General features: G+C 44.8%; 3 protein-coding genes across 3 annotated transcripts in view; 2 read left to right on the top strand and 1 right to left on the bottom strand.

Moving 5' to 3' along the window:
• Positions 1-25,130: 25,130 nt before the first annotated feature.
• Positions 25,131-45,631, bottom strand: LOC147283504 (uncharacterized). Its single transcript, XM_086243948.1, has 6 exons — positions 45,553-45,631; positions 45,368-45,461; positions 45,141-45,226; positions 28,842-30,710; positions 27,518-28,797; positions 25,131-27,476 (listed from the first exon to the last, which is right to left on the bottom strand). The coding sequence occupies exons 1-6, from the start codon at positions 45,629-45,631 to the stop codon at positions 25,131-25,133; spliced, it is 5,754 nt and encodes a 1,917-aa protein (XP_086100074.1).
• Positions 45,632-68,042: 22,411 nt separating this feature from the next.
• Positions 68,043-71,385, top strand: LOC147283503 (uncharacterized). Its single transcript, XM_086243947.1, has 4 exons — positions 68,043-68,374; positions 68,478-69,418; positions 69,576-70,324; positions 70,381-71,385. The coding sequence occupies exons 1-4, from the start codon at positions 68,043-68,045 to the stop codon at positions 71,383-71,385; spliced, it is 3,027 nt and encodes a 1,008-aa protein (XP_086100073.1).
• A 128-nt stretch (positions 71,386-71,513) lies between these two features.
• The window catches only part of LOC147283502 (uncharacterized), a 1,488-nt gene continuing 1,446 nt past the window's right edge, over positions 71,514-71,555 (top strand). The window contains exon 1 of the mRNA XM_086243946.1: positions 71,514-71,555. This exon is cut by the window's right edge and continues 1,446 nt beyond it. Coding sequence (XP_086100072.1) covers positions 71,514-71,555 — 42 coding nt within the window.

Genomic DNA, 71,555 nt, shown 5'->3' with positions numbered 1-71,555 from the left:
AAAACAATAAATCTTTTTCTCATCGAAATCAAATAATATCGAAACATTCCCACAAAACTTAAATCAAAATGTCAAAGTGTATTATTTCCAATATATTCAATATACATGAAACAGATCTAATCCTTTCGACAATACCCAAATTGTTAAATAAACCATATGAATGAAACAAGAGACTAGATTCTTTTCCAAAGTCCAACAACTCAGAAAAATCAACATGTAAATCTAGGTTTTAAAACTTATTTATGAATGCATTTTGAAATCCGAAATCCATTGCCATTAGTCAAATCCCAAATCATCTCAAGATATTATGCACAATAGAATTAATGAATTTGAAAACCAAGGTTCAGTCTCACTTGTTATTTCCAAATCAGTTATGGATGTAATGTTGAATTTGAGTTATGAATGTAATATTATGAATTTGAGTTTGTTAGTTAATTACTAATATTGCTATATATATATTTTTTTTATTTATATGAAAGTATAACTAATATTTGTGTTAGTTTTAGTAGATGGCCAACACTAGGTATGTATGGACAGTCGCAAAGGAGGATGCTTTATTGAATATCCTTGATGAATTGGTAGCAAGTGGCAACTGTTGTGACACAGGGCAATTTAGAGCTGGTTCAAATAAAGTGATAGAGAATAAATTAGCAAGAATGGTCCCAAATACGAAAATTAGAGCTAGCCCACATATAGCCTCAAAAATAAAAAAAATGGAGGCAAAAATATGCTATTGTTTATGACATGCTTAACCAAAGTGGATTTGCTTGGAATGATGAGATGAAATGTATGGTGGTTGATAGCGATGATGTGTGGCAAGCATATGTACAGGTATGGATACAAATTTCTATTTCATAATTTTCATAAAAGTTTAGTTTGCATTCGGGTTTGACATATATGTGTTTTTTTTTTATTCCAGACTCATAAGGAGGCGCGCAGCAAGGTGGAGAGAGAAGCCTTATCCATTATTTGAGAGATTTCGTAACATTTTTGGCAAAGATCGTGCGAGTGGAAGAGCGTCTGAAACTTGATATGTCAATGCATGATGATGACGACACTGAAAGCAACAACCCTGATTTTGGGTTGTATACAGATCAACCTACCCAACAACAATCTCAGTATACCCAACAAACATCTCACACTCAGGCTGCATCCTCAAGTAGGAAGAGGGCAAGACCAGCTGACAAGCTTTTTGATGGTTTAGGAAAAATTGCTAAGGCCTTTAAGTCTATGAATGAGAATATATATAGACACCAAGGTGCAAGTGCTAGTTGATAGGTTGAAGGATCGCAATGAGGACAAATTCATAGCGGATGAGCTAAGGAGGATGGGGCTACCTATTTCGGTTCGTATCCAACTATTGACTTTGTTTGCAGATCAAACAAAAGCATTTGTGTTCAAGTCTATGGGTAATGATGAGGAAAGGGATGCATATATTCAGAAACTCATTCAAGAGCATCAAGTTCGTGACTGAGATATATTCTTACTAATTGATGATTATGGATCTTAATGTGATGGACTTAGTTTTCATTGTTTTCCTTAGTTTGATGGACTTGAAATAAATTTTAGTATATTTCTTGGATGATGACTGTGAAAATAGTTTGTGTTTTATTTGGCACTCGGCCTTGTTTTATTCGAAACGAATGACTATATTTCCTTCTCTAAATCCGCTCATTTTTTTTTATATGTTTACTCTGGTTAAGTGAATAGAAGACATCAATACTAGGAAAAAAAAGTTTGGTTTCACATGGTCTTATCAATTATGTAAATCAGGCCATCTATGTATAATATTATATAGATATCATATATGATATATCATGCATGTGCCAAATAGAAAATTACAAAAAAAAAAATTAAAAATCAACAGTCCAATCTAGTCCTATGTTTCCACCAAATGTGGGACAGTCTCATGGGACACAGTCCCATGTTAGGACTTTTCATAGTCCTATCCTGTCTCATGGGACACAATCCTCTCCTGTGCAGTCTTGTCCCGTCCTCCAAACGAGGCTGAAGTGTATTCCATGTTTGACAGGTTTGGAATAGTCAAACTTATAGGGGAGGTGATGTCGAATTTTTGGTAGAATTTTTCACATTTTTAGCTAAGGCTAATTGAAAGAAAGAAGAAACGGAAGGTTTTTGGGATTTCTACAAGATCAGTCCAGGTTTCAGGGTGTAGTCTGGGGACGGTCCTATCAATGGATCCTCCTCATCATCATCATCCGAGAACATCTTACGAACCTTAGTCACCTTCACTATCCTTCCTCTACGCACTTTCTTGACATTCAGCCATACAAGGTTAACTTGCTCATTACCCTTAAGATTGACAACTGCTTGACTTGGTAGCTTGCCTTGCTCCCAATGACTTAGAGTATTAGCAATCTGCCCCATCTGCACTTCTAAACTAGCAATGGCCTTAGAGTTGGCCTGAAGTTGTTGTTCAGTTTGATTCATAAAAGCATTAGTGCTTCGAGCAAGAGAGGTGGTGCTTTGAGAAATTTGTGCAATTTTGTCCTCCAAACTTGACTTATCGACATTTGGATGCACATAGGGTCGACATTTGTTACTTCCATTAGCTTGCTGCCCATTGCTATTGCTCCACCTAAAATTTGGATGATTCCTCCAACCAGGGTTATAAGTATTTGAATAAGGATCGTTCAGCCCCCTTTGAAAATTCTCAACTTAGTTCACTTGCTCCATTCCACTCTCTTGATCTTGCACTCCCATACTTTCTTGTGAAATAGCCAAATTTGGCACCATACTATTGATTTCGGCAATTTGCTTCTCAATGGAACTAAGCATGGCTGCAACTTTATACAAACATTTTTTTGGTCTTCTCCTTGTGCGATTGAAGTTCCATTGTTAAGAATTCAAAGCAAGAAACTCAAACAACGTCTTAGCTTCATCATTAGTTTTCGCCAAAAAAGAACCTCCACAAGCGGCATCCACCATTAATTGGTCTCTTTCCAATAATCCCTCATAGAAGCAACTCATTAAATACCAAGGCTCAAGATTGTGATGTGACAAACATTCAGCAACTCATTGAAGCGATCCCAAGTCTCATGAAACGGTTCTTCAGCCTTTTTGCACAAAACCTAGAATTTGCTTCCTTATCTCATTAGTCTTGGCTGCGAAAAATAACTTCTTTAAGAACTTGCCAGACAAGTCATCCCAAGTAGTGATTGAGGCACTACGAAGAGAAAATACCCACTTCTTGGCCTTATCCTTCAATGAGAATGGAAACAAACGGAGACGATATTGATTCTCATCCACCCCTCGATGCTTGGCGACCTCACATTGTGACGCCGCCCAAACCCCGGGTTGGAAGATTTGAATGCGTAACACGCCACACTGACCATTCGACTCTAGATGGAATTACCAAGCTCAGCAATACGCATCTAAAACCAAACAATCAATGTAAGGCTGAGTTTAAAATAAAATACCGGGTTGAATCAGAATGAAAATTACACAGCGGAATAAATAAATCAAATACTTTGATTTCAAACCAACCCCCAAGATTATATAAATAAATAGTAACCTTGAACAATCATTTTCGAATTTAATGAACTGAAGTAAATACACAACTATTTACAAATTAAAAGAGAAAACCACTCCTGGATTACTAATTGTCACATCTCTTCCACGCTATTTCCTTAGTCTTAGTTAACCTGCAAAACCAACCGATGCACCGTTGAATACTGCACCGGGTTAAAGAACAAACTCGGTAAGCTTCGCAAGCTCATATGTATAAACCAACCCACAAAAAAACACAAATAGACAACCACAACCAACAAAGATAAAACAAAGTTGATAAACAACCATCACCAAAAACCACGCATCCCTCAAGTGAACCTGTGCACAACAAACCACTACCACCAATCACCATAATCAACACAACCATGGCCGATATACTTTGGCCAACAATCACCCTACCTTGGTCAATCAAATATACTGAACTGGTAGCGAGAATAACCATTTCTGATTGTACAACTTGGGCTAACTACCATACACACATTCACCGATTGTACAAAATGGGCTAACTGCCACAGACAACCATCAGGTATACATTTGGAGCTCACTGCCACATACAATCATCCTTAGTACCTCGACCTACTTGATTCAATACCTTATATCCGGCCCACCTGGCCCACCAAGTTACATCCTCAAATTACAACAATCCCAACAAATCAATCTGACAAATTAAATGTCTAATCATAATTGTTAACCTCAACAGTTCCCAATAACTCAATTAATCATATAGGATCAAAACCATCCTCAAATCACAATCAGGATTCCAATCCTAGAATTATACCAAATTCTAGCACACATGCAATTAAGAAATAACACAGTTTAATAAAACAAAACTAACAACATGACCAAGACAAGGAATCACCCACCTGGATTTCATGCATCCTATATGTACACCACACCACCTCACCAAGTGATCCTCGTCGCTGGAAAGCGACCAAGCAGCGAAGAGGATAACCCAACACAACAAATAAAAACTAATTAAACTAGTATTCTAATCAAAAAATGACAAAATAAATCCAAAATTATAACAAAGCCTTGATTAGAAACCAACCAATCCGTACCAAGGCTCAAGATTCTCACCATGGGATTTGATTAATCAAATCAAATCCTTTGTATGAAATCCTTAAGGAAAATGATTGATTAATCAAAAAGATTAATCAAAGACCCATGTTGTTGCTGCCGAAATCCTTAAGGAAAGTGTTGATGCAAATTTCCGTAAGATAGATGCAACAACTTAGGAATGGTGACTTGGCTGATCTGAAGCCTTGCTGGATGATGACGTGTGATCTTCCTGTATGAAAAACAAGATCAAAGGAGATGGACCGGTGTGGTACCAGCCAAACACACTCCGATGGTGAGGTCAGTGATGTGTGTTTGATGATGTTTGAATGTAAGTAAGGAAGAACAAGGGATGAACTTGGGATGAACTTGGGAGAGTGGGAAGAACAAGGTAAATGTTCTGGGTTTTATTCTCAGCAAGTTGGGTATGCTTTTGGGGAGTGAAGGTATTTTTAAGTATTTGTGTGATGATAGAAAACTGGGTAAATTTGTGCATATGAGTTGGTATATATAGGCAAAGGAAATTGTGAGGAGTAAGTTACCTGCATGTGGTTGACTGGTTGAGAATGATCCATGCGTTCGGTCGTGAACAGTGGCATGCACAGCTGCCCACCTCCCTTGCATTCAATGCTGCATTGAATGCAAGTATGGAAGGTTCAGGTGAACTGCCTCAACAGTCATGAATGTGAGCTGGGAAGTCTCATTTGTTAGAAGATCCTGTCAGGTGCATTTAAGTATGGCGGTTCGTCCCAACGTGATCTTCCCTGGGAATGGTGGCGGGAAGCCGAGCCGACCCGAACACATGTCCTTATGCGCACACATGAAGTCCATGCGTGATCGGATCGGGCATAGACTTTCGAACCGAGCCGATCCAGTAAGTAAAGATCCCTCCGAGTCGTAGCTGGGTGTGACTAGAGTCCGAAAAGATGCTCCCTCAGCGCCGAGCCGAGTCGAACCGGGATGACCAAGGAAAGATGAGCACTCAATCCTTTGGAAGATCCTCAGTTCGGGTCAGACCGGGCACGAAGGGCTCACCATGATGACCCGATCTGAGCTGACAAAGGAAGTGCCGAGCTGCGTGATGATGTGGAGGTCAAAGTTTGACCACTGAGAAGTCAAACACCGAAGTTGGATCTGACAAGCCACGTGTCCAGCTATGATTGGCTGTTGGATCGGTGTAGGTTTATCCACAAATAGGAGTCCCCCAGCTTCCGATCCGAGCGGACAATGGTGGATTGGAAGTTGAAGGGTGATGGTCTTCATCAAAATGATATGTCGCCTGATCCGACCCGAACTGGGTAGGTTCGTTTTCCCGAATATCCGAAGAAGTGGTGACTTGTGTTTGGCCAAAATATCTCGGGGACAGGTGAAGGGACGTTTGGTGTCTGCATGGGGAACGTAAGGGTCACCTCATTTATGGGTATTTTGAATATTGACAGGTCGCATGATCTGGGATTTGAGGCGCCACTTTTGGAGGGCTGGGATTTGTTTGCATGGGAGTATAAAAAGCTGTTTTCTCTCTCTTCCCTCTCACTTTCCAACTTCCCAGTTTCTGAAGCTCTCTCTCTCTCTCCCTGCGAATTTCGCCCTCTCTCCATTGATTGAGTGGTGGTCCGACCTCGATTCCGACCAGATACGGTCATAGGCAAGGTGATTCCGAGTGTGTAGGGGGTGGAGAGATTTGGCCGGACAAAACCAGTAAGTGATTCTGTCCATTTTTGAGTTTTCTGCATTTTCGGGTTTTTTGGGTGTGTTCTTGAGTGTTTTTGAAAAAGGCACTTTTCAATCCAAAAAGGTGAGAGAGAGAAAAAGAAAAAGCGTTTGTGATGTCTAGCACCGATTCGAGTGGTCGGCTCGGCTCGGCTCGGGGGGTGCCTTTGATGGAGACAGTGATGCCGAGTTGAGCCGAAGCCCACCAGGGGGTGAGGCAGACTGGGACAGACTTTCAGAAGAGCTGGATGAGGTCGTCTCGGCATTGGAGCGTAACCCAGGCGAGGTGCGCCGACCTCGTGGGGGTGAGGAGAATCCTCAGATTCTGAGTTCTGATCGGGAACAAGGAGAGGATGAAGAAGGTGATGAGGAAGACATGGATGCCGAGCCGAGCTCCAGCGTTCCGAGAAGGCTCATCTCGGGCTCGGAGGAAAGAGACAGGGGTCACGAGGCGTCGACTTCGGCTCGGCAGGTAATGGGGAGTCCGATTGACCCCGACTTCTACGAAGAGTTGGCGTGGAAGGCCGACCAGATCCCCAACGAGATGACCGAGTTTCATCTCAGGGATCTGAGATGTTCGAGAATGGGGTTCGACTCCCCTTGCACCCCTTCCTGCAGGACTGGCTGGTCATGATCGGCGCGGCGCCGCATCAGCTCAACCCCAACGTGTATAGGATCATCCTGTCTATGCACATCTTGTGGCACAAGGTGCACAAGTGTATGCCACACAAGCATATCCTGATCTGCTCCTACGCACTGAGGTCGAAGCAGAAGACCGAGCTCGGCTTCTACCACTTGCAGGCCTACTCAGGGCCATTGTTCACAGGGAATCCCTCTTCCCAGAAGACTTGGAAGAGAAGGTACTTCTTCGTTTCTGGGGATTGGGAATTCACCGATCCGAACAGCCCCTTTCCGGCTTGGGTACCTAGAGCTTTTAGGATTCCAGGTGGGCATTGGATGTCTGGAAGAGCCGATCCGAAAATGACTTGTATATATTTTTTGTAATGACATGTGTATTTATGTATTTTTGAAAGTTGATCCCTTCTGTTTTGCCTTTGCAGTTAGCTGGGGGAAATACAAGCTTCGGGGCGAGCTCAGGGACCAGATCGCCGCGATAAGGGACTCGCCAGCGGAATACTTGTCCACCAAATTTCTGCTCGGGGAGACCCAGATCAGGTCGAGTGGGATCTCCTGGTTTGTACCTAGGTGGAATCCAAGAGCCGAAAAGGGAATGGAGCCCGCCGAGCTAGAAGCCCGGTTGAGGAGGAGGGCGGCGAGGAGCGTCCAGAGGAAGGCCGGGGCTCGGGCCCCCGCCGAGCCGGTCCAAGCGCCCGCCGCGGCGGCAGCCCAGCCTGGGCCTTCTGTGTCGAGATCGGCTCGGTACGGAGAGAAGAGGAAGGTCCCCGAGACCAAGGCCCGACCGGAGAAGAGGACCCAGGCCGAGCCCGTGGGCGCCAGTGCCGATGTCGCTGGCACGGCCTCCAAGAAGACGGTGGAAGTGGACCCCCTCCATCAAGCCGTTTGTCACGGGCTTTAAGCGCGTGGTGACGCCGAAAATCGTGGAGGGGCTCCGGGCCGGTCAGGAGATGCCAAGCTTCAGCAGCAAGGCCCTGAACGCTTCCCGCCAAGCCATGGTGGTAAGTACTTTTGACTTCAGTTTTTGTTTTTATCTCTTTTTTTTTTTTGTTCTGCTCGGCATAATAACAATTTTTTTTTGTTTGCAGCTCGCCCTCAGACAGTTTGAAGCCGCGCAGGCCGTCGTCGACGCCGAAGAGAAGATGAAGAGGCTTCGGGAGAGGAACGGCGAGCTGAGGGAGAAGCTGGCCGAGGCCGAGCGGCTGGTCAAGCTGGAGCGCAAGCGGTCCGCCGGTCTGCAGACTCAGCTCGGGAAGGATCTCCTGGAGTCCGAGCAGAAGGTGGCCAACCTGGGCCAGTTCGCTGATCATCTCCAATGAGATGTTGAGGCCGCCCAGCAGAGAGCTGTGGAGGCTCGGCATCAAGCTGGGATTCCGAGCGCCCAGGCACTTGACGATGCACAATTCGAGGGTTACCAGAAACTTCTAGGGGCGATCCGGTTGAAGAGGCCGGACTGGGATGTGTCCTTCCTTGCCGAGTCAGACGGCGAGGAGGATACCCAGGAGAGCGAGCAGGAAGAGCTCCCTCCTTCCGATCGTGAAGCTCCGGCCGAGGTGGTCGCGTCCGTGGCCGAGCCGACCCAGGAGGATCCCCCGTTGCCCGAATACGAGCCGACCCCGATTCCCCCGGTCCCTGAATCCGATCCCAATGCCGAGATGCAGATCGGGGGGGTTGAAGTGGTGCAGCTCAAGGAAGAGAACCCTGAGGAGTCGACCGAGCCGATCCTGGAGGGGCCAGCCGAGCGATCTGCATGATTTATTTTTGTTCGTTTTTATTGTTGTTGTTTGTTTTTATTCCCGAGCCGGTGTGTGGCTCGGGTTTGGTATGCCTTTAAACAATTTAATTATGTTTTTGAATCATTATGTTATTTTGGTGTCTTCTTTCGTTTCAAGTTGTTGTCAGTTCAGCTCAGGGATGAAACTAAAACCATAAGAAGTTAACAAATGGATAAGAAAAAGATAAAAGTAACAATCATGATAAAAACAAAGGCAATTTGCGATCGGCTCGACTTGACGATCGCATTGGAATAAACTGTAATGATAAATTACAACTTGTTTTCAGATCAGCCTGATGAACATGATGAAAATAAGCAGAAATTAGAAATCCCTAATGATCTCAGATGGGCTTGATATACCCATTGAAATATTAGGAATTTTATTTTTTAGAAAAATATTCAAACTTGCTTTCAGATCGGCTCGGTATGCGCAATGAAAGTTTGAGTTTAAGGGTATATTTTTCTTTTAGAAATATCATGTTGAACGTTAGGACTGTAGAAAGTCACTTCGGCTCGGACAGATATTTTTATAGACTTGATAAGTCTGTACTATGCCGAGCATCGGGCCGAAAATGGCGCGCTAGCTTGGCACATGAGTTTATAGACCTGATGAGTCTATAATATGCCGAGCATCAGGCCGAAAATGACGCTTCAGCTCGGCACATGAGTTTATTATTTTTTTCAGAGGAAACACTTAGATCTTTTCTCTTTGTTAGGGGTGTATAGGAGTAGAGTCTCCAGTGTTTACTTCGAAAAATGAGAAGAAGATGAGTCAAAAAGGTGTTCATCTTTTCATTGATTGGAAAAATGTTAAGTCGGACAGTCCCCGATCCTAACTACATTTTACTGGTAATAAGTCTTCAAGTGTTCAGCATTCCAGCTATGCTTGAGAGGCTTCCCAGCCAGAGTGGCCAAGTTGTAGGTGCCAGGCTTGACTATGCCCTTGATTCTGTATGGTCCAGTCCAATTCGGATCGAACTAGCTCTCGTTGATGGCGAGAGGGTTCTTCTTCATGACGAGACTGCCCAATCCGAAACTTCTAGGTTTGACCCTTTGGTTGTAGTATTTGGCTACCCTCTGTTGGTAGGCGGCTCGGCAGAGATTGGCATCGGTTCGTCTTTCTTCGATCATATCCAGGCCGAGCCGAAGTCCGGTGTCATTGGTCTCCGGGTTGTATGTTTCGGTCCGGAATGAAGGACTCCCCATCTCGACCGGAATAATAGCATCGGTTCCGAACGCCAATGCATAAGGTGTTTCCTTCGTAGAGTTGCAGTAGGAAGTTCGATAGGACCATAACACCTCCGGCAAGAGTTCAAGCCAATTTCCCTTAGCATTATCAAGCTTGGACTTCAAGGTTTTCTTGATGATCTTGTTGACGGCTTCGACCTGTCCGTTTGATTGCGGATGGTAAGGGGCGGTAAAGCGCAAGTTGATGTTCAGACGTGAACAAAAACTTCTAAACTTCTTACAGTCGAATTGCTTGCCATTGTCTGCGATGATGGTATGTGGCATGCCGAACCGGCATATGATGTTCTTCCAGACGAAAGTTTCCATCCGTTCGGCTGTAGTGGTGGCTAAGGGTTCAGCTTCGGCCCATTTGGTGAAGTAGTCGACTGCTACCACGGCCATTGTGACTTGCCCTTTCGCCTTCAGCATAGGGCCGATCAGATCGAGTCTCCACTGCGCGAATGGCCAGAGACTGGATATTGAGGTCAGCAACTGAGGAGGCTGATGGGAGACCGCGGCAAACTGCTGGCATTTGACACAAGCGCGGGACAGATGATCCGCGTCTTTGTTCAGCGTACTCCAAAATTAGCCCTGCCTGATTGTCTTGTAAGCAAGGGCTCTTCCTTCAAAATGGTTTCCGCATATTCCCTCATGGATTTCTCTTATCACATCCTGACCTTCTTGGGGGTGACACACCGCAAGTAGGGTAGGGAGAAACTCCTCTTGTAGAGCTAACCATCGATTATGCAGAACCGAGCCGACCTCGTCTTGATGAGACGTGCTTTGTCTCTCTCCGGGGGAAGGATCCCGGAGACCAAGTAGTTGGTGATCGGCGTCAACCAGCTCGGCTCAGCCTCCGTCTGCATGACGGCAGCTTCTTCTTCAGCGGTGCTAGGCCTGTCCAGGATTTCGACTGGGACGTGCCTAGCAGATCCGGTATCCGTGGCTGAGGCTAAGCGTGCCAAGGCATCAGCTCTGCAATTTTCTGCCCTCGGGATTTGGGACAGTTTGTATTCTTGGAAACTCCCAAGTAGCAAGCAGGTCTTCTCGAGATAGGCTGTCATGCTAGGCTCCCGAGTCTCATATTCTCCTAATATCTGATTGACGATGAGTTGGAAGTCGCTGAAGATGTTCAGCCTAACCGCGCCGAGCTCTTTTTCCAATCTGAGTCCGGCGATGAACGCTTCATACTCTGCTTCATTATCTGAAGCAAAGAGCATACTCCATCACGACTTGTTCTGGAGAGATCAGAACAAGTCCGGCTCCGCTTCCCATTGCGTTGGAAGACCTGTCCACGTATAGGGTCTAGGTGAGGAGGTCAGCCTGGGTACGATCGCCATTTGTGTTTGGATCGGACGCGGTTGATATAGCGTCGGCGCGGGGCGGATCTTCCGCTGTGGTGGTGAACTCACAGATGAAGTCTGACATGGCCTGGCCCTTGATGGCCATTCTGGGACGGTAGGTGATGTCAAACTCGCCGAGCTCGATTGACCACTTGATGAGCCGACCCGAAGTCTCGGGTTTGGCCAGGATTTGTTTGAGTGGCTGATCAGTCAAGACGACGATTGAGTGAGCTTGGAAGTAAGGCCTCATTTTTCGACCCGAACTGACCAGGGCGAGGCCATCTTCTCAAATTTTGGATACCTGGTCTCGGCGTCGGCGAGAGCTCAGCTCGTGTAGAAGACCGGATGCTATACCACGCCGACCTCTTTTACCAAAACTGAGCTGAGAGCCGAGTCGGAAACGGATAGGTAGAGAAAGAGCTCTTCACCTTCCTCTGGTTTGGATAAGATGGGAGGTTCCCCCATATGCCTTTTCAGATCTTGAAAGGCCTGCTCGCATTGGGGGTCCATTCTATGCTCTTCCCTGCTCCCTTCAAAGCTTTGAAGAAGGGGAGGCACCGGTCAGTGGATTTTGAGATGAACCGGTTCAGGGTGGCGACTCTTCCAGTCAGACTCTGGATTTCCTTGCGTGTCTTTGGGGACTTCATGTTAATCAGGGCTTGGATTTTCTCTAGATTGGCCTCGATCCCCCGTTGGCTGACCAGGTAGCCAAGGAACTTCCCTGACCGAACCCCAAAGATACATTTGGCTGGGTTCAGTCGCATCTGATACTCCTTTAGGACTCCGAACATGTCTGAGAGGTCCTTGACGTGGTCATCCGTCTTGACGCTTTTAACCAGCATGTCGTCCACATAGACTTCGACCGATTTTCCTTTGGAAGATCTAAACATGTGGTTGACCAGCCTTTGGTAGGTGGCTCCAGCATTTTTGAGGCCGAAGGGCATGACTTTGTAGCAGTACATGCCGTGATCGATTATGAAGGATGTGTTCTCTTGATCAGGTTTGTGCATGAGGATCTGGTTGTACCCAGAATAGGCGTCCATGAAGCTAAGGAGCTTGTGTCCCGCCGTCGCGTCGACAAGTTGATCTATCCTGGGTAGAGGGAAACTGTCCTTGGGACATGCCTTGTTGAGATCGGTGAAGTCCACGCACATCCTCCACGAAGGTTGATAGGGATTCGTGATAGGGATTCGTGAGCGTTGGCCGCCTGCCTGACGTGCTATTTCTGGGATCGATTCGAACTTCCCACGAAGGTTGGGCCTCCGCCGATTGATCCGATGGTGGCGTCCCGGACGTCAACGGTGTTGGTGGGCTTCTTCAGCGCGGCCTTGGGCACTCTCGGCCCGCCGGTCAGGAATTGATTAATCTTACCCGCCCGGGCAAGAGTCTCAATTTCGTCGCGGAGGGCATAGCAGTCACTTGTGACGTGGGGGTGGTCCCTTGATCTCCCTTTCAGCTGGGAGTTGATCCTTGACCTTGGAGAAGATTGTCTCCAGAATGGCATTGAGAGGAGTGTACTCCGTGTACTGGACGAACTTGGGCCCCTTGCCCAGAAGTTGGCGCGGTTCCTCAATCCGGGACTTCTTGGTTTGGACCTGAGGCTTAGAGCTTGCGACTTCCCCCTTCTTCCTTTTGGCCGAGGTCGGCTTGGAATTCAAGGCCTCCACCTGAGCATCCCATTCTTCTGCTCACGCCCATTTGGTGGCTTCGGCAGAAAGCTCGTCATAGGTGGAAGGAGGGTTCCTCATCAGATGGGAGCGAAGTCCCTCGGCGAGCAGACCATGCATAAGAGCATTCTTAGCCGATCTGTTGTCGCAATCATCACACTTCGTATATTCAATGTTGAAGCGGATCAGATAAGTCTTGAGACTCTCTCCTTCCTGTTGTTTGATGAGAGACATATCGTTCAAGTTGTAGAGTCATTCGGATACAACCCGATATCTCGTCAGAAAGGCCCTCTGGTGGTCGGAGAAAGAGTATGGAATTCGGCTGGAGAGTTCGAAACCATCCCCGCACCGATCCTTCAAGGTTGAAGGGAAGATTCTGCACTTCGTGGCTTCAGATGCCTGGCGGGCCTCCATAGCGTATCTGAAGCTGTCAAGATGATCATACGGGTCCTTAGTCCCATCATACTGATCCATCTTGGGGGTTTGGTATCCCTGGAGACCTCAGCATTTGATGAGCGACATATCGTTCAAGTTGTAGAGTCGTTCGGATACAACCTGATATCTCGTCAGAAAGGCCCTCCGGAGGTCGGAGAAAGAGTCTATGGAATTCGGCTGGAGAGTTGGAAACCATCCCCGCGGCCATCCCTTCGAGGTTGAAGGGAAGATTCTGCACTTCGTGGCTTCAGATGTCTGGCGGGCCTCCATAGCGTATATGAAGCTGTTAAGATGATCATAGGGGTCCTTAGTCCCATCATACTGATCCATCTTGGGGGGTTTGGTATCCCTGGAGACCTCAGCATCCATGATCCTGTTGGTGTATGGGAGGGGGAGTTCTGCCGAGGTACCCCCTGGAAAACTCGACCTGGCCGAGCCGATCGTGGACACTCCGAATTTGGTTTTGGACCAAAGTTCGGACTAGATTTTTCACATCGGGTGTGGTCGACTCAGCCGCAGTCTCCCCCGTGCGCTCGGTTCGGTCGCCAAGCCTCTCGCTTACCGGCTGACGAGCGATTCTCTCACTTGCCGGACGTCGGTCGGACATGACCATGGTGGTCCCAGCCGATCACCTGCGGATCATCTCCCTGAACGAGTTCCCGACGTGGAGGGGTCCTGGCTGACGACAGGGCCGAGCCTGCTTCTGATTGGAACCCTGGGTTCGGTCGATCCAGTTGAGTTGACACCCCCTAACTTGGATCGGACTGGAGGTCTTTGATACGTCATTGGTTCGGCTCGGCTTCCCCCCCAAGCCCTCGGGAGAGTGTTTTCTGAAGGCCGCCTGCTTTCGCTAAAGAAGACGGTGGGCGTTCAAGAACTCGGCTTGTTCGGCCGGAGGCATGTCCTCGAAGCCTGGGAAGGTGCAATCTACGTCCTGCCGAGCAGATTGATCGTCCACATCGGCCAGAGTGCTCCGCCGAGAAGGAGATGGTGAAAAAACCTCATGCTCGGTTCGGGTCTGACGCGATCGGAAACCCGACCTCCCGCTGTTCTCGAGCTAAGCGCGATGACGCGCAAGTTCCTCAGCCAGTTCGGTCTGTTTGGCAAGCAGCTCATTATTCTGCTTGAGAAGTGCGTTCTCAGCGGCTAGGTGTCGTTGGTTCTCCCTAAGGAGTTTGTGAGCAGCCCTGATCTTTGAAGGGCCTTTGGATTTTGCTGCTCTGAGAAGTTGTGCTCCCCTCGTCTTCCCAGGTGTCTAAGGCTGATGTTGTTCATCATTCTGGGACGCTCCTGAAGAAGAACTGCTGTCACGAAAGATTGTAGTCATGATGACTTGTTTGAAGGAAGAACTTAGCACTTGTGGTGGTGAACACAATGGCTGAAGACGATCTTCCCACAGACGGTGCCAATCTGTTGATGCAAATTTCCGTAAAATAGATGCAACAACTTAGGAATGGTGACTTGGCTGATCTGAAGCCTTGCTGGATGATGACGTGTGATCTTCCTATATGAAAAACAAGATCAAAGGAGATGGACCGGTGTGGTACCAGCCAAACACACTCCGATGGTGAAGTCAGTGATGTGTGTTTGATGATGCTTGAATGTAAGTGAGGAAGAACAAGGGATGAACTTGGGATGAACTTGGGAGAGTGGGAAGAACAAGGCAAATGTTCTGGGTTTTATTCTCAGCAAGTTGGGTATGCTTTTTGTGAGTGAAGGTATATTTAAGTGTTTGTGTGATGATAGAAAACTGGGTAAATTTGTGCATACTAGTTGGTATATATAGGCAAAGGAAATTGTGAGAAGTAAGTTACCTGCATGTGGTTGACTGGTTGAGAATGATCCACACGTTCGGTCGTGAACAGTGGCATGCACAGCTGCCCACCTCCCTTGCATTCAATGCTACATTGAATGCAAGTATGGAAGGTTCAGGTGAACTGCCTCAACAGTTATGAATGTGAGCTGGGAAGTCTCATTTGTTAGAAGATCCTGTCAGGTGCATTTAAGTATGGCGGTTCGTCCCAACGTGATCTTTCCTGGGAATGGCGGCGGGAAGCCGAGCCAACCCGAACACATGTCCTTATGCGCACACATGAAGTCCATGCGTGATCGGATCGGGCATAGACTTTCGAACCGAGCCGATCCAGTAAGTAAAGATCCCTCCGAGTCGTAGCTGGGTGTGACTCGAGTCCGAAAAGATGCTCCCTCAGCGCCGAGCCGAGCCGAACCGAGATGACCAAGGAAAGATGAGCACTCAATCCTTTGGAAGATCCTCGGTTCGGGTCAGACCAAGCACGAAGGGCTCGCCATGATGACACGATCTGAGCTGACAGAGGAAGTGCCGAGCTGCGTGATGATGTGGAGGTCAAAGTTTGACCACTGAGAAGTCAAACATCGAAGTTGGATCTGACCGGCCACGTGTCCAGCTATGATTGGCTATTGGATCGGTGTGAGTTTATCCACAAACAGAAAGGATGAGATTAATAAAAAATAGTTGAGTGGGTTTCGGTTTATGGAAAAGCAAAGAGAGAGAGAATAGTGCTTGGTTAGTAAGCATCTCATGTACTTACAACAATTCTGAAATGAATTGATGATCACGTGGGGTCGTGAGGTACTTAAAGTCAATCACTTGGTTTGGCTCCAAGCTTCCATAGAATTCTTGCAATTTCTCCAACTTTCACGTGGCTTCCAACCTTGCCACCAACTGCCACTTATCCTTTTTGGTTGACAATCTTCAATCAAAAGATCTAAATGAATACTTGAGGGGGTATTTAATAACAAAGCTAAGCAATCATCCCACACTTGCACATCATTGTCCACTTACCACCACTTGCTTCCACAAGTCCAGCCAACAACCCCGCCACATGTCTTCATCCCAACCATTGGATCAAATCAAATTAATGGTTAAAATTAATCCACATGTCCAACTCCATTTTCTACACTATTTCAACTTCAACAAATAACCAAAAATACATCTGAGCTTCGAAAAATACTACGTACTCGTATTAATGAATACAAATTTCATATTGGCTCAAAACCAACTTTTGATCTCAGAACTTTTTGAAAATCAAACACGAAAATTTTCGGGATCTCACACACACTCTAGAAAATTCCTTCAAATGGTGAATAGGATCCTCACCATTCAACCCATGGAAGCTTGGCAATAGATGGATTGTACCACTCTTGATTTCAAAGTCATTCACCATGGTAGCATAACTAATGTGTGAGGGTTGCGCGGACAAGGATGGAGATGAATAATGGCTCAAAGGGTGGCACGGGTTGACTACATTGTTCTCATTGTTGTCACCCATACTGTCTTCTTCCCAACTTTCTTTCAAACTTGATTTGGATGAGCTAGGGATTGAAAGGCTTCTCGGACGCTTCTTTAATGCTTCAAGATCGGAACTCATAAACAAGTACCTAACACAAGCAACACACTCAATTAGTAGAAATTGACATTATTAAAACCTAACAAGTTAATATAAACAAAACTACTATTCTAACCTAATTCCAATGATAAGAAAAACCAATTCAATGACATTTAGCACCATTCCCCGGCAACGGTGCCAAAAACTTGTTGTTTTTTTCTTAGAACAAATTAAACAACTCAATTCTAAGTATACTCGCAAGTGCACGAATCATATTTATAGAAAAGGGTGCAAGTACAAGTGTTGAGCTCATTTCATATATAATTTTATCCTTAAATTCATACATTTTTGTCCATATCTTTTAGCATTTTTAGTATTTTACTTCTTATTTTAGTTATTTATTTATTTACTTGGTTTGATGGGTTTTCATTTTATTTTCTAGATTATATTAGGTTTGTATTTATTTTATTAGTTTTAATATTATGAATTTTTAATTTTATTAGTTTTATGTGTGTTTTGTAGGTTTGTGTAACAACCCGACCCAAATTTCTCGGAAATTTAAAATTTTTATTCTACTTTGTTCATTTTAAGAGATTTTCTAAGGAAACGAAATGTGAAAGACCTCGGAAATTTTTTTTCAAAGTTTTATTTTAAACATTTTGATAACTTACTTTAAGAATTTTGGGATTCATTTGGAAAATAAAAAGGGTTTTGGTTTAGTTTTTAATTTTTGTTTTAAACTGGGCTTGACCCAAAGTTGACTTTTAAAATAAATGAGTTTTTGATTTTGACCTTGGGCCCGTTGAATAGGTCTCGAGTCCACGAGTTCGTAGACACGAAGCACGCGTCAATCGGAGTTACAGTTTGAGAGTTATACGCGTTTGAAGTGAGGGGTAATTTTGTAAATTTACAAAGGTGGGTTTTAAATACCCAAAAGTCAGATTTTCTCACTATCTCACCTCTCTCCCCGTTTCTCTCTCTCTCTCTCTCTCTCTCTCTCTCTCTCTCTCTCTCTCGCGTGCGCGTCTCCCTCTCTCGCCGCCCCTGCCACCGGCACGTCAGGGCGCGTCTGGCGGCGGCTGGTGTCGGGCTTTGGCTCCCCGCCATCGCCGCCCTCTCCTCTCTCTACCCCCGGTCCCTGTTCAACCCATAAAAGCCCCGAAAACCCGAAACCCAGCCTAGACCCGATTGGAGCCTCGCCGTCGATCTGATTGTTCCGGCGAGATTTGGGTGGCCGGACCCATTGGGTCTTGTTCGTCTCACCACGGCGAGTTCATCTGTGGTGTCCTCCTGCTCCGATGATGCTCCACAATGGAGCAATGAGCTCGGGAAGTCCAAGTCAGCCGCCGGCTTCCGCCGTCGATTCCAGCATTTCCGGCGAGATTTGGCCGTCGACCCAGTTACGAAAATTTATCCTCTAGGTTGTGCCGTCGCTGCCCCCGTCGAAACTGCCACTTGTGGCGGCGGGTTGGGTGGTTTCTCTTGCTATTCAGCCTCCCCGGGACTCTTAGAGACAAAATCCAGGCTCCGTTGTGTTTTGGAGTATGCATATCCTCTGGACAACAATTCGTGGCCGATCTATTAAGGAAACCTTAAGCCGTGTCATGGTGGTTATCAGACGTGAGAAAGGATGTTTGGGAAGCTCGATTATGTGATTGGTCAGTTGCCGAACTTGGAATCGAATTAACAAGGTGGTTTAGATAATTACTTGGTGGATCGAGCCTCGTCTTTTGGCTATTTCTAGTGACGAACAAGAAGGGATCGTGAAATGGGAACGTATTTCCGGAAAGGATTAGACATTGATCGGTTAAACTGTGAGTGGACTTTTGTTTTCCGAATTGTTTTGCACATCTCATAAATTAATTCTATTATGCATAATATCTTGATTTGATTTGGGATTTGATCAATGGCGATGAATTTCGAATTTCAAATGTGTACATAAATAAGTTTTTAAACCATATATTTACATGTTAGTTTTAGTGAGTTGTTGGGCTTTGGAAAAGGAAATTTGGTTTCGCATTTTATATACAAGGTTCATTTAATATTTCGATTTTGTTGAAATGTATTATTTTGATCTCTGTATATATAATTTGATTCGAATTTCGTATGTTGGCTTATGGATTTAAAGCTTCTTTTGGGAAAGTACCATGATATTTATTTTCGGTGAAAAATGATCTATTATTTGGGTTAAAAAAAAAAATTGTTTTCAAACCACCCTTGCAGTACCCTCCAGGTTATCGGATTGGATAGGTCTTTGGGACCCATCACGGCACACATATAGGTTTTGGGCCGTGTGTCGGGATGCTTCGCCCTTTGAGGGCCGCTTTGCGTGCACGTACAACCAGGATTGCCTGCACGTGATGGATTTTACTCCACACGTGTGTATGGCCAGGATATTGCCTGCACGTGTTGGATTTTACTCCACGCATGTGTATGGCCAGGATATTGCCTGCCTGTAATTCCACACGGGTGTATGGCCAGGTTATTTCAGGGTAGAAGCATGGTAGGATTTTATTATTATTTACAGGAGTTATTAAATATGAGTTTGATTGAGAATTTCCTTATGAGTTTTATCAAGATTTCTGGACAATGTTTTTATGACTTTTTAATTTAAAAAGTTGTTATTGAGAAGTTATATTTTGATTTATTTAAATTTCTGGAGTTTAAATGGTTTTATGACTTTCTTAAAGATCGTAAGTTGGTTTCAAAACTGGGAGATTTCAAAGAGTGACGTAAGGTTTTAGTGGAGATTTGATTTTAAAGGAATTTGAAAGGATGAATAACTTAATGTTTTGTTTCTTTATTTTTGTCCACTCACTGAGAGTTGTCTCACGTTTTCTTTATTTTGTTTATCACATTTTCCCCCAAGGTGTTATTGATCGCTGAGGTTGGGCCGTACCACATCAAGGCAAGACTTTCAGCTCTTCAGCGTCATTTCCCTTAAGTTGTGGAGTTAACTTTTATTTTGTAATGGAAGTTTAGTTTTGCTCTGATTATCATGTGCCTTGGTGAATAAGAACTTTTTGGTTGTGGTAGAGTTGGTTGAAGTTTTTCGAAGTGTTTTTACAGGTTTATAATTTTTGGGTTAGTCCATTTTCAGGAGAGGTTCTGCAGAATTTTCCTTGATTTTGGATCCCACAGGACCTCTCCGGGTTTCAGGGTGGAATCCGGGGGCGGTCCTGTCAACTTGGTATCAGAGCATTAGGTTTTGAGTTTCTGTAGACTCTACACCTTTTGTGCATCCCTCTGTTTGTAGAAAGGTTTTCCTCAGCTTGTATGGATATGCCTCCTCGACGTGGCCGACCTCACAGAAGTTGTAGTAAGTTTTTGGGAATATAGTCTATTTATTGACGTGACGTTAACGTGTGTTGATGCCCAAAAATGGTAGAGCAGTCAACGTCGAGTCGAACCACGTAGGCCCGTTGGCCCGCCACTGAGTGGATGACACGTCGAAGTGGGGTAGGAACGGATAGCTGGGTCCGACTGGTGATGAATGAGATAGAACGATATCCAAAGCACCCTGCGCAAGTACACAAAAGTGAGCGGGAAGGGCACCGGTGTGGTGCCGGCCAAAGCTCCTCCGACGCTCAAGTCAGTGTTCAGAGAGATCTGAGAGCAGAGTGAGTGAATAGTATAATAATGATTTCAGTTGTCCTTTTGTGACAAGAAGGTACCTCTTTTATAGTACCTTTGGAAGAGTGTCAACCAATCCGGTGACGACACGTGTCCTTTGTGGTGACTTGCACTGTACGAGCGCCACGTGTCTCCGGTCTCGAGGATCCGAGTGAGTTGACACGGGTCGGGGGCCCAGGAGGCTTGAGCTTGGGAGGCCGGAGCCTAAGAGGCCGGGGCCCAGGGGGCCGGAGCCTATGAGGCCGGAGCCTAGAAGGTCGTGGCCTAGGAGGCCGGAGCCTAGTAGATCATGGGCTAGGAGCCCAGGAAGGGCTTAGTCTTTTGGGTCTAGGCCCAAACCGCATGGTGTTAGGCCCAAACCGCATGGTGATAGGCCTTGTGTGACTTGTCGTTATGCCCAGACGATTAATCATACGAACAGAAGTCCCCCAAGTTTCCGAGCAAAAGATACTTCTTGGTTGGGAACTTTGTACACAAAAGAGTCCGAGCAGAACGACAAGTAACCACACACTTGTTCCTGCTTAAGCTACTGTTTAGAAGTCCCCCAAGTTTCTTAGCAAGAAAAGCTGTACTGTAGGAAAGCTTGGGGGTTACATACGTCGCTTTTTTTTTCTGTCTTTTTTTTTTTTTTTTTTTTTTGAGGGAGTGCTCGGGTCGGGCTTTTCGTCGAGGCGGCCACGCTCTGCTCGGGTCGGATTAAGGATAGCACGAGCTGCTCGGGTCGGAGGCTCGGCTCTGCTCGGGTCGGAACACGAGCTGCTCTTCTCGGGTCGGCGCGGGTTGAAGGGGAGAGCGGCGCGCGGTGCTCGGGTCGGGCTGCGGTGGGCTTGGGCCGGAGAGTTTGTGCGCGGAGGGGCGGGCTCGGGCCGGATCGGGTTGGGCTTGGGCACGGCTCGGAAGCTCTGCGCAGGGGGTGGCTGGCGCTGCTCGGGCCGATCTTGGCGGCGGCGTGGGGCACGGGTGCACTGCTCAGAAGCTTGCGCAGAGGAGGAGGGGCTGCTCGGCGCGGGCCGGATCCGTTGGCAGTGACTTGTGGTGCGCGGGCAGGCGGAAGAGCAGGGGTCCGGGCAGTGGGTTCGAGCAGTGGGGTGTGCTCGGGTCGGACCTTGTGCACAGGTCTTGTGCTCGGGGTTGGCGCAGGAGAGTTGCTCGGGTAGGAGGGGCTGCTCGAAGGGCGCGGATTGAGCGGGTCAAAAAATTGAAGCTTGTGTTGAGCACTTGAGGTAGATACTTTGAAATTCCTCCTAGCCCTTTGTTTGTGAAATTTGTTGCCTTGGAAAAATTTGGAATTGTGGATTTGTGGAAAATGTGAGTAGGGGCAGGTGGAGGCGCAAGTGGGTATGAGCCTTGCCGAGCACTGGGTAGGCAACATGCCTTCATTTTTGGACTTTGCAATTTATTGTGTGTTGTGTTTGTGGCTAGGTACAGAGGAGACAAGATAAGTGGGTCGGAACCCGTCTGAGCCGTTGGAGCCGCGCAATACAGGTAAAGGCTTGTGTTTTTATTGCTTGTCTGCTTAAATTGATATTGTGAATACTGGCTTTGATAAATGATTGGTGGCTGAGCATGTGAAAAGGTGATAGGGTGAATGGTCCCAAATTGGGGGTAGAAGAGCACATATGAGGGGAGGGTGGGAAACCACTATTGATCTGATATGTCCATGGTGTTGTCTTGGATGGGCAGGTGTGCTGAGGTCGGACATTTCATGGCTTCCTCAGATGAGAACAGTTCTACAGATGAGGGAGAGTCTGATCGGGCGTCCACAAGTGATGGGACGCCGATGAGGCCCAAGATGCCCCGGCCCCGGATGGGGTGTGGAAATATGGGGGTGGGCAAAGTGCTCAAGACCGTCCAGGAGAGCTTGTCCATGGTGATGGGAAGTGAGGGAAAAGGCTCTGGTAGTGAGGCCAGCGATGATGGAGAGACGCCCACCAGTTGTGGTGATGTGGGTAGGCGCATTGTGCCTAAGACATACTGGTCCGTGGATGGGTTGTGTGAGAACAGGATGACGGAGGAGGACCTTGAAAAATTGAGGGTGGAGTTCCACATTCCCGATTATATCCATCTGAGCCTCCTGGGAGAGGGTGATGTCTTGAGTGACCCGCCGGAGGGGCATATTTTGTGTTTTGCCAAGAGTTTCCACCATGGGTTTAGGCTTCCTCTCCACCCCTATTTCCAGTATATGTTGAGGAAGTTAGGGATTGCACCAGCTCAGCTGACGCCCAATAGTTGGAGAACATTAATTGGGCTGTATGTATTGTTCCGAGATGAGGGGTATGATGCCCCGAATATGGCTCAATTCTCAAACTTGTTTGAGATTAAGTCGAGCCCCAATTGCGAGGGTGGATGTACTGCTCGCAGTTGGCAAACGGGCAGTTCACTGATGGTACGACTCGCCAAATACAGGTGGGCCACCCGGACGCTCATAAGGAATGGAAGAAAAAATGGTTTTTCGCGAGTGGAGCCTGAGAATTCGGGCAGAGTGATAGGATGACCACGTATAGAGTGCCGACGAATTTCCACATAATAGGTTGCCTGGCTGAGCCGATGCATTGGTCTATGTACACTTGGATTATTAGCTGATGTTATGCTTATACTAATAGTAGTCTTTTGTTGTTTGATTTTGCAGGGGGTGAGTGGGAGAGACTTCCATTGTCGGAGGGTAGCGCGGAAGAGGTGCGAAGAGTACTTAGCCGACCTGCTCGAAAGTTGAGCGCTGCCTACCTCTTGTCTCCTGAAAAGTTGGCCAAGTACGGCTTCGGAGTCCCAGGTGAGCTTCTGTACTTCCCCTCTTGGAGTATTAGTTGATGAGATAATAATTTGTGCTCATTGAATTTTTTGTTGTCTTTCAGTGAAAATGGCCAATACGAAGAAAACAAGTAGACCGGTTGGTCATGCCCCGCCCGCTCAGAGGAGGATGATGATGGGGGCGCTGTTGGCCGGGGGTGGCTCGTCCCAGGGGAATGCAAGTAGAGGTGCAACGGTGCCCGGGGGTATGAGGCATAGTGGGTCTACCAACACCCAGGTTCCGAAGGCGGCTTCTCCCGTGAGGAAAAGGAAGACGGGAGTAGAGGTGGCCGAGCCCGGGAGAGAGGGCAAGAGGGCAGCCACTGCGTCTGATCCGGTCCCAGAGGAGGATCGTCTGGCACAGCAGGCAGTGACAGACTTCGGAGGATCCCTGAAGAAAGGAAGGGATGACCGGGTGATTGGCGATGGTGTTGAGCCGCTATCTATTTTGCAGCGGGCCTTTACTGAGCAGTCCCAGGTAAGGGAAAGTGGTATATTATGATGAGATGTCCAAAGTTTAAACTTTATAGCTTGTGATAACATTTTCGTGGCACTCGACCTGGCAGACAGAGCGCTCTCAGCCGAGGAGAAGGTCGGTACCCTGGTTGCCCAGAACCAGGCGTTGCAGGCCGAGCTGCTGCAGGCCAGGAAGGAGGCAGACCAGGCTAGGCAGAAATTGGAGCAAAGCGGGCAGGAGCTGAGCCAAGCCAAGCAAGAGGCGGACCAGGCTAGGCAGGAGTTGGACAATGAGTATAACAGCGGCTATGCCATGGGCTTTGGCGATTGCAAATTTGAGCTCGAGGAGATGTGCCCTGACTTTGACTGGGACCGCGTGCGTGGTCTGCTAGGGGCTGGCAACGAAGAGCCTGGCAACGAAGTGCCTGGCGACATCCCGGAGGAAGGTGCCCAGGAGGTAGAGCATGAGGACAGAGCATCCCCAGTTGGGGAGCGTGGTATGGGAGAGGATCCCAAATAGGCGTCTGTTGCACTTATGGCCCGGGTGCAAGGGTGGGCGGACCATTGCCCTATTTTGGTTCGAGTTGTATGGTCGGGTCGGATGTGGCCCGTGCCAACTTGCAAACTCTTTTGATTATTAAGTTTTGTACTTAATTGTTATTTGGATGATTTGGAGGGTGTCCGACCCGTTATGGGGTAGGATGCCCTTCCTTTTAATACATGGTATTGCAGAATTTTCTCGAATGCACGGTACTTAGCTTCCCTAGGATGCATGAAATCTATTTTTCTCTGAATGCATGGTACTTAGTTTCCCTTGAATGCATGATAATAATTTTCCCTTGAATGCATGGTACTTAGGTTCCCTTGAATGCATTTGCCATAGCCGCGCCCTGAATGCATGGTACTTAGCTTCCCTTGAATGCATGGGGCGGATATAGGTAGGGGCGGATGCCGGATGGCCCGAGGGCCCAGACAGATAATTAACACTTTGAATAAAAATGAAGAAAAACGTGTCCGTGGTAGGACTTGTATGAATGCATGGTACTGAGTTTCCCTTGAATGCATTTGCCATAGCCGCACCCTGAATGCATGGTACTTGGCTTCCCTTGAATGCATGGGGCGGATATGGGCAGGGTCGGATGTCTGATGGCCCGGGGGTCCATACAGCCAATTAACACTTTGAATAAAAATGAAGAAAAACGTGTCCGTGGTAGGACTTGTATTTATTGAAAGTGATAACGTACATAGATAAAATTGGAAAAAAGTCACCGGGGGGTACAACATTTGTCTACTTGTAAAAGTAGCGGAGGTGCTCGGCGTGCCAAGGGTGGCCGAGTTCCTTGCCAGTTGTGGCGCGGAGCCTGTATGTGCCTGGGCGGATGACTTCAATGACTTCATACGGTCCTTCTCAATTAGGTTTTAGAGCACCCGTTTTGGCCAAGGTAGTGCTGCGCAGAACCCAGTCCCCCACTCGAAAGTGGCGAGGCTTAACTTTAGAATTGTAGTATCAAGTGGCCCGTTGCTGGTAGGCGTACTTGTGTAGCTCAGCCTGGGCCCGATGCTCTTCAGCTAAGTCGAGACTGAGGGCTAGCTGGTCGGCATTGTTCTCGGGCTGAAATGTGTCGAGGCGGTAAGAGGCAAGCCCGACCTCAACTGGGATGACGGCTTCAGAAGCAATGGCCAAAGAAAAGGAGGTTTCCCCGGTCGAGGATCGACAAGTCGTCCGGTAGGACCATAAGACTTCGGGTAGGAGGTCAGGCCACTTTCCCTTATTTGCATCAAGTTTGGTCTTCAAGGTATGTTTAATGGTCTTGTTGACTGCCTCGACCTGCCCGTTGGCCTGAGGATGACCAGGAGAGGCAAAGAAAACCTTGATGTTGAAGGCGGAGCAAAATGACTTGAACTCTTTGTTGTCGAACTGCTTGCCATTGTCAGTGATAATGGCGTAAGGGAGACCAAAGCGGCAAATTATGTTCTTCCATACAAAGCTCTTGATGGTCTGGGTGGTTGCCTTTGCCAAGGGCTCGGCCTCTGCCCACTTAGTGAAGTAGTCCACTGCGACTACTGCCATTTTGACCTTGCCCTTCCCCTCGGTCATTGGTCCGATTAAGTCAATGCCCCATTGGGCAAAGGGCCAAGGACTGTTCATGGTAGTTAGGGGCTCGGGTGGTTGGTGCGGAAAAGTGGCAAATTTTTGGCACTTGATGCATTTCTGGGTGAGCTTCCTTGCATCAGCGCGGAGGGTCGGCCAATAATAGCCTTGGCGGATGGCCTTGTGGGCTAAAGAGTGGGCCCCTGCATGATTGCCACAGACCCCTTCATGGATCTTCCGGAGGATATAGTCGCCTTGTTCAGGGGTGAGGCAGCGCAAGTATGGCAGGGAGAAACCCCGCTTGTATAACTTGTCGTTAATAATGGTGTACCGGGAAGCTCTATGGCGAAGGCGCCGAGCCTCAGCCTTGTCCGCGGGTGGGTTCCCATGCTTAAGAAATGCAAGGAGAGGGTCCATCCAACTAGCTTGTTGCGCAGATTGGCAGACTTCCATAACATCAATGCTGCGCTGAGGTAAGAACTCAACTGGGACAGACCTCCCAGCTTCATGGTCGACTGCCGAGGCAAGGCGAGCTAGGGCATCCGCCCTCTCATTGTCCGCCCTAGGGATTTGGATGAGCTGGTATGCTGAGAATTGATTGAGTAGGCTTTGAACTTTGGTGAAGTAGGCGGCCATGCGCTCACCCTTGGTCTGGTATTCCTGCGTGACCTGGTTCACCACAAGTTGAGAATCGCTGTAGATTCGGAGTTGCTCAACGTCCATATGTAGTGCCAAAGATAAGCTGGCAATGAGGGCCTCATATTCAGCCTCATTGTTGGATGCCTGGAAGCCGAATCGAAGAGCATACTCAATGGTGGTCTGGTCAGGGGCGATCAAAACAAGTCCGGCTCCACTGCCCTGTTGATTAGAAGACCCATCAACATATAAAGACCAGATTGGGCGATCCGGCCTGATTGCCGGAGTAGAAGAAGTTGGTGGATCGGTGGTCGACACAATGGCGGAGGAGGGCTCAGCCTCGGGTAGGAATGTAGACTCTGAAATGAAGTCTGCAATGGCTTGTCCCTTGATTGCGGGCCGTGGGCGGTAGGAAATGTCAAATTCGCTCAACTCAATGGACCATTTGATAAGTCGGCCAGAGACCTCAGGCCGCTGCAATACTTGCCTAAGTGGTTGATTGGTGAGAACCACGATAGGATGAGCTTGGAAGTATGGGCGGAGGCGCCGGGCTGATGTGACCAAGGCAAGGGCTAATTTTTCTATCTCTGGATACCTGGTCTCAGCATCTTGCAGGGCCTTGCTGGTATAGTACACCGGGTGCTCAACCCTATCCTCAAGTCGAATTAGGACTAAGTTGGTGGCTGTCAGGGAAACAGACAAGTAGAGGAGTAGCTCTTCCCCTGGCTCGGGTTTAGAAAGTAGAGGTGATTTGCCCATGTACTCTTTTAGATCTTGGAAAGCCTTCTCACACTCCGGGGTCCAGTCAATGTATTTTGTCCGAGCCTTAAGGGTTTTGAAGAATGGAGCGCAGCGGTCGGTGGCCTTGGATATGAATCGTGTCAAGGCGGCGACCCTGCCCGTCAGGCTCTGCACTTCCTTCTGAGTCCTGGGAGATTGCATATCGATCAAGGCTTTGATTTTCTCAGGGTTGGCCTCGATCCCTCTTTGGCTCACCATGAAGCCAAGGAATTTTCCCGAAAATACGCCGAACGTGCACTTGGCAGGGTTCAGGCGCATTTGGTACTTCTTGAGCACAGAAAACATCTCAGAAAGTTTGTGGACGTGGTCCTCCGCCCGGACACTCTTGACAAGCATGTCGTCCACATAGACCTCCATGGACTTACCAATGTATTCTGAAAAAATGGAGTTGACCAAACGCTGGTAGGTGGCCCCGGCATTTTTGAGTCCGAAAGGCATGACTTTGTAACAATATAGGCCCTGTCAGTAATGAAGGCCGTATTGTCCTGGTCGGAGCTGTGCATAAGGATTTGATTATAGCCGGAGTAGGCGTCCATGAAGCTAAGGAGTGCATGGCCTGCTGTGGCATCAACCAGTTGGTCAATTCGAGAAAGAGGAAAACTATCCTTGGGGCAGGCCTTGTTGAGGTCAGTGAAGTCGACGCACATCCGCCACTTGCCATTTGATTTTTTGACCATCACAACATTGGCCAGCCAATCCGGGTAGGAAACCTCGCGGATGAAACCAATTTTCTGTAACTTGTCGACTTCTTCCTTCATAGCAGCATAGATTTCGGGCTTGTACTGCCTGCGCTTTTGGCGGACGGGGCGGTGCCGCGGATTAAGACTTAGGCGATGGGAGATCACCTCCGGAGAGATCCCAGGCATGTCATCATAGGACCAGGCAAAGACTTCAGCATTGGCACGAAGGAAGTTGATGAGGTCGTCTCGGAGGGCAATACTGAGCTGAATTCCGACCCGTACCTTGCGGTCCGGGTAGGCAGGTGAGATGAGAACTTCTTCCACATGACTGTCATCTGGTTGGGCGATGGTTCTGAAAGATGAATCACGAGGATCTTCGGGAGGATCCGGGGTAGGGCAGGTGGGGGAGACAGAAACAGCCATAGAGGGCATGGCCTCTTTCTTCTTCTTGACGGAAGTCGTATAGCAGGACCTGGCTGACACCTGGTTGCCTTTGACTACCCCCGTGCCACACGGGGTCGGGAACTTGATCAAAAGCAAGTGAGTGGAAATCATAACCTTCAGTTGGTTAAGGGCTGGTCGTCCCAGGATAACGTTGTACGCTGTGGGGCAGTCGACCACCAAAAACTGAGTGGTTGTGGTAGCGGACGAAGGATACCTCCCAAGGGTGAGTGGAAGGTAGATCCCGCCAAGAGGGGTGACCATATCGCCCGAAAAGCTAAGTAAAGGAGCGACCGACCGGTCAAGCCTCTCCTGGTCAATCCCAAGAGCTGTGAAGGCGGAGGCGAAGAGGATGTTGACGGAGCTACCACAATCGACAAGGATCCGTGCCACGTCGAAATTAGCGATGGTGGCCTCAATGACCAAAGGGTCATCGTGTGGAAAGATTAAATCGCGTTCCTCTTCCTCAGCAAAGGAAATGGGCGACCACCCGAGCTTAGGAGTCTTTTTGCCACGGTGGAGGTCTACAGCCATAACGCCAGAGCATTGCTGAGCACTTCGGGCGTACTCCTTCCTAGCCCTGTTGGAGTTGCCAGCGAGGGTCGGGCCCCCACAGATGGTATTGACCCGCCCCTTCGTTGTCCTTCGGTCTTGGCCTTCTCGGTGGCCTCCTTGTCTATAAAACCATCCAACTTTCCTTCCTGTACCAAAGTTTCTATTGCCTCCTTAAAGGCTCTGCATGCCTCGGTGTCATGGCCATGGTCATTATGATAAAGGCAAAAGAAGTTCTTGTTGGCCCGGTACCGTGTTTGTGGTGGGCGGGGCGGGAGCTTGGGAAGTATGTCCTTGATCTGAGGATACAATTCTGTATAAGTAACAGTGAGAATTGTATAGACTTTGAACCTGGAGGCGTAGGATGTCTGATAAGTTTCTTCCCTACGTTGTCCTCCACCTCTACCATCACCAAGTTGTTTCTTGGTGAACTTATTGAACTTTTTCCCGGACCCCCCATACTGGTTACCCGAGTAGGGCTTGGGCTGGGGTGGCACTATGATGGCCTGGTCGGTACTTGGGCGATCCATGGTGGGCGGCTTCTTCCCATATGTTTTGAATTCAGCAGTAGCATAGGCAATGGCCTCTTGCATGAGTTCTTTGTAGGTGCGCGGATTGCGGCGGTTGAGTTCAAACAAGAAGTCCCCCTCTAGGAGACCACCCTTGAAGGCAGCAAAGGCTACCTTCTCATCACAGTCGCGACACCGAGATCGCTCTAGCTGAAATCGAGTAATGTATTCCCAGAGGGATTCCCTGCTGCCCTGTCGGACTCGAGTCAGGTCATCCGTGGTGTAGATTCTATCGGTCTGGATGATATACTGGCCTAGGAAGAGCTCTCGGAGCTCGTTGAAGCAATCAACCGAGCCCGGAGGAAGTTGGTAGAACCAGTCCCTTGCACTGCCAGAGAGGGTGGAAGGGAAGATTCGACACTTCGTAATGTCATCAGCACCTTTAGATTCCAGAGCAGATCGGAAACTCATGAGGTGGTCATATGGGTCTTCCTTCCCTGTGTATGGAGTGATTTTGGGAGGTCGGACGTCGCCAACCGGAGGAGTAGATAAGATGCGAGCTGTGAAAGGTCCAGGCAGTTCCCTTGTTTCTAAAGATGGGTGCCCACCACGACTTCCTCTCTCCACTCTTCTCAGGCGCTCACTGATGTCCATGAGAAGTTGTTGGAGCTGGTCTGGTGGAAGAGAGCCGCTGTTACCGGAGTCAGCGACTTGTTCACTTATGAAAGTGTCACTTTCTGCGCGGCGCCCAGCCGAGAGGACCTGCTCTTCTCCCCGTCGTCGCTTGGGACGGGGAGCCTGCTCCTCCTCCAAGTCTCGGGGGCGCGGGTTGGATCGCCCCTGCTCCTCCTCCAAGTCTCGGGGACGCGGGTTGGATTCGCCCCGGTTCGTTCGCTGCTCTTCTCGCCGAGAGCGGTTGTCGTCGAGCAGATGACGACAGTCCCGATAAATGTGGAACTCTTCAGAGCGGGTGGGATGCTCGCCCGATCGAGCCCGGGCGACCGGGTGGATACGTCTCTTTTGGAAACCTAGGGGTTGATGGCTACCTTGCCCTACATCCAATTGGCGGGGAACATTTTGGTCCCTTCGGGGGGGATCCCTCATCTCACCACTCCGGAGAGTGGTGTGTTCGTCCCTGCCATGGGGGTTCCTCTTCTCACCACCCCGGGGAGTGGTATGTTCTTCCCTGTCGCGGAGGAGTCGCTCATAAAGCTGTGTTGCGCCTTTTTGGAGGTCGAGCTGCTCATGGGTTCGTTGGAGCTGAGCCTCCAATCGCTGGATGTACTCCTCCTGATCAGATTCGGCAGTCTTCTTACCTCGCTTGTCAACCAGCGGGGTGTTGTCGACTTGGTCGAGGATAGGACCTCCGTCAGACACTGTGAGGGTCGGAAGTTCGGAAGCTAGGAAGCCTGGAAGCTAGGAAGCTCGGAAGCTTGGAAGCTCGGAAGCTAGGAAGCTCGGAAGCTCGGGAGCTCGGAAGCTCGGAAGCTCGGAAGCTAGGAAGCTCGGAAGCTCGGAAGGTTTTTGCACCTCAACTGAGGGTAGAGAATTCAATGGGGAAAAGTTGTAAGTTTCCCACAGACGGCGCCAAACTGTTGATGCCCAAAAATGGTAGAGCAGTCAACGTCGAGTCGAACCACGTAGGCCCGTTGGCCCGCCACTGAGTGGATGACACGTCGAAGTGGGGCAGGAACGGATAGCTGGGTCCGACTGGTGATGAATGAGATAGAACGATATCCAAAGCACCCTGCGCAAGTACACAAAAGTGAGCGGGAAGGGCACCGGTGTGGTGCCGGCCAAAGCTCCTCCGACGCTCAAGTCAGTGTTTAGAGAGATCTAAGAGCAGAGTGAGTGAATAGTATAATAATGATTTCAGTTGTCCTTTTGTGACAAGAAGGTACCTCTTTTATAGTACCTTTGGAAGAGTGTCAACCAATCCGGTGACGACACGTGTCCTTTGTGGTGACTTGCACTGTACGAGCGCCACGTGTCTCCAGTCTTGAGGATCCGAGTGAGTTGACACGGGTCGGGGGCCCAGGAGGCTTGAGCTTGGGAGGCCGGAGCCTATGAGGCCGGAGCCTAGAAGGTCGTGGCCTAGGAGGCCGGAGCCTAGTAGATCATGGGCTAGGAGCCCAGGAAGGGCTTAGTCTTTTGGGTCTAGGCCCAAACCGCATGGTGTTAGGCCTTGTGTGACTTGTCGTTATGCCCAGACGATTAATCATATGAACAACGTGATTAGTGATAGTCTTGATTCCTACACTCGAGGACTGTTAGATAATCAGTAAAGGGGGAATTGAGACGGTAGAAAATACTTGATGGTTGTGATTGTACTCTTCGACAAACACAATTTAAAAGCTTCAGTAAGACGTTATGAACTCAATTCGAGCAATCAAGTTTTAATCCTATAAATAGTGATCTGGTTGAAAGTTTTTTGATTTGACACAGTGGGATTAAATATTGAGGAGGTAACACGATTAAACTCAAGGGAAGTTGATGAAATATAAATTCTTTTGTATCGTTACGGTTGAGGGAGTAAGAAAGTGTGTGTCTAGTTATTACAAGAGAATATAAATTCTCAAGGGAAATTTCATTTGGAATTAGAATGGATCTTAAGCTAAGTGTGAAGTAAGAGCAAGGGAGTTATTGAGAATTAGATGTGAATGAAAGAAAGGCTTCGTGACTTGTGATTAAGTAGTATGTTCAAAGGATTGAAGTAATGTGATATGTGTTGGAGGGTGCTAAAGTGTGCTAACGGCATGGCACTTGAAATAAAGGATAAGAGTTAAGTGTACTATGTTTATATATTGGAATAAGGATACTATAAAAATGGTTAAGAGATCTATAAGTTTGATTTTATTTTTGAAGTTCATTGATGATAAGTAAGGAAGTTATGTAGAGGGACATGCCCTTACAAGAGGATTGACAAGAGACGTTAGAAACTTACACGTGTATGAACGGTGACGAAATCACGTAAATATTGAAAATGAACATAAAGGAAACTCATCACACGTCGATAGCGTACTGAGCAATGATTAAATTAAGAATGGACTGAACTTCTGTGATTCTAACCTTTTAAAAGTTAGAGTTGATGATGACTTGATGGATAGTAAGGAAGAGTTTTACCATTTTGGAGACTTAAGTATCATGTGATGGAAGGAAAGCTTGGTGTCTCGTGTTGAGGATAAATGTCCAAAGAATTGATAAATGTATAGGTTATGTTGGATTGATGTCAGGCCTCGTTATGGAATGGAACTTGTGATTTGGAGTTGAGAATTGATGAATTATAGTAAAGATAAACAAGGATAGATGTCTACGGATTGGATTGTATATGTGGAGGAAAATTAAGGGAACTGAGTAAGGTGACACGACCGTAGGTGAGGAACAATAATAAAAATTGGGAGGTAGTAAGCATCTGGAAAGTGACAGCCCTAAGGTAATGGATGCTAGTGGTGTTGATAAAAGAAAAAGAGAGAAGAAGTACATTGTTTGTCAGTAGCATGTGAAGTGGTGAATTAGGTCAGGGGCGAACCCGAAAATTTTAGTAACCCACTAAACTTTCACGATTGGAGGTTAATGATTACTCAAATGGATGAAATCACAATAACGATGCTCGAGGTTGTCATCGGATTTTATCTTTAATAGCATTGGATATTGTTAGAGCTTACAAGTCAATTAGAGTAGCGCAACGGAAGCATGATGAGACTTAGACTGATCACTCTGACGTGTTGTTAGAAAGGAGATTAGCGAGATCGATATGAATTGAAATAGTTTGGGCAAGATTTCGGGTTTTCTTCGGATATGAAAACAGAATTATGGACTACAGTTATGAGTCATGCAAGTTGAGGACTCGCGGGCAACTCAAGTAATTTAGCAAACACTTCGATTGTATATTGTTGTGGTCAGACAGCATAATACACGATCATGCACTGATAACGATCTTGACGTCTCATCTTGATTTTCTTTATGGACATGATCGAAGACGCTCTCTCGTTACCTATTCGTGACGTATACTTCCGCTGTACAATGATGAAATTTTTATGGATCACCTAACGAATTTTAAGGCACGTCATCACCATAATTTTAAGACAGGAGCTTGTGGCTCACCTCTGGATATCGACATAGCGACAATCCACCTCGAATTTGTTTGGATCAGAAAAGCAAGACACTACATATAAGGAGAGATTAACTTTGGTCAAGTCTCTCGGTTGGATCATACATTGGAGGAATCGGCTTCAAAACTTGATAGAAGATTTTGAATTTGAGAGTCACCTATCTTTTATGTTTATACTAAATTTCGAGGACGAAATTTTTGTAAGGGGGGAAGGTTGTAACAACCCGACCCAAATTTCTCAGAAATTTAAAATTTTTATTCTACTTTGTTCATTTTAAGAGATTTTATAAGGAAACGAAATGTGAAAGACCTCGGAAATTTTTTTTCAAATATTTATTTTAAACATTTTGATAACTTACTTCAAGAATTTTGGGATTCATTTGGAAAATAAAAAGGGTTTTGGTTTAGTTTTTAATTTTTGTTTTAAACTGGGCTTGACCCAAAGTTGACTTTTAAAATAAATGAGTTTTTGATTTTGACCTTGGGCCCGTTGAATAGGTCTCGAGTCCACGAGTTCGTAGACATGAAGCACGCGTCAATCGGAGTTACAGTCTGAGAGTTATAGGCGTTTGAAGCGAGGGGTAATTTTGTAAATTTACAAAGGTGGGTTTTAAATACCCAAAAGTCAGATTTCTCACTATCTCACCTCTCTCCCCGTTTCTCTCTCTCTTTATCTCTCTCTCTCTCTCTCTCTCTCTCTCTCTCTCTCTCTCTCTCTCTCTCTCTCTCTCTCTCTCTCTCTCTCTCTCTCTCTCGCGCGTGCGCGTCTCCCTCTCTTGCCGCCCCTGCCACCGGCGCGTGAGGGTGCGTCCGGCGGCGGCTGGTGTCTGGCTTTGGCTCCCCGCCATCGCCGCCCTCTCCTCTCTCTACCCCCGGTCCCCGTTCAACCCAGAAAAGCCCCGAAAACCCGAAACCCAGCCTAGACCCGATTGGAGCCTCACCGTCGATCTGACTGTCCCGGCGAGATTTGGGTGGCCGGACCCATTGGGTCTTGTTCGTCTCACCACGGCGAGTTCATCTGTGGTGTCCTCCTGCTCCGATGATGTTCCACAACGAAGCAATGAGCTCGGGAAGTCCAAGTCAGCCGCCGGCTTCCGCCGTCAATTCCAGCATTTCCGGCGAGATTTGGCCGTCGACCCAGTTACGAAAATTTATCCTCTAGGTTGTGCCGCCGCTGCCCCCGTCGAATTGGGTGGTTTCTCTTGCTATTCAGCCTCCCCGGGACTCTTAGAGACAAAATCCAGGCTCCGTTGTGTTTTGGAGTATGCATATCCTAAGGACAACAATTCGTGGCCGATCTATTAAGGAAACCTTAAGCCGTGTCATGGTGGTTATCAGACGTGAGAAAGGATGTTTGGGAAGCTCGATTATGTGATTGGTCAGTTGCCGAACTTGGAATCGAATTAACAAGGTGGTTTAGATAATTACTTGGTGGATGGAGCCTCGTCTTTTGGCTATTTCTAGTGACGAACAAGAAGGGATCGTGAAATGGGAACGTATTTCCGGAAAGGATTAGACATTGATCGGTTAAACTGTGAGTGGACTTTTGTTTTCCGAATTGTTTTGCACATCTCATAAATTAATTCTATTATGCATAATATCTTGATTTGATTTGGGATTTGATCAATGGCGATGAATTTCAAATTTCAAATGTGTTCATAAATAAGTTTTTAAACCATATATTTACATGTTAGTTTTAGTGAGTTGTTGGGCTTTGGAAAAGGAAATTTGGTTTCGCATTTTATATACAAGGTTCATTTAATATTTCGGTTTTGTTGAAATGTATTATTTTGATCTCTGTATATTGAATTTGATTCGAATTTCGTATGTTGGCTTATGGATTTAAAGCTTCTTTTGGGAAAGTACCATGATATTTATTTTCGGTGGAAAAAGGATCTATTATTTGGGTTAAAAAAAAATGGTTTTCAAACCATCCTTGCAGTACCCTCCAAATTATCGGATTGGATAGGTCTTTGGGACCCATCACGGCACACATATAGGCTTTGGGCCATGTGTCGGGATGCTTCGCCCTTTGGGAGCCGCTCTGCGTGCACGTACGACCAGGATTGCCTGCACGTGATGGATTTTACTCCACAAGTGTGTATGGCCAGGATATTGCCTGCACGTGTTGGATTTTACTCCACGCGTGTGTATAGCCAGGATATTGCCTGCCTGTAATTCCACACGGGTGTATGGCCAGGTTATTTCAGGGTATAAGCATGGTGGGATTTTATTATTATTTACAGGAGTTATTAAATATGACAGGACCGCCCTCGGATTCCACCCTGAAACCCAGAGGGATCCTGCGGGATACAATTTCAAGGAAAATCCTACCGAAAATTCGGCAGAACCTCCCTTGAAAATGGACTAACCCAGAAATTTCAAAACCTGTTAAAAAACACTTCTAAGATATCAGCCACCTCTACCACAACCAAAAAGGGTCTCAGACCCAACAATTTCACAGAGAACCCAACTTAATATTTAAAGTGGTTATCAGAGCCTCTATTCTATTACAAGAAATTTTTACAAAATTTAAAATGGCGCCTACAAGGTCCGAGTAAGGAGGTGAACGTAAATGCCTAGATGTGATTGGCGCGACCGCTCCTTGCCTGGGGGAAATTTAAAATAATATAACAAAGCGTGAGAGGAAACCCAGTAAGTGGACATAAACAAATTTAATGGTATAAAACCCTTTGTAAATTTATTTATATACTTAAAACCTTAAATAAGAATACTAAAAATCAAATAATGAAATCTCATAACTTAAAACTCAATCAAAGTAAGATCTCAAGGACTGCATAAAACCACCTTGTACTAGTACCCCGGGAACTGCTGGTCATATGTGCACGCAGAGCTTATGATGCTGGTCATACATGCACGCAGAGCTTATGATGCTGGTCATACACCGCCGACTAAGCCAGCGCAGAGCAAATGCTGGTCATACACCGCCGAGTCATCTCTAGGCGAGTGCAGAGCAATATGCTGTGCTGGTCATACACTGCCGACTAGGCAAGTGCAAAGCAAATGTACTATGCTGGTCATACACCGCCAACTAGGCCAGTGCAAAGCAAATGTTGGTCATACACCGCAGAGTCATCTCTAAGCGAGTGCAGAGCAATATATACCTATTAAAAGAGTATACTACTAGGACAGTTTAATTTCTCATCATTTTAATATCCAACAAAACATGATTTCTGACCGTTCAAGATTTATCTCATTCCAAACACGTCTCAAGGATAAAGATACCTTATGAATCCATATAAAACTTCCAATGGTTGACGCTAAAACCAAATTTAAAATATTATCTTCCGCATAAAAATAGATCTCAATTAGGTACTTCAAAACTCATTATTCAACAAATCTAAATAAGGCTTAAGGCAACAAGTAAGAATTTAAATCATGAAACTTCATAAAACGTCTAATAAACAAAGTCCACTCACAATTGAGGATGTCTAGCTTTGATCTTTCGCTGGATCGTCTCTGTTCTTAGGGTTATTGCCTAGAGAAGAATATAATAACACATGAAATTAGGATCGCTCCGCCATAAAATTAACGTGGATGTGTGAATCTGGACACTTTGTTCAACCTTTCTATTACCAAAGGTAAATTCCTAAATTTCTCATAAATCACATAAACTCGAATCTCAAATAAATCCTTCCCGGATCAACATCCAACAACGCTTAAATTTTTTTGTTCAACAATTCAACTCAAATAAACTCATATATAGTATATCTCAAACAGAGTTCGTCCAAATGTCGTTTAAATTGAAGTTTCATCAACTCAAATAATTTCCAACTAACCAAAATCAGTAATCAACCTAATTTGAATCTCAAATTCATGTTATTCAAAGGAATTGACGGTTGGGTGGTCCGAACCACTACCGTCGCCGCTTAAAGTGGCGGTTTCAACACCAAAAATCATAATTTCTCAAAGTTTATCTAAATTTCCAATTCTACTCAATAATTAAAGGTTCCTAGGGGTGGAATTTGTCCAAAAACACTTAAAAAACAAACTCTAAATTCTAAAATCCAAGGGAACCCGAAATGGGTTCTAAACCCCAAATTTTCAAAATCACAAATGCTCAAAATTGATAAACCATACTATATGGGTTTGGAAGCCCATGAAGAGAGGAGGAAAACCCACTAACCAATTTCTCGATCGGAGCTCGAAGGTGGCCGAAATCGGCAAGAGAAACCGACGGCACGACTAGCTCTCTCCGGTGATTTCCTACACACAGGGGTGGCGGGCCGGCGAGGGAAATCACAGAAGAGAACGGCCGGCTCACAGGGGTCACGACGGTGGTCTCGTGCCGCCGGGAAAATGGCCGGAGGCTGTCCTCCGATTGTGGTGTCGCGCGCACAGAGGGGAAGAGAGAGATGAGAGTCTGCGAGGGAGAGAGAGAGAGGTCGGGAGAGAGAAAGAGAGAACTCAGGAGGTGGTCGGCGTCGGGTGCCCGCCGGAGGTCGAGGTCAGCGGTGGCTGGCCGGCGATGGTGGCTGGGAAGGGGGTGTGTGCGCGGTGAAGAAAGTTCGAGAGAGAGAGAGAGAGAGACAGTGTAATCGGGGAGAGAGAGAGGCAAAATCAGCTGAGAGAGAGAGAGAGATGAGATTTGGGTTTTAAAAACTATTTAAGTAAAAATTACACATATGCCCCTCGCTTCAAACGCCCATATTTCTTAAACCGTAACTCGGATCGATGCGTGCTACGTGTCTATGAAATCCGGAGGGATCCTGCGGGATACAATTTCAAGGAAAATCCTACCGAAAATTCGGCAGAACCTCCCTTGAAAATGGACTAACCCAGAAATTTCAAAACCTGTTAAAAACACTTCTAAGATATCAGCCACCTCTACCACAACCAAAAAGGGTCTCAGACCCAACAATTTCACAGAGAACCCAACTTAATATTTAAAGTGGTTATCAGAGCCTCTATTCTATTATAATAAATTTTTACAAAATTTAAAATGGCGCCTACAAGGTCCGAGTAAGGAGGTGAACGTAAATGCCTCGATGTGATTGGCGCGACCGCTCCTTGCCTGGGAGAAATTTAAAATAATATAACAAAGCGTGAGAGGAAACCCAATGAGTGGACATAAACAAATTTAATGGTGTAAAACCCTTTGTAAATTTATTTCTATACTTAAAACCTTAAATAAGAATACTAAAAATCAAATAATGAAATCTCACAACTTAAAACTCAATCAAAGTAAGATCTCAAGGACTGCATAAAACCACCTTGTACTAGTACCCGGGGAACTGCTGGTCATACGTGCACGCAGAGCTTATGATGCTGGTCATACATGCACGCAGAGCTTATGATGCTGGTCATACACCGCCGACTAAGCCAGTGCAGAGCAAATGCTGGTCATACACCGCCGAGTCATCTCTAGGCGAGTGCAGAGCAATATGTTGTGCTGGTCATACACTGCCGACTAGGCAAGTGCAGAGCAAATGTACTATGCTGGTCATACACCGCCAACTAGGCCAGTGCAGAGCAAATGCTGGTCATACACCGCAGAGTCATCTCTAAGCGAGTGCAGAGCAATATATACCTATTAAAAGAGTATACTACTAGGACAGTTTAATTTCTCATCATTTTAATATCCAACAAAACATGATTTCTGACCGTTCAAGATTTATCTCATTCCAAACACGTCTCAAGGATAAAGATACCTTATGAATCCATATAAAACTTCCAATGGTTGACGCTAAAACCAAATTTAAAATATTATCTTCCGCATAAAAATAGATCTCAATTAGGTACTTCAAAACTCATTATTCAACAAATCTAAATAAGGCTCAAGGCAACAAGTAAGAATTTAAATCATGAAACTTCATAAAACGTCTAATAAACAAAGTCCACTCACAATTGAGGATGTCTAGCTTTGATCTTTCGCTGGATCGTCTCTGTTCTTAGGGTTATTGCCTAGAGAAGAATATAATAACACATGAAATTAGGATCGCTCCGCCATAAAATTAACGTGCGTGTGTGAATCTGGACACTTTGTTCAACCTTTCTATTACCAAAGGTAAATTCCTAAATTTCTCATAAATCACATAAACTCGAATCTCAAATAAATCCTTCCCGGATCAACATCCAACAATGCTTAAATTTTTTTGTTCAACAATTCAACTCAAATAAACTCATATATAGTATATCTCAAACAGAATTCGTCCAAATGTCGTTTAAATTCAAGTTTCGTCAACTCAAATAATTTCCAACCAACCAAAATCAATAATCAACCTAATTTGAATCTTAAATTCATGTTATTCAAAGGAATTGACGGTTGAGTGGTCCGAACCACCACCGTCGCCGCTTAAAGTGGCGGTTTCAACACCAAAAATCATAATTTCTCAAAGTTTCTCTAAATTTCCAATTCTACTCAATAATTAAAGGTTCCTAGGGGTGGAATTTGTCCAAAAGCACTTCAAAAAAAAACTCTAAATTCTGAAATCCAAGGGAACCCGAAATAGGTCCTAAACCCCAAATTTTCAAAATCACAAATGCTCAAAATTGATAAACCATACTATATGGGTTTGGAAGCCCATGAAGAGAGGAGGAAAACCCACTAACCAATTTCTCGATCGGAGCTCGAAGGTGGCCGGAATCGGCAAGAGAAACCGACAGCGCGACTAGCTCTCTCCGGCGATTTCCTACGCACAGGGGTGGCGGGCCGGCGAGGGAAAGCACAGAAGAGAACGGCCGGCTCACAGGGGTCACGACGGTGGTCTCGTGCCGCCGGGAAAATGGCCGGAGGCTGTCCTCCGGTTGTGGTGTCGTGCGCACAGAGGGGAAGAGAGAGATGAGAGTCTGCGAGGGAGAGAGAGAGAAGTCGAGAGAGAGAGAGAGAGAACTCAGGAGGTGGTCGGCGTCGGGGTGCCCGCCGGAGGTCGAGGTCGGCGGTGGCTGGCCGGCGATGGTGGCTGGGAAGGGGGTGTGTGCGCGGTGAAGAAAGTTCGAGAGAGAGAGAGAGACAGTGTAATCGGGGAGAGAGAGAGGCAAAATCAGCTGAGAGAGAGAAAGATGAGATTTGGGTTTTAAAAACTATTTAAGTAAAAATTACACATATGCCCCTCGCTTCAAATGCCCATATTTCTTAAACCGTAACTCTGATCGATGCGTGCTACGTGTCTATGAAATCGTGGGCTCGAAGCCTATCGAACCGACCCAAAGTCAAAATCGAAGGCACATTTATTTTGAAAGTCAACTTTGGGTCAACCCCAAATTTAAAAAAAATTAAGTCAAAACCCATTTTATTTTCCAAATAAATCCCAAAATCTTTAAAATAAAATTCAACATCCTAAAAAAAAACTTTAAAACCATAGTTAAAATAAAAATTTAAATTTCGAGTGGAAATTTGGGTCGGGTCGTTACAAAATATGAGTTTGATTGAGAATTTCCTTATGAGTTTTATCAAGATTTCTGGACAATGTTTTTATGACTTTTTAATTTAAAAAGTTGTTATTGAAAAGTTATATTTTGATTTATTTAAATTTCTGGAGTTTAAATGGTTTTATGACTTTCTTAAAGATCGTAAGTTGGTTTCAAAACTGGGGGATTTCAAAGAGTGACGTAAGGTCTTAGTGGAGATTTGATTTAAAAGGAATTTGAAAGGATGAATAACTTAATGTTTTGTTTCTTTATTTTTGTCCACTCACGGAGAGTTATCTCACGTTTTCTTTATTTTGTTTATAACATTTTCCCCACAGGTGTTATCGATCGCTGAGGTTGGGCCGTACCACGTCGAGGCAGAACTTTCAGCTCTTCAGCGTCATTTCCCTTAAGTTGTGGAGTTAACTTTTATTTTGTAATGGAAGTTTAGTTTTGCTCTGATTATCATGTGCCTTGGTGAATAAGAACTTTTTGGTTGTGGTAGAGGTGGTTGAAGTTTTTAGAAGTGTTTTTACAGGTTTATAATTTTTGGGTTAGTCCATTTTCAGGGGAGGTTCTGCCGAATTTTCGGTAGGATTTTCCTTGATTTTGGATCCCACAGGACCTCTCCGGGTTTCAGGGTGGAATCCGGGGGCAGTCCTGTCAGTTTGTGAAGTTAAAAGCTCAAATAATAGAAAGAAGAAAACAAGAAGCCCAAATTCATGCACCAGGCCCATTGCAAGAGGAAAGAAAAAGAATGAAGACTGAAGCCCAAGGCCTGGCCCATTTCTTTGGGAGGCGAAGAGTCACTAGGAAGAGGAAGCTTCCACGTGATTTCCTTCCTCCCAGCCTGCCCCTCTCTCTTCCACGTGTTAACACTCACAGCAGCCCAGCAAGCTTCCAGCCATTTGTTTTGATTAATCAACCCATCATCCACTCGGACGACGACACGTGGCACTTCTTTTTCCCTCCCCAGCTTTCCACCTTTTCTCTTCTCAGCCTTCCTCTCTCTCATGCTGTCCTAAATGAGCCAAACCGAGCCAAGCCACACTTCCAAGCCGTCAAGCCTTGAGCCGCTCCCTTTTTCTTCTCTCTCTCTCTCTCTCTCACGCTCTCCCATGTGAGTCGAGCTCACAAGACAAGCCGCCGGTTAATGAGCAAATTGATATTGATTAATCATCCTCCCCTCCACTTAGCAAGTGACACGTGGCAATCTCCATCAGCTTCTTTCCTTTACACCGACTAAATCTTGTATGGGGCATGCCCCATTGAAGACTCTCTCCTTTACGCCTGCAGCTTCTTTTGATTAATCTCCTCAAAGCCAATCAGCCTGCGACACGTGTTCTATCCTCCAACTGCTTTCAAATATCTCCAGCGCCCTCTTATGCTGATCTGTATCTCAAATATATCTCAAATAGCTGTCACCAACTATCCTCTCAGCCTTACATATGCTGCCACATGTCTCCCTTATGATATTTTCTACCTTAAGCTTTGCCTATATAAAGAAGCATTCAGCCCCTTTACCATATCTTTTTCTTTACATTTTAATTTTTTGTCTCTTTCTAGTATTCTCCTAGGATTTCTCTTTCAAGCCTTTTGGCTATGATGTATGAAAGAGAATAGGAATGTAGTTTTCTTGCACTTTTATTTAATGAAATTTTAATTTATGTCTCTCTTCTCTCTTCTCCTAGTTTTTTATTTATTTTATATCTTTAATTTTATGTAGTTCTTTACTTTATGGTTAGTAGTGTTATTTATTTTCGTGTTCTTTAAATTACATGCTTGTTTATTTCTTTTTTTATTTTTATTTAAGTTCTAAGCTCATAGGTGATCACTAAACCCTCTTACCTTGGTAAGGAGGAAGCACCACCATGAATATTATTAAGTGAGGCTTTTATGTTAATTTTTCCCTTGTTTAGATCCTTCAAGCTCTAGATCTTGATATTAAAATGAGAAAGAGACCATCTTTCACCTATAATGTCATATATTATGGGTAGTTAAATCCTCTTTCCATATTTTAGCTTTGTGGTTAATCTTTTAAACACAAACCTTTTTTGAACTCTAGTTGTTCCTTAGTTTTTGCTTCACTTGAGCTGCTTAAAATTTGTATTTTCTAAGAAAAATCAAGATCTACCATATAAATCTTAAATTTTTGTGCTTAAATCATATTTATCTTTGTAAGAGGGCATCAAATGACTCTTGGGTGCCCTCCTTTTTGGGAAATTATTAAAAATCTCACTTAATATGTTCATAGTGGTGTGGAACCCTAACCTTGGTTCTTATACCATTGTTTAACTTCCAAAATCAAAAAGTTGTTATTTTCCTCTCTAGATTTAATATTTAAATTCTTGTCCCTTTATTTACTTTATTCTCCTCTTATCTACTTTATTTGCTTTATATTTTAGTTGCAAGTTGCCTCACAAACTAACAAAATTTTCAAACTAGGTTAGTTTTAAATTAACTTAAGTTTAAGTTTAGTGTATTGTTTTTTTATCACTTCTTGAGGTTTGATCTCGTTAGTATACTATAAGGCTCGTATATTTGCAAGTAAATAAAATTTTACAACAACGAGGTCGATCCCATGAGGAATGGTTAAACACTACCACAAAAAAGCTCATACATATCAGTAATTTATCGATATCTTAACCCCCTAAAATTCGATATTGGATGACGTGATATCTATTCTCATGGGATTACATATCAGTTTTGAACTAATATCTATATATGTTTTTAAATCAGTTTCTTTTGTAAATTCGACATTTATTTAGTCAGTTTTTCCTTCTCGGATGGATAAAAATGCAATAACTGATATATTTATAATATATTTTATCGTTATAGTTTTAAGAACTGATATCTTAAAAATAAATTATATGGGTTTGAATTGTAGAACTGGTATAAATATTTCCATAGACATAAATATTTTTTCTAATAATGAATATCTTAGAGTTGAATTATATGTGTTTGAATTATGAAACTAGTATTAATATTCTCATAGACATTGGTATTGGTTCTAAGAACTGATATCGTAGAAACCTATTATATGTGTTTTAATTGTGGAACTGATTTTGAAGTCATGATTGGTATCAGTTTATTTTCTCAAAACTGATATCTAAACTCTATACCATTTCAGTTTTTATAGAAGAACTGATCTTATATATTTCGAATTTAGTGTTATGTAATGTACACCTGTTTTGATATCGGATTTATTTTCTGAAAACTAATATAATTGGTTAACACCATTGAACCATATACTGCATATTATTTAGTGGTCAATTAACCTGAATAGATAAGTGCTAAACAATCCATTTCATATATTTCAACAATCCATTATATTTCATCAATTGTCATATATTTCAAAGGACCCAAAAGTTATCTACATATCACAAAAATTAGGGGGAGACCTCATCATCTCTAACCCCTTCCTTCAAATATATCTAAGATAGGCTAGGCATCACTTAAAACTACCCTTTACAAAAACTGTTAGGCACTTAGGCATGCATTTTCTAAATTCACCATTCCCTTTTACAAAATATGGGCATGGCAGCATTTTAATTAATTGATATAAGTTCTAGAATATCCACAAAATGACACATCCAACCATCACCACATATACTAAAGTCTACGTGTAACGCCCCGAACCTCGGGCCCATAAACACACTAAAACACCAAACATTTAAATCTGTTTTCTCTTTCTTTTGAGTCATGCACATAAACATAAATAAATACATTTCTTTCAAATAAAACATTTATATAAAACCTCTGTATAAAAACGTTTAAACAAATCAAAGTGGGTCTCACTGCCTCCTCAGCCTACTTAACCTGCAAAACATCAACCACACTACACCATATTCATGGTATACTGGGTCATTCAAACAAACAACCCGGTAAGCTCACTAGAGCTTATATGAGTGAAAAGACTTAATTAACTAACCTCAATAATTTCCTCAATTTTCATACTCAATAAATAATCCATATAACATCAAAACATAAATAATAAATATCCAATCACATAATATTTCATTCACCAATGATCTAAGCATCAAGATAATCAAAATTTCTCATATTCACATCAAATCCCACCAATAATAATAAATCAATTCGGTGATTCAAATGCCTAAACGTCAACTATTAACCTCAACATCAACCTTCACATCCTAATTAATAACCTCAATGCATAATCATCCTCATTTCCATTCTTAAAGATTCAAGCCTAGACTTTACCAAGTCCTAACCAAACCAATTCCTAGCAAACAAATGCATACACGCATACAAAGCAATAATTCAACTATCTAATTTGACTCACAATGCAACTACATAAAAAGACCAAAATGCCCTTCTTGGTGTCTTTGCTCGGATCTCCAATCCGATAGCATGACAACATCGGGAATAAGATTTCCCAAACCCATGCACCTGTTAAGACCAGACAACCAATCAAATACAAATCCAGAAACACAAACGGCCACTAAACGATCGAAACGGGCGGCCGCCACCACACACGGTGGCTGCCCGACTTAGAACAGCACACAAAACACATTAAAAACAATGACAGACCTTGTAAAAGACTTCTGGAGTTTTCGAAGAGGCACAACAACCGAGAAAACCATCCAAATCGCCGCCACACAAGGTGGAGCTACAGTGGCTGTGGCTGCAAAATAGGAAAATCGGATTCAAATCACAAATGGCTCAAACAAAGTACACAGACATGAAGAGCATGTCAAGAGGAGCCAAATCGATACCTGGGTCGACGCCAAATGTCACCAGAATCGGTCGAAGATCGTCGGAGAAGGCGCGGCTTCTCTGTCTTCGCACAGCCATGTACGGTGGTCATCAGCGTGAAAGGATGGCAAGAGGTGTAACGACCCGACCCAAATTTTTACTAGAAATTTAAATTTTTATTTAACTATATTTTTAAGAGATTTTTTTTAAGGCATATGGAATTGTATTTAAAGATTTTGAAATTTATTTGGAAAATAAAAAGGGTTTTGATTTAAATTTTTAGTTTTGTTTTAATTTGGGGCTTGACCCAAAGTTGACTTTTAAAATAAATGGGCTTTCGATTTTGACTTTGGGTCTGTTAGATAGGTTTCGATCCCACGATTTCATATACACGTAGCACGCGTCGATCCGAGTTACAGTTTGAAAGATATAGGCGTTTGAAGCGAGGGGCAATTTCGTAAAATGGACAAATTGGGTTTAAAAATCAGATTTTTTTTAGAAGTTTCTCTCTCTCTCTAGAACATTCTCTCCCCTTTTATTTCTCTCACCCCCACACTCTCTCCCCCTGTTTTCCTCTCTCCTCTGCGCCATTACCCAGCCAGCATCCCCTCCTCTGCGCCATTACCCAGCCACCACCCCCACTCACCATCGCCGGCCACCTTGCCGGAATCTGGCTCCAGCGAGCTTCCCCCCAGGCGCCGGCCACCCTCCCCTGATATCTCTCTCTCTCTCTCTCTCTCTCTCTCGCGACTCACCCTGTGCATGCGACAGCCCGGCCAATTCCGGCCATTACCCGACCTGCCCAGGCCACCGGCGAGCCCTTCTCGCAGGCGCCGAACCCTCCAGCAGCCACCCCCTTGCAGCCTAGCCCCCACACGCGCGAAAACAGGGCCAGAGGAAGCCAGCCCACCGCCACTGCTCGCCGGATTCCGGCCGAATCCCAGCCCCTTTCATCCCTATTTTTGGCGAGTCATCTTCCTTTTACTTTGGGCTTTCATTTCCCTAAACTCATGTTGTTCAATTTCGAGTAATTGAGAATTTGTATATTCTGGGGTTTGATGCCATTTTGGGATTGCTTGGGTTTTCAGATTGGGGGATTATTCTTGTTGTTTTGTTTAGAAATTTTCATCCCTAGGAACCCCAATTGATGTTTAGAATTGAAAAATATGAGTAGATTTTAGGAAATATGGTATTTTAGCTAAATTTGGTCTTGGAGCCGCCACTTTGGGCAGCAATCGCAGTAGTCTCAAACACCCACTGTCATCTCTTGAATGTAGGATTATTTAGAGTCATTGTTGAGTTGGTTGTTGATCTTGGGTAGGTTGGAAGTGATTGGAGAAACCGAAAAGTGTTTCAGACTGTAATTTGAGACTTTGCTGATACTGAAATCACTCTAGAACGATTTTCCTGATCGAGATAAGCCATACGCAGGTTCCTTTTAAGTTTATGACTGGTTTTGGAAGTGTGGGTGATGTTGAGTTGAGCCGGGAAGTTTTCAGGGAAATGAGAGGATGTTTATGGATTAAGAAGAGTAAGTTATTAATTGTTGTTTAAGCGAGAGTCGGGTGGGACGCTTATGTTTTATACACTCTCTAAACGTCGTTGAGTCGAGACTAATCTTATGTTTTATTGTTTTATTTTTAGGTGAGACGGCAGTGGCTCGTGATGATCCGGCGGAGGATCGAAACTAAGGCTATCTCTGTGAGTGGACCCTTCTTCCTTAAAATGATTTATGAAATTTGCATTTTTATCTTGGTTAATTGAATTTGTTTTAGTAATAACAAATGTGAGCGAACTTTGGTTTTCAAATAAATTCATAAAAGATTTCATTAATCCTATTATGCATGATAGCTTAAATTTGATTTGGGATTTGATGAACATGTTAGATTTCGGATTTCAAATGCTTCATAAGAAAGTTTTTTAAACATATATTTACATGTTGATTTTAGTGAGTTGTTGGGCTTAGGAAAAGAATTTAGTTTCTCAATTTATATACAAGGTTCATTTAATATTTCAGTTTTGTCGAAAAGTATTATTTTGATTTATGTATATTGAATTTGATTCGGATTTCGTATGTTGGCTTATGGATTTTAAGTTTCTTTTGGGGAAGTACCTTGATATTTATTTTTGGTGGAAAAAGGATATATATTTGGTTTATGGAAAAATGCTTTTCAAACCACCTGTGCAGTACCCTCCAGGTTATCAGATTGAATAGGTCTTTGGGACCCATCACGGCACACATATAGGCTTTGGGCTGTGTGTCGGGATGCTTCGCCCTTTGGGGGCCGCTCTGCGTGCACGTATGACCAGGTTTGCCTGCACGTGCTGATTTTATTCACACGTGTGTATGGTCAGGATATTGCCTGCACGTGTTGGATTTCACTCCACGCGTGTGTATGGCCAGGATATTGCCTGCATGTGCGATGCAGGAATTTCGCACAGATGTATGGCCAGGTTATTCAAGGTATATAGCATGGTGGAAAAATGAAATTGGTATCTTCAAGGGTTTAAATATGGATTTTAAGTGAGAAATAGTTTTCGAGATTTATAAGGATTTTGATATCATTATATTTATGACTTTACTAATTTAGATGGTTGGCTTTTGAGAAATGTGTTTTAATTATCTTTTCCTTGAGTCCTTTAGTTTTATAACACTCTTAAAGATTGGAAATGGTTTTAAAACTGGGGGATTTCAAAGAGTGACGTGAAGTCTTAGAACTGAACGTGGTTTTGAAGGATTTTCTGAAATAGGAAGTTTACTTTTGTTTTTTTTGTTTCTATTAAACTGTCCACTCACTGAGTTATCTCACGGTTTATCTTGTTTTGTCTTAAATTATTTCCCCCCAGGTAGTAGCTTTGGTGGAGGTCGAGCCAATCACGTCGAGGCATAACATTTATTTTCCATCCCAGGATCTTGTAGGCATCACTTCCATTTTGGAAGTTTCTTTTCTTTAAATTGTAAAAAGTGCTGTAATAAGAGTAGTGGCTCTGATAACCACTTTAAACTTTAAGTTGGTTTCTCTGTGAAATTTGTTGGGTCCGAGACCCTTTTTGTTTGTGGCAGAGGTGGTTGCTGTTTAGAAGTGCTTTTTAACAGGTTTTGAAATTTCTGGGTTAGTCCATTTTCAGGGGAGGTTCTGCCGAATTTTCGATAGGATTTTCATTGAATTTGGATTCCCGTAGGACCTCCCCGGGTTTTAGGGTGGAATTCGGGGGCGGTCCTATCATGAGGAGACTCAGAGCGTCGAGGGGAGTCCATCTGTGGTGGTCTGGAGTCGCGTCGTGGCCAGAAAAGCGAGATCGCCGGCGAGGAGGTGATAGGACCGCGCTCGGATTCCACCCTGAATTTCGGAGAGGTCCTGTGAGAATCCAAAATCAAGGAAAATCGTATCGAAAATTCCGCAGAACCTCCCCTGAAAATGGACTAATCCAAAATTTATTAACCTGTAAAAACACTTCTAAAAAATTCAACCGCCTCTACAACAACCAAAAAGGGTCTCAGACCCAAACAACACCGTAATACAAAAAGGGTCTCAGACCCAAACAACACCGTAATAACATAAGGTTCCAGTATGGATTTCAGTGCCATTACTTCTATTACAACAATTTTTACAGTTAAAGTAAAAAGGAACTTCCAAAATGGAAGCGATGCCTACAAGATCCGAGAAGAGAAAATGGACGCTATGCCTCGACGTGATTGGCTTGACCTCCACCAATGCTACGACCTGGGGGGAAAAACAATTTAAGACAAAAACAAGAAATTTTGTGAGATAAACTCAGTGAATGGACAATTTATGAATACAGAAAAATAATTGTCGTTTATCTTTTCACAAATCATTAAAAGTCAAATTTAAACCCTAAAACCTCATGTTGCTCTTTGAAATCCCTCCGTTTTAAAACTATTTCGAAATCATTTCTAAAACGTCATAAAACCATTTAACATAAAATACATGAATAAAACCGATATGCAGTCATTCATTGAGAACTTCCTAAATAGGAGTATCATGCAAAACTAGAAGTCCAAAAATCAAGATAAAGCATAAAAAGAACTTATCATTTAAACTTTTGTAATATAATTCCTTAGAAGAATAATGAAACTACACCATACTCGTATCCGTACTGTAGACAATGTCCTAGCCACAATCCCGCGCACAGGCAGGCTCAAAGTCTGGCCACAATTTCGTACGGAGAGGTCACTCCGCACGAGTAGGCTCGTATCTTTGCCATAATCTTGTATGGAGAGGTCACTCCGCACGAGCAGGCTCACCTCCTGGCCACAATCTCATACGGAGAGGTCACTCCGCACGAGTAGGCTCATATGCTGGCCACAATCTCGTACGAAGAGGTCACTACACACGAGCAAGCTCATATCCTGGCCATAATCTCGTACGGATAGGTCACTCCGCACGAGCAGGCTCATATCCTGGCTACAATCCCGTGCATTTTACACAAGCAGGCTCGTCCGATCAATACGTGCATTTACACAGCAGTTTTTAAATAATCTTTACCAAAATAATATTCTCAAATCAAATCAAATAAAACTCGAGATGAAATAAGAATTATCTCATGAAACTTATCGAAACATTTTCATAACAAAATGCACTCACAATCCTTATCAATCAGTTGAGTCAAATCTTAATTTCTCAATCATTTTAGAGGATTACATCAAAAAGAATAAGCTCCTTAAAGTCAACTGCTTTCAAGAACTCATGCATAAAAAAAAAACTTAAAGAATATTTATTTCTTGCATGAATATCAATCTCCTGTAAAGTGTGTCAATGCTCAAATGAAATATCTTGGATAAAATTTAAAACTTTACATTGCGAATTAAAACCTCAATTTAAATCCACAATTAAAACCATGAAATATTTATCTCTTAGAAACCACAAAACTTTTTGGGAAAAGAAATTCATTAACAAAACCCTTTTAACTCAAACGAAACTCAAGATAGTAAGAAATGAATTCAATCATAAAATGTATCAACATTTATGAAATAGAAGTCCACTCACAAAGAGAGCCCTAGCTTCGATCCTCCGTCGGATCGTCACGGTCGTCTCGCTCAGGATGGAGGTGATTGGTGCCGGAATCGGGTCGGAAAATGGAGGAGAAGCCGGCGGTCAGGAGTGCCTTTTCCGAGCTGGATTTGCTCGCAAAGGTGGCTGGGTTGGCTGGAGGCGCTGGCCGGCTTGTGGGGAGGTCGCCGGAGGGTCTTGGTGGCCGGCGAAGGCTAGTGGTGGTGGCTGGGTTAGCTTGCGCAGGGGAGGGATGCGGGAGAGGAGAGAGAGAGCGTGCAGGGAGAGATAGAGAATGAGAGAGAGTGAGTGAGCTCGGGGGAGGGTGGTTGGCGCCTGGGGGTGTTCGCCGGAGGTTAGGGTCGGCAGAGGTGGCCGGCGATGGTGGCTGGGATGGGGTGTGTGCATGGGGAGGAAGGTTCCAGAGAGAGAGAGAGAGTGAAGTCGGGGAGAGAAAGTGATTTTGCTTTTAAAAACCATTTAAGTAAAAATTACAAATATGCCCCCCAACTTTGATCGTTCGTAAAACCTAAACCGTAACTCCGATTTACGCGTGCTTTGTGTCTACGAACTCATGAAATCAAGACCCATTCAACGGGCCCAAAGTCAAATTCAAAAACCCATTAATTTTAAAAGTCAACTTTGGATCAAGCCCAAATTAAAAGAAATTAAAATTTAAGCCACAACCTTTTTATTCTCAAATCAAGTCCCAAAATCTTTAAAAAATTTCTCAACTAAATTTTCAAAATATTTAGAATAAATCCTTGAAAAATACAGGATCTCACAATTTAATCTCCCACTACGCCTCTAAATGGCCATTACGAATAAAAATTTAAATTTCTTGTGAAATTTGGGTCAAGTCGTTACAAGAGGCCTTCTCTGTCTCGCGTCGATTCTCCGTCGTCGCTGGGTTTCTGTGTTGGACACTGGCACTGGGAGGAAGAGGAAAGGGAGGCGAGCACCGTGAGCCAAACATCCAGCCAGCTGCCGCCGGACGCGTCGCCACGCGCCGATGGCAGGGGCGGCGAGGGTGAGAGGCAAGAGAGAGAGAGAGAGAGAGAGAGAGAGAGAGAGAGAGAGAGAGAACTGATTTTTGGGTTTTAAAACCACTTTTGTATAAATTACAAGTTTGCCCTTTACTTCAAATGCCCGTAACTTTCAAACCGTAACTCCAATTTACGCGTGCTTCGTGTCTACGAACTCGTGGACTCGAGACCTATCCAACGTGCCCAAAGTCAAAGACAAAAGCCCATTAACTTGAAAAATCGACTTTGGGTCAAACCCAATTTAAAACAAAAATTAAAATTAAATTAAAACCGTTTTGATTTTCCAAATAATTTTCCAAAATGATAAAAATAAATTCTCAAAATATTTAAAATAAATCTTTGAAAAAAAATACGGGGTCTCACACTACGCATAATTCAAGTTAACAAAGTCACCCCATTCAACTCGGACATCATCAATTTGGTCTTGGGACATCATCATCCTTTGGCATTTCTTTGAAATCCGAGACCACCAATTGAGTAAACAAAGTCATACTCATACTCCAATTATCCAAGCATAAGCAATTAGGCCAAAGTGTTGTGCATAAGTGGTCATTTAATCATTTTAAGCAAGTATGAGTGTGAATATGTCTTAAACTCGAAATGACCATAATCAATTGAAAATAAAAGTGGTTCATGCATAAGAAACTAATAGAAAATCTTAGGGTGAAATAAATCCACACTTGTGTTTCCAAAAGGTAACAATTAGTTCTAACTAATTTTAATTAGTCTAGTAACATCCTTAACCCAAAATTAATAAAATTTGGGGTGTGTTTGTATGATTAATCATCTGGGCATAACGACAAGTGACACAAGGTTTAACATCATGTTGTTTGGGCCTAGGCCCAGCAGCTAGGCCCCTCCTAGGCTTATGGGTCTTTAGGCGTCGACTTCCTAGGCCCAAAGACTAAGCCCTTCCTGGGCTCCTAGCCCCTGACTTCCTAGGCTCCGGCCTCCTAGGCCTTGACCTCCTAGGCTCCGGCCTCATAAGCTCCGGCCCCCTAGACTCTGGCCTCCTAGGTTCCGGCCTCCCAAGCTCAAGCCTCCTGGGCCCCCGACCCTGTCAACTCACTCGGGTCCTTGAGACAGGTGACACGTGGCGCTCCTACAGTGCAAGTCATCACAAGGGACACGTGTCATCATCGGATTGGTTGACACTCTTCCAAAAGTACTATAAAAGAGGTATTTTCTTGTCACAAAGGGAGGATTTGTAACGATCCGACCCAAAGTTGACTTTTAAAAATAATGGACGTTCGTTTTTGACTTTGGGCACGTTGGAAAGGTCTCGAGTCCACGAGTTCGTAGACACGCGGCACGCGTCAATCGGAGCTACGATTTGAAAGATACGAGCATTTGAAGGAAAGGGCAATTTTGTAATTTTGTAGGAGTGGGTTTTAAATACCCAAAATCCAGAAATTTCTGGGGATTCTCTCTCCTCTCTCCCCGATCCTCTCCCTCTCCCGCGTGTCTCTCCCTCTCTCACTCTCGCCGATCTGCCACCGGCGCGTGGCGGCGCGTCCGGCGGCGGATGGGCTAGGTTTTCGGCCCACCAGCATCGCCGCCCTCTCCTCTCTCTACCCCTGGCCTCCGTTCAACCCAGAAAAGCCCCGAAAACCCGAAACCAGCCTAGACCCGATTTGAGCCTCGCCGTCGATCTGACTGTTCCGGCGAGATTTGGGTGGCCGGACCCACTGGGTCTTGTTCGCCTCACCACGGCGAGTTCAGCCGTGGTGTCCTCCTGCTCCGATGATGCTCCACGACGGAGCAATGAGCTCGGGAAGACAAGTCGGCCGCCAGCTTCCGCCGCCGATTTCGGCCATTTCCGGCGAGATTTGGCCGTCGGTCCAGTTGTCAAAAATGATCCTCGAGGTATGGGCCTTCTTTCCCCCTTGTTATTGCGTGTCAATTTTGAGGATCTAAAAATTTGGAACTTTAGGACTTGTACCCATTTCGGGTTTGCCTTGAATTGAGCCTACTTGAATGATTTCTGAGTTGTTTTTCATCCAATTGAAGGTCCTAGGTTAAATTTGGGTTGATTTTTAGTTGAAAAACCATTTTCTTAGATTGTGCCGCCGCAGCCACCACTGCCTCCGCCACTTGTGGCTGCGGGACAGTGGCTGTTTGTCTCTTTTTGCCCACTTTGCACTTCTAGGAGATCCTTGGAGGTTGTTTAGTGAGTTTCGGTGAAATTTCTGTGTAGTATAAGCTGGGCAGCCACCGTGTGTGGTGGCGGCCGCCCGTTTTGGACGATTAAACGACCAATTGTGAATTATGTATATATTTAAGTTGGTTGTCTGGTCTTAACAGGTACATGGGCCTGGGAAATCTCATTCACGATGCCGTTATGCTGCCGGATTTGGTATCCGAGCAATGGCACCGTGAAGGATATTTCGGTCTTTTACGTAGTTAAATTGTGAGTGAAACTTATCTGTTTATGTTGTTGAGTACCGTGGTTTAACTGTATGTTTTGTGTGTTTGGTTGCTTTATGTTAGTGAATGTTAAGTATAGGATTTAGATCATGAGAAGGAATTGATGAGGATTTGAGGCTAAGAAATTAGTTGGGAATTATAGAGTTGCCCTGGGATTAAGTATTGATTAGATGAGAAATGTCTATTTTTTTGAGGATCAAGGAATGATGATAATTGCTGAATTAGAAAAGAAATGTTGTTGACGAGGTATATGAGTAAAGATTAAGCAATTATTATATAGTAGATTGTGAGTAGGAATGACAAACAAGTGAAGGGGCGTGAGTAGGAATCAGTTTCGGAAGGGATTTGGTGTAGTTCGGGGTAGATTGTGAGTAAATCTTGGTTTTCGAAATATTTTGCATATTTTATAATTCAACTCTTTCCTTGATTTAATTGAGTATGAACAGTTTCTGGAAATGATTTTGGTATTATTTTGGGGAAGTATTATTATTGAATTTTCGTCCTTCAGAAATGATTTGAATCTAGCAGTTTTCATGATTTGGGGAATGATTTGATTTTAACGGATTTATCAGAAGAATTATATTTCAGTCTTTATATGGATGAGAATTTCTGAGAAGTGGTTTATTGAAGTATACAGAAGCGGTTTCAAACCGCCATATTAGTACCCCCTTCAGCAGGTATATAATTGCTCTGCACTCGCCTAGAGATGACTCGGCGGTGTATGACCAGCACAGGTACATAATTGCTCTGCACTCGCCTAGAGATGACTCGGCGGTGTATGACCAGCACAGGTATATAATCGCTCTGCACTTGCCTAGAGATGACTCGACAGTGTATGACCAGCACTCGCTCTGCACTTGCCTAGTTGGCGGTGTATGACCAGCATAACATTTGCTCTGCACTTGCCTAGTTGGCGGTGTATGACCAGCATAACAATTGCTCTGCACTTGCCTAGTCGGCGGTGTATGACCAGCATAACATTTGCTCTGCACTTGCCTAGTCGGCGGTGTATGACCAGCATAACATTTGCTCTGCACTTGCCTAGTCGGCGGTGTATGACCAGCATCACAGCAGGTATAGATTTGCTCTGCACTTGCCTAGAGATGACTCGGCAGTGTATGACCAGCAGTTCCCCGGGTACTAGTGTGGCGTGAGATTTCAGTAGTGGAGTATTTTGAAAAATGATTTTACATCAGTAAATGTTTTAAATGACAGTTTCAGAAAGGCATTGCGTATTGTTTCAGATATTTTAATAGTTTTATAGCGTCAGAGTATTAATTGTTTTTCAAAGTTTGATTTACGGTTTGAAGGGATTTAAAAAAATGGATTTGAAAGAAGAGATTTTGAAAATGATTTTAAAGTTGGGGGATTTCAAGGAGTGATGTGAGTGAAATTGGGAGGGGATTTCAAAGAGCGACGTGAGTGAAATTAGATAGATGACTTTTTGCATTGTATGCTAGGATTTAGTTAAGTCTAGGCTTAAATTTTGAGGATGGGGATGAGGACGATTATGCATTGAGATTATGGGTTAGGAGGTGAATGGTTGATGTTGAGGTTATTAGTTGACGTTAGGCATTTGAATTGTAAAATGTTTTATTATTTTTATTGATGAGATTGATGTGCATTGAGGAGTTTTTGATTATCTTGATGCTTGGATGATTAGTGGTGGAATGTTTTGTAATTCAGTAATTATGGATATTTTGTGGATTAATTTTTTTGAGTTTGGGGATTGAGAAAATTATTGAGGACAATTACTATGTCACTTCACTTATACGAGCTCTAGTGTGCTTACCGGGTTTGTCGTATAACCTCGTATACCATGGATGTGGTGTAGGATTTGTGTTTTGCAGGTTAAGCAGGCTGAGGAAGCAGTGGGAAGAAGACGAGGCAGTGGGACCCAGAGAGATTTAATTAATTGTTTTTACTCAGTGGTTTGTTTAAAATGTTTATGACATAATTATATTTACTTATGTTGTTGTGCATGGCTCAAAAGTAAGAGAAAATAGATTTAACAGTTTGATGTTCAGTATTTTCATGGGCCCGAGGTTCGGGGCGTTTCAAATGGTATCAGAGCTAGACCCGGCCGGAAGTGTGTGGATTGCAAGACCCAGGGACCAAGACCCTGAGTGGGCGGCTGCGCGAGGCAGTGGCAAGCTACCAGGTGAGGAGAAGTGAGTGATCCCACACTGCCCGGGTGAGGAATGGTGATGTTACAGAAAGTTTAAGGAATCAGTTGAGAAAATGGTTGTGAAAGCCGGTTTGAGAAAGAAAATGATTTTCAAGTGATTTCAGAAATGTATTTTATTTGAGCCATGAAAATGTTTGAGAAAGTTTTGAGAAATGTCCCATGCACTGTCATCGTCTCTCTGCTCCTCAGCAAGTTCAGGAAAGTTGGAAGTTTGAAACTTAGTATGAGGTTTGAAGTTAGAAAAGTTGGAAGGTTGAGTAAGTTTATTAATAAGAGATCAGAGGGTCAATCAGAGTGGCGCAGCGGAAGCATGGTGAGACTTAAACAAATCACGTTGGCACGTGGTCAATAGAGGGATTAGCGAGGTCGATAGCAGGTACGAGTTTGGGCATCACTTGTCTGTTACGATATATGCTAAATTTCGAGGACGAAATTTTTGTAAGGGGGGAAGGTTGTAACGATCCGACCCAAAGTTGACTTTTAAAAATAATGGACGTTCGTTTTTGACTTTGGGCACGTTGGAAAGGTCTCGAGTCCACGAGTTCGTAGACACGCGGCACGCGTCAATCGGAGCTACGATTTGAAAGATACGAGCATTTGAAGGAAAGGGCAATTTTGTAATTTTGTAGGAGTGGGTTTTAAATACCCAAAATCCAGAAATTTCTGGGGATTCTCTCTCCTCTCTCCCCGATCCTCTCCCTCTCCCGCGTGTCTCTCCCTCTCTCACTCTCGCCGATCTGCCACCGGCGCGTGGCGGCGCGTCCGGCGGCGGATGGGCTAGGTTTTCGGCCCACCAGCATCGCCGCCCTCTCCTCTCTCTACCCCTGGCCTCCGTTCAACCCAGAAAAGCCCCGAAAACCCGAAACCAGCCTAGACCCGATTTGAGCCTCGCCGTCGATCTGACTGTTCCAGCGAGATTTGGGTGGCCGGACCCACTGGGTCTTGTTCGCCTCACCACGGCGAGTTCAGCCGTGGTGTCCTCCTGCTCCGATGATGCTCCACGACGGAGCAATGAGCTCGGGAAGACAAGTCGGCCGCCAGCTTCCGCCGCCGATTTCGGCCATTTCCGGCGAGATTTGGCCGTCGGTCCAGTTGTCAAAAATGATCCTCGAGGTATGGGCCTTCTTTCCCCCTTGTTATTGCGTGTCAATTTTGAGGATCTAAAAATTTGGAACTTTAGGACTTGTACCCATTTCGGGTTTGCCTTGAATTGAGCCTACTTGAATGATTTCTGAGTTGTTTTTCATCCAATTGAAGGTCCTAGGTTAAATTTGGGTTGATTTTTAGTTGAAAAACCATTTTCTTAGATTGTGCCGCCGCAGCCACCACTGCCTCCGCCACTTGTGGCTGCGGGACAGTGGCTGTTTGTCTCTTTTTGCCCACTTTGCACTTCTAGGAGATCCTTGGAGGTTGTTTAGTGAGTTTCGGTGAAATTTCTGTGTAGTATAAGCCGGGCAGCCACCGTGTGTGGTGGCGGCCGCCCGTTTTGGACGATTAAACGACCAATTGTGAATTATGTATATATTTAAGTTGGTTGTCTGGTCTTAACAGGTACATGGGCCTGGGAAATCTCATTCACGATGCCGTTATGCTGCCGGATTTGGTATCCGAGCAATGGCACCGTGAAGGATATTTCGGTCTTTTACGTAGTTAAATTGTGAGTGAAACTTATCTGTTTATGTTGTTGAGTACCGTGGTTTAACTGTATGTTTTGTGTGTTTGGTTGCTTTATGTTAGTGAATGTTAAGTATAGGATTTAGATCATGAGAAGGAATTGATGAGGATTTGAGGCTAAGAAATTAGTTGGGAATTATAGAGTTGCCCTGGGATTAAGTATTGATTAGATGAGAAATGTCTATTTTTTTGAGGATCAAGGAATGATGATAATTGCTGAATTAGAAAAGAAATGTTGTTGACGAGGTATATGAGTAAAGATTAAGCAATTATTATATAGTAGATTGTGAGTAGGAATGACAAACAAGTGAAGGGGCGTGAGTAGGAATCAGTTTCGGAAGGGATTTGGTGTAGTTCGGGGTAGATTGTGAGTAAATCTTGGTTTTCGAAATATTTTGCATATTTTATAATTCAACTCTTTCCTTGATTTAATTGAGTATGAACAGTTTCTGGAAATGATTTTGGTATTATTTTGGGGAAGTATTATTATTGAATTTTCGTCCTTCAGAAATGATTTGAATCTAGCAGTTTTCATGATTTGGGGAATGATTTGATTTTAACGGATTTATCAGAAGAATTATATTTCAGTCTTTATATGGATGAGAATTTCTGAGAAGTGGTTTATTGAAGTATACAGAAGCGGTTTCAAACCGCCATATTAGTACCCCCTTCAGCAGGTATATAATTGCTCTGCACTCGCCTAGAGATGACTCGGCGGTGTATGACCAGCACAGGTACATAATTGCTCTGCACTCGCCTAGAGATGACTCGGCGGTGTATGACCAGCACAGGTATATAATCGCTCTGCACTTGCCTAGAGATGACTCGACAGTGTATGACCAGCACTCGCTCTGCACTTGCCTAGTTGGCGGTGTATGACCAGCATAACATTTGCTCTGCACTTGCCTAGTTGGCGGTGTATGACCAGCATAACAATTGCTCTGCACTTGCCTAGTCGGCGGTGTATGACCAGCATAACATTTGCTCTGCACTTGCCTAGTCGGCGGTGTATGACCAGCATAACATTTGCTCTGCACTTGCCTAGTCGGCGGTGTATGACCAGCATCACAGCAGGTATAGATTTGCTCTGCACTTGCCTAGAGATGACTCGGCAGTGTATGACCAGCAGTTCCCCGGGTACTAGTGTGGCGTGAGATTTCAGTAGTGGAGTATTTTGAAAAATGATTTTACATCAGTAAATGTTTTAAATGACAGTTTCAGAAAGGCATTGCGTATTGTTTCAGATATTTTAATAGTTTTATAGCGTCAGAGTATTAATTGTTTTTCAAAGTTTGATTTACGGTTTGAAGGGATTTAAAAAAATGGATTTGAAAGAAGAGATTTTGAAAATGATTTTAAAGTTGGGGGATTTCAAGGAGTGATGTGAGTGAAATTGGGAGGGGATTTCAAAGAGCGACGTGAGTGAAATTAGATAGATGACTTTTTGCATTGTATGCTAGGATTTAGTTAAGTCTAGGCTTAAATTTTGAGGATGGGGATGAGGACGATTATGCATTGAGATTATGGGTTAGGAGGTGAATGGTTGATGTTGAGGTTATTAGTTGACGTTAGGCATTTGAATTGTAAAATGTTTTATTATTTTTATTGATGAGATTGATGTGCATTGAGGAGTTTTTGATTATCTTGATGCTTGGATGATTAGTGGTGGAATGTTTTGTAATTCAGTAATTATGGATATTTTGTGGATTAATTTTTTTGAGTTTGGGGATTGAGAAAATTATTGAGGACAATTACTATGTCACTTCACTTATACGAGCTCTAGTGTGCTTACCGGGTTTGTCGTATAACCTCGTATACCATGGATGTGGTGTAGGATTTGTGTTTTGCAGGTTAAGCAGGCTGAGGAAGCAGTGGGAAGAAGACGAGGCAGTGGGACCCAGAGAGATTTAATTAATTGTTTTTACTCAGTGGTTTGTTTAAAATGTTTATGACATAATTATATTTACTTATGTTGTTGTGCATGGCTCAAAAGTAAGAGAAAATAGATTTAACAGTTTGATGTTCAGTATTTTCATGGGCCCGAGGTTCGGGGCGTTTCAAATGGTATCAGAGCTAGACCCGGCCGGAAGTGTGTGGATTGCAAGACCCAGGGACCAAGACCCTGAGTGGGCGGCTGCGCGAGGCAGTGGCAAGCTACCAGGTGAGGAGAAGTGAGTGATCCCACACTGCCCGGGTGAGGAATGGTGATGTTACAGAAAGTTTAAGGAATCAGTTGAGAAAATGGTTGTGAAAGCCGGTTTGAGAAAGAAAATGATTTTCAAGTGATTTCAGAAATGTATTTTATTTGAGCCATGAAAATGTTTGAGAAAGTTTTGAGAAATGTCCCATGCACTGTCATCGTCTCTCTGCTCCTCAGCAAGTTCAGGAAAGTTGGAAGTTTGAAACTTAGTATGAGGTTTGAAGTTAGAAAAGTTGGAAGGTTGAGTAAGTTTATTAATAAGAGATCAGAGGGTCAATCAGAGTGGCGCAGCGGAAGCATGGTGAGACTTAAACAAATCACGTTGGCACGTGGTCAATAGAGGGATTAGCGAGGTCGATAGCAGGTACGAGTTTGGGCATCACTTGTCTGTTACGATATATGCTAAATTTCGAGGACGAAATTTTTGTAAGGGGGGAAGGTTGTAACGATCCGACCCAAAGTTGACTTTTAAAAATAATGGACGTTCGTTTTTGACTTTGGGCACGTTGGAAAGGTCTCGAGTCCACGAGTTCGTAGACACGCGGCACGCGTCAATCGGAGCTACGATTTGAAAGATACGAGCATTTGAAGGAAAGGGCAATTTTGTAATTTTGTAGGAGTGGGTTTTAAATACCCAAAATCCAGAAATTTCTGGGGATTCTCTCTCCTCTCTCCCCGATCCTCTCCCTCTCCCGCGTGTCTCTCCCTCTCTCACTCTCGCCGATCTGCCACCGGCGCGTGGCGGCGCGTCCGGCGGCGGATGGGCTAGGTTTTCGGCCCACCAGCATCGCCGCCCTCTCCTCTCTCTACCCCTGGCCTCCGTTCAACCCAGAAAAGCCCCGAAAACCCGAAACCAGCCTAGACCCGATTTGAGCCTCGCCGTCGATCTGACTGTTCCAGCGAGATTTGGGTGGCCGGACCCACTGGGTCTTGTTCGCCTCACCACGGCGAGTTCAGCCGTGGTGTCCTCCTGCTCCGATGATGCTCCACGACGGAGCAATGAGCTCGGGAAGACAAGTCGGCCGCCAGCTTCTGCCGCCGATTTCGGCCATTTCCGGCGAGATTTGGCCGTCGGTCCAGTTGTCAAAAATGATCCTCGAGGTATGGGCCTTCTTTCCCCCTTGTTATTGCGTGTCAATTTTGAGGATCTAAAAATTTGGAACTTTAGGACTTGTACCCATTTCGGGTTTGCCTTGAATTGAGCCTACTTGAATGATTTCTGAGTTGTTTTTCATCCAATTGAAGGTCCTAGGTTAAATTTGGGTTGATTTTTAGTTGAAAAACCATTTTCTTAGATTGTGCCGCCGCAGCCACCACTGCCTCCGCCACTTGTGGCTGCGGGACAGTGGCTGTTTGTCTCTTTTTGCCCACTTTGCACTTCTAGGAGATCCTTGGAGGTTGTTTAGTGAGTTTCGGTGAAATTTCTGTGTAGTATAAGCCGGGCAGCCACCGTGTGTGGTGGCGGCCGCCCGTTTTGGACGATTAAACGACCAATTGTGAATTATGTATATATTTAAGTTGGTTGTCTGGTCTTAACAGGTACATGGGCCTGGGAAATCTCATTCACGATGCCGTTATGCTGCCGGATTTGGTATCCGAGCAATGGCACCGTGAAGGATATTTCGGTCTTTTACGTAGTTAAATTGTGAGTGAAACTTATCTGTTTATGTTGTTGAGTACCGTGGTTTAACTGTATGTTTTGTGTGTTTGGTTGCTTTATGTTAGTGAATGTTAAGTATAGGATTTAGATCATGAGAAGGAATTGATGAGGATTTGAGGCTAAGAAATTAGTTGGGAATTATAGAGTTGCCCTGGGATTAAGTATTGATTAGATGAGAAATGTCTATTTTTTTGAGGATCAAGGAATGATGATAATTGCTGAATTAGAAAAGAAATGTTGTTGACGAGGTATATGAGTAAAGATTAAGCAATTATTATATAGTAGATTGTGAGTAGGAATGACAAACAAGTGAAGGGGCGTGAGTAGGAATCAGTTTCGGAAGGGATTTGGTGTAGTTCGGGGTAGATTGTGAGTAAATCTTGGTTTTCGAAATATTTTGCATATTTTATAATTCAACTCTTTCCTTGATTTAATTGAGTATGAACAGTTTCTGGAAATGATTTTGGTATTATTTTGGGGAAGTATTATTATTGAATTTTCGTCCTTCAGAAATGATTTGAATCTAGCAGTTTTCATGATTTGGGGAATGATTTGATTTTAACGGATTTATCAGAAGAATTATATTTCAGTCTTTATATGGATGAGAATTTCTGAGAAGTGGTTTATTGAAGTATACAGAAGCGGTTTCAAACCGCCATATTAGTACCCCCTTCAGCAGGTATATAATTGCTCTGCACTCGCCTAGAGATGACTCGGCGGTGTATGACCAGCACAGGTACATAATTGCTCTGCACTCGCCTAGAGATGACTCGGCGGTGTATGACCAGCACAGGTATATAATCGCTCTGCACTTGCCTAGAGATGACTCGACAGTGTATGACCAGCACTCGCTCTGCACTTGCCTAGTTGGCGGTGTATGACCAGCATAACATTTGCTCTGCACTTGCCTAGTTGGCGGTGTATGACCAGCATAACAATTGCTCTGCACTTGCCTAGTCGGCGGTGTATGACCAGCATAACATTTGCTCTGCACTTGCCTAGTCGGCGGTGTATGACCAGCATAACATTTGCTCTGCACTTGCCTAGTCGGCGGTGTATGACCAGCATCACAGCAGGTATAGATTTGCTCTGCACTTGCCTAGAGATGACTCGGCAGTGTATGACCAGCAGTTCCCCGGGTACTAGTGTGGCGTGAGATTTCAGTAGTGGAGTATTTTGAAAAATGATTTTACATCAGTAAATGTTTTAAATGACAGTTTCAGAAAGGCATTGCGTATTGTTTCAGATATTTTAATAGTTTTATAGCGTCAGAGTATTAATTGTTTTTCAAAGTTTGATTTACGGTTTGAAGGGATTTAAAAAAATGGATTTGAAAGAAGAGATTTTGAAAATGATTTTAAAGTTGGGGGATTTCAAGGAGTGATGTGAGTGAAATTGGGAGGGGATTTCAAAGAGCGACGTGAGTGAAATTAGATAGATGACTTTTTGCATTGTATGCTAGGATTTAGTTAAGTCTAGGCTTAAATTTTGAGGATGGGGATGAGGACGATTATGCATTGAGATTATGGGTTAGGAGGTGAATGGTTGATGTTGAGGTTATTAGTTGACGTTAGGCATTTGAATTGTAAAATGTTTTATTATTTTTATTGATGAGATTGATGTGCATTGAGGAGTTTTTGATTATCTTGATGCTTGGATGATTAGTGGTGGAATGTTTTGTAATTCAGTAATTATGGATATTTTGTGGATTAATTTTTTTGAGTTTGGGGATTGAGAAAATTATTGAGGACAATTACTATGTCACTTCACTTATACGAGCTCTAGTGTGCTTACCGGGTTTGTCGTATAACCTCGTATACCATGGATGTGGTGTAGGATTTGTGTTTTGCAGGTTAAGCAGGCTGAGGAAGCAGTGGGAAGAAGACGAGGCAGTGGGACCCAGAGAGATTTAATTAATTGTTTTTACTCAGTGGTTTGTTTAAAATGTTTATGACATAATTATATTTACTTATGTTGTTGTGCATGGCTCAAAAGTAAGAGAAAATAGATTTAACAGTTTGATGTTCAGTATTTTCATGGGCCCGAGGTTCGGGGCGTTTCAAATGGTATCAGAGCTAGACCCGGCCGGAAGTGTGTGGATTGCAAGACCCAGGGACCAAGACCCTGAGTGGGCGGCTGCGCGAGGCAGTGGCAAGCTACCAGGTGAGGAGAAGTGAGTGATCCCACACTGCCCGGGTGAGGAATGGTGATGTTACAGAAAGTTTAAGGAATCAGTTGAGAAAATGGTTGTGAAAGCCGGTTTGAGAAAGAAAATGATTTTCAAGTGATTTCAGAAATGTATTTTATTTGAGCCATGAAAATGTTTGAGAAAGTTTTGAGAAATGTCCCATGCACTGTCATCGTCTCTCTGCTCCTCAGCAAGTTCAGGAAAGTTGGAAGTTTGAAACTTAGTATGAGGTTTGAAGTTAGAAAAGTTGGAAGGTTGAGTAAGTTTATTAATAAGAGATCAGAGGGTCAATCAGAGTGGCGCAGCGGAAGCATGGTGAGACTTAAACAAATCACGTTGGCACGTGGTCAATAGAGGGATTAGCGAGGTCGATAGCAGGTACGAGTTTGGGCATCACTTGTCTGTTACGATATATGCTAAATTTCGAGGACGAAATTTTTGTAAGGGGGGAAGGTTGTAACGATCCGACCCAAAGTTGACTTTTAAAAATAATGGACGTTCGTTTTTGACTTTGGGCACGTTGGAAAGGTCTCGAGTCCACGAGTTCGTAGACACGCGGCACGCGTCAATCGGAGCTACGATTTGAAAGATACGAGCATTTGAAGGAAAGGGCAATTTTGTAATTTTGTAGGAGTGGGTTTTAAATACCCAAAATCCAGAAATTTCTGGGGATTCTCTCTCCTCTCTCCCCGATCCTCTCCCTCTCCCGCGTGTCTCTCCCTCTCTCACTCTCGCCGATCTGCCACCGGCGCGTGGCGGCGCGTCCGGCGGCGGATGGGCTAGGTTTTCGGCCCACCAGCATCGCCGCCCTCTCCTCTCTCTACCCCTGGCCTCCGTTCAACCCAGAAAAGCCCCGAAAACCCGAAACCAGCCTAGACCCGATTTGAGCCTCGCCGTCGATCTGACTGTTCCAGCGAGATTTGGGTGGCCGGACCCACTGGGTCTTGTTCGCCTCACCACGGCGAGTTCAGCCGTGGTGTCCTCCTGCTCCGATGATGCTCCACGACGGAGCAATGAGCTCGGGAAGACAAGTCGGCCGCCAGCTTCTGCCGCCGATTTCGGCCATTTCCGGCGAGATTTGGCCGTCGGTCCAGTTGTCAAAAATGATCCTCGAGGTATGGGCCTTCTTTCCCCCTTGTTATTGCGTGTCAATTTTGAGGATCTAAAAATTTGGAACTTTAGGACTTGTACCCATTTCGGGTTTGCCTTGAATTGAGCCTACTTGAATGATTTCTGAGTTGTTTTTCATCCAATTGAAGGTCCTAGGTTAAATTTGGGTTGATTTTTAGTTGAAAAACCATTTTCTTAGATTGTGCCGCCGCAGCCACCACTGCCTCCGCCACTTGTGGCTGCGGGACAGTGGCTGTTTGTCTCTTTTTGCCCACTTTGCACTTCTAGGAGATCCTTGGAGGTTGTTTAGTGAGTTTCGGTGAAATTTCTGTGTAGTATAAGCCGGGCAGCCACCGTGTGTGGTGGCGGCCGCCCGTTTTGGACGATTAAACGACCAATTGTGAATTATGTATATATTTAAGTTGGTTGTCTGGTCTTAACAGGTACATGGGCCTGGGAAATCTCATTCACGATGCCGTTATGCTGCCGGATTTGGTATCCGAGCAATGGCACCGTGAAGGATATTTCGGTCTTTTACGTAGTTAAATTGTGAGTGAAACTTATCTGTTTATGTTGTTGAGTACCGTGGTTTAACTGTATGTTTTGTGTGTTTGGTTGCTTTATGTTAGTGAATGTTAAGTATAGGATTTAGATCATGAGAAGGAATTGATGAGGATTTGAGGCTAAGAAATTAGTTGGGAATTATAGAGTTGCCCTGGGATTAAGTATTGATTAGATGAGAAATGTCTATTTTTTTGAGGATCAAGGAATGATGATAATTGCTGAATTAGAAAAGAAATGTTGTTGACGAGGTATATGAGTAAAGATTAAGCAATTATTATATAGTAGATTGTGAGTAGGAATGACAAACAAGTGAAGGGGCGTGAGTAGGAATCAGTTTCGGAAGGGATTTGGTGTAGTTCGGGGTAGATTGTGAGTAAATCTTGGTTTTCGAAATATTTTGCATATTTTATAATTCAACTCTTTCCTTGATTTAATTGAGTATGAACAGTTTCTGGAAATGATTTTGGTATTATTTTGGGGAAGTATTATTATTGAATTTTCGTCCTTCAGAAATGATTTGAATCTAGCAGTTTTCATGATTTGGGGAATGATTTGATTTTAACGGATTTATCAGAAGAATTATATTTCAGTCTTTATATGGATGAGAATTTCTGAGAAGTGGTTTATTGAAGTATACAGAAGCGGTTTCAAACCGCCATATTAGTACCCCCTTCAGCAGGTATATAATTGCTCTGCACTCGCCTAGAGATGACTCGGCGGTGTATGACCAGCACAGGTACATAATTGCTCTGCACTCGCCTAGAGATGACTCGGCGGTGTATGACCAGCACAGGTATATAATCGCTCTGCACTTGCCTAGAGATGACTCGACAGTGTATGACCAGCACTCGCTCTGCACTTGCCTAGTTGGCGGTGTATGACCAGCATAACATTTGCTCTGCACTTGCCTAGTTGGCGGTGTATGACCAGCATAACAATTGCTCTGCACTTGCCTAGTCGGCGGTGTATGACCAGCATAACATTTGCTCTGCACTTGCCTAGTCGGCGGTGTATGACCAGCATAACATTTGCTCTGCACTTGCCTAGTCGGCGGTGTATGACCAGCATCACAGCAGGTATAGATTTGCTCTGCACTTGCCTAGAGATGACTCGGCAGTGTATGACCAGCAGTTCCCCGGGTACTAGTGTGGCGTGAGATTTCAGTAGTGGAGTATTTTGAAAAATGATTTTACATCAGTAAATGTTTTAAATGACAGTTTCAGAAAGGCATTGCGTATTGTTTCAGATATTTTAATAGTTTTATAGCGTCAGAGTATTAATTGTTTTTCAAAGTTTGATTTACGGTTTGAAGGGATTTAAAAAAATGGATTTGAAAGAAGAGATTTTGAAAATGATTTTAAAGTTGGGGGATTTCAAGGAGTGATGTGAGTGAAATTGGAAGGGGATTTCAAAGAGCGACGTGAGTGAAATTAGATAGATGACTTTTTGCATTGTATGCTAGGATTTAGTTAAGTCTAGGCTTAAATTTTGAGGATGGGGATGAGGACGATTATGCATTGAGATTATGGGTTAGGAGGTGAATGGTTGATGTTGAGGTTATTAGTTGACGTTAGGCATTTGAATTGTAAAATGTTTTATTATTTTTATTGATGAGATTGATGTGCATTGAGGAGTTTTTGATTATCTTGATGCTTGGATGATTAGTGGTGGAATGTTTTGTAATTCAGTAATTATGGATATTTTGTGGATTAATTTTTTTGAGTTTGGGGATTGAGAAAATTATTGAGGACAATTACTATGTCACTTCACTTATACGAGCTCTAGTGTGCTTACCGGGTTTGTCGTATAACCTCGTATACCATAGATGTGGTGTAGGATTTGTGTTTTGCAGGTTAAGCAGGCTGAGGAAGCAGTGGGAAGAAGACGAGGCAGTGGGACCCAGAGAGATTTAATTAATTGTTTTTACTCAGTGGTTTGTTTAAAATGTTTATGACATAATTATATTTACTTATGTTGTTGTGCATGGCTCAAAAGTAAGAGAAAATAGATTTAACAGTTTGATGTTCAGTATTTTCATGGGCCCGAGGTTCGGGGCGTTTCAGGATTCAATCAATATTATACTATTCACTCACTCTGCTCACAGATTCTCTGAACACTGACTTGAGCGTCGGAGGAGCTTCGGCCGGTACCACACCGGTGCCCTTCCCGCTCACTTTTGTGTACTTGCGCAGGGTGCATTAGATATCATTCTCTCTCATTACTCACCAATCGGACCCAACTACCCGTTCCTACCCCACTTCGACGTGTCATCCACTCAGTGGTGGGTTAACGGGCCCACGTGGTTCGACTCGACGTTGACTGCTTTACCATTTTTGAGCATCAACAGTTTGGCGCCGTCTGTGGGAAAGTAGCAACTTTTCCCCATTTGATTCTCTACCCTCAGTTGAGGTGCAAGGACTTCCGACCTTCCGACCCCTGCAATGTCTGACGGAGGTCCTATTCTCGATCAAGTCGACAACACCCCGCTGGGTGACAAGCGAGGCAAGAAGACTACCGAATCTGATCAGGAGGCGTACATCCAGCGATTGGAGGCTCAACTCCAACGAACCCAGGAACAGCTCGACCTCCAAAAGGGTACAACACAGCTGTATGAGCGACTCCTCCGCGACAGGGAAGAACATACCACTCCCCGGAGTGGTGAGAGGAGGAACCCCCACGACAGGGACGAACACACCACTCTCCGGGGTGGTGAGAGGAGGAACCACCCCCCGAAGGGACCAAAATGTTCCGCGTCAACTGGACGCAGGGCAAGGTAGCCACCCACCCCCAGGTTTTCAAAAGAGACTTGTCCACCCGGTCAGCCGGGCCCGATCTGGCAAGCATCCTACCCGCTCTGAAGAATTCCACATTTATAGGGACTGTTGTCATCTGCTCTACGATAACCGCTCTCGACGAGAAGAGCAGCGGACAAACTGGGGTGAATCCAACCCACGTCCCCAAGACTTTGAGGAGGAGGAGGCTACTCATCCCAAGCGACGACGGGGAGAAGAGCAGGTTTTCTCGGCTGGACGCCGCGCAGAAGATGACACTTTCACAAGTGAGCAAGTCGCTGACTCCGGTAACAGCGACTCTCTTCCACCAGACCAGCTCCAACAACTCCTCATGGACATCAGTGAGCGCCTGAGGAGAGTGGAGGGGGGAAGTCGTGGTGGGCACCCATCTTTGGAAACAAGGGAGTTGCCTGGACCTTTCACAACTTGCATCCTGTCCACTTCTCCGGTTGGCAACGTTTGGCCTCCCAAGATAGCTCCGTATACGGGGAAGGAAGGCCTATATGACCACCTCATGAGTTTCCGGTCAGCCCTGGAGTCCAAAGGTGTTGATGACATTACGAAGTGTCGAATCTTCCCTTTCACCCTCTCTAGCAGTGCAAGGGACTGGTTCTACCAACTTCCTCCGGGCTCGGTTGATTGTTTCAACGAGCTCCGAGAGCTCTTCCTAGGCCAGTATATCATCCAGACCGATAGAATTTACACCACAGATGACCTGACTCGGGTCCGACAAGGCAGCAGGGAATCCCTTCGGGAATATATCACCCGATTTCAGCTAGAGCGATCTCGGTGTCGCGACTGTGATGAGAAGGTAGCCTTCGCTGCTTTCAAGGGTGGTCTCCTAGAGGGGGACTTCTTGTTTGAAATCAACCGCCGCAATCCGCACACCTACAAGGAACTCATGCAAGAGGCCATTGCCTATGTCACAGCTGAATTCAAAACATATGGAAAGAAGCCGCCCACCATGGATCGCCCAAGTACCGACCAGGCCATCATAGTGCCACCCCAGCCCAAGCCCTACTCGGGTAACCAGTATGGGGGGGTCCTAGAAAAAGTTCAATAAATTCACCAAGAAACAATTCGGTGATGGTATAGGCGGAGGACAACGAAGGGAGGAAATTTATCAAACATCCTATGCCTCCAGGTTAAAAGTCTATACAATTCTCACTGTTACTTATACAGAATTGTATCCCCAGATCAAGGACATACTTCCTAAGCTCCCACCCCGCCCACCACAAACACGGTATCGGGCTAATAAGAACTTCTTTTGCCTTTACCATGACGACCATGGCCATGACACCGAAGCATGCAGAGCCTTTAAGGAGGCAATAGAAGTTTTGGTACAGGAAGGGAAGTTAGATGGTTTTGTAGACAAGGAAGCCACCGAGAAGGCCAAGACCGAAGGACAACGACGGGGGCGGATCAATACCATCTGTGGGGGCCCGACCCTCGCTGGCAACTCCAACAGGGCTAGGAAGGAATACGCCCGCAGTGCTCAGCAATGCTCCGGCGTTATGGCTGTGGACTTCCACCGTGGAAAAAAGACTCCTAAGCTCGGGTGGTCGCCCATTTCCTTTGCTGAGGAAAAGGAACGTGATTTAATTTTTCCACACGATGACCCTTTGGTCATTGAGGCCACCATAGCTAACTTCGACGTGGCTCGGATCCTTGTCGATTGTGGTAGCTCCGTCAACATCCTCTTCGCCTCAGCCTTCACAGCTCTTGGAATTGACCAGGAGAGGCTTGACCGGTCGGTCGCTCCCTTACTTAGCTTTTCAGGTGATATGGTCACCCTTCTTAGTGGGATCTACCTTCCTCTCACCCTCGGAAGGTATCCTTCGTCCGCTACCACGACCACTCAGTTTTTGGTGGTCGACTGCCCCACAGCTTACAATGTCATCCTAGGACGACCGGCCCTTAACCAGCTGAAGGTTATGATTTCCACTCACTTGCTTTTGATCAAGTTCCCGACCCCGTGTGGCACCAGGTATCAGCCAGGTCCTGCTATACGACTTCCGTCAAGAAGAAGAAGGAGCCCTCTATGGCTGTTTCTGTTTCCCCCACCTGCCCTACCCCGGATCCTCCTGAAGACCCCCGTGATTCGTCTTTTAGAGCTATTGCCCAACCGGATGACAGTTGTGTGGAAGAAGTTCTCATCTCACCTGCCTACCCGGACCGCAAGGTACGGGTCGGAACCCAGCTCAATGTTGGTCTCCGAGAAGAACTCATCCACTTCCTTCGTGCCAATGCCGAAGTCTTTGCATGGTCCTATGATGACATGCCCGGGATCTCTCCGAAGGTAATCTCCCATTGCCTGAGTCTTAGGCAGTACAAGCCCGAAATCTATGCTGCTATGAAGGACGAAGTCGACAAATTACAGAAAATTGGTTTCATCCGCGAAGTTTCCTACCCGGATTGGCTGGCCAATGTTGTGATGGTCAAAAAGTCCAATGGCAAGTGGCGGATGTGCGTGGACTTCACCGACCTCAACAAGGCCTGCCCCAAGGATAGTTTTCCTCTTCCACGAATTGACCAACTGGTTGATGCCACAGCAGGCCATGCACTCCTTAGTTATATGGACGCCTACTCCGGCTGTAACCAAATCCTTATGCACAGCTCCGACCAAGACAATACGACCTTCATTACTGACAGGGGCCTATATTGTTACAAAGTCATGCCTTTCGGACTCAAAAATGCCGGGGCCACCTACCAGCGTTTGGTCAACTCCATCTTCTCAGAATATATTGGTAAGTCCATGGAGGTCTATGTGGACGACATGCTTGTCAAGAGTGTCCGGGCGGAGGACCACGTCCACAAACTTTCCGAGATGTTTTCCGTGCTCAAGAAGTACCAAATGCGCCTGAACCCTGCCAAGTGCACGTTCGGCGTATTTTCAGGAAAATTCCTTGGCTTCATGGTGAGCCAAAGGGGGATCGAGGCCAACCCTGAAACAAACAAGGCCTTGATCGATATGCAATCTCCCAGGACTTAGAAGGAAGTCTAGTGCAATCTAAGGCCACCGACCATTGCGCCCCATTCTTCAAAACCCTCAAGGCTCGGACAAAATACATTGACTGGACTCCAAAGTGTGAGAGGGCCTTCCAAGATCTGAAAGAGTACATGGGAAAATCACCTCTACTTTCTAAACCCGAGCCAGGGGAA

This window comes from Dryas octopetala, chromosome 5 (assembly GCF_963921425.1).
Source record: "Dryas octopetala chromosome 5, drDryOcto1.1, whole genome shotgun sequence".
NCBI lineage: Eukaryota > Viridiplantae > Streptophyta > Magnoliopsida > Rosales > Rosaceae > Dryas > Dryas octopetala.
This window is presented reverse-complemented; position numbering and strand designations above follow the sequence as displayed.

What these genes read in the sequence shown, in the direction of transcription:
- LOC147283504 (XM_086243948.1), bottom strand. Translation starts at nt 45,631, where the DNA reads ATGGCTGTGCGAAGACAGAGAAGCCGCGCCTTCTCCGACGATCTTCGA. An exon ending in GACATTTGGCGTCGACCCAG is followed by an intron (nt 45,462 to 45,552) that starts GTATCGATTTGG and finishes CCTATTTTGCAG; the next exon opens with CCACAGCCACTGTAGCTCCA. An exon ending in TCCAACAGGGCTAGGAAGGA is followed by an intron (nt 28,798 to 28,841) that starts GTACGCCCGAAG and finishes TTATGGCTGTAG; the next exon opens with ACCTCCACCGTGGCAAAAAG.
- LOC147283503 (XM_086243947.1), top strand. Translation starts at nt 68,043, where the DNA reads ATGTCTGACGGAGGTCCTATTCTCGATCAAGTCGACAACACCCCGCTG. An exon ending in TCAACTGGACGCAGGGCAAG is followed by an intron (nt 68,375 to 68,477) that starts GTAGCCACCCAC and finishes CCACATTTATAG; the next exon opens with GGACTGTTGTCATCTGCTCT. An exon ending in CCAGCCCAAGCCCTACTCGG is followed by an intron (nt 69,419 to 69,575) that starts GTAACCAGTATG and finishes TTACTTATACAG; the next exon opens with AATTGTATCCCCAGATCAAG.